Source organism: Terrapene carolina, unplaced genomic scaffold (assembly GCF_002925995.2).
Source record: "Terrapene carolina triunguis isolate 2854851 unplaced genomic scaffold, T_m_triunguis-2.0 Scaffold511, whole genome shotgun sequence".
NCBI classification, from domain to species: domain Eukaryota; kingdom Metazoa; phylum Chordata; order Testudines; family Emydidae; genus Terrapene; species Terrapene triunguis.
Genome location: NW_020664862.1, coordinates 1,022,743 through 1,086,601, shown reverse-complemented (window position 1 = coordinate 1,086,601; position 63,859 = coordinate 1,022,743). Strand labels below are relative to the sequence as shown.

At 45.4% G+C, this 63,859-nt stretch overlaps 4 protein-coding genes and 1 pseudogene across 4 annotated transcripts; all 5 read left to right on the top strand.

The window, feature by feature from the left end:
• Window positions 1–1,191: 1,191 nt before the first annotated feature.
• On the top strand, window positions 1,192–2,127 carry LOC112115635 (olfactory receptor 51G2-like). Its single transcript, XM_024212766.1, has one exon. The coding sequence runs from the start codon at window positions 1,192–1,194 to the stop codon at window positions 2,125–2,127; it is 936 nt and encodes a 311-aa protein (XP_024068534.1).
• Window positions 2,128–12,865: 10,738 nt separating this feature from the next.
• On the top strand, window positions 12,866–13,801 carry LOC112115632 (olfactory receptor 51G2-like). The gene has a single exon (XM_024212763.1). It carries the CDS (start codon window positions 12,866–12,868, stop codon window positions 13,799–13,801), a length of 936 nt encoding a protein of 311 aa, XP_024068531.1.
• Window positions 13,802–23,967: 10,166 nt separating this feature from the next.
• Window positions 23,968–24,903, top strand: LOC112115628 (olfactory receptor 51G2-like). The gene has a single exon (XM_024212760.1). It carries the CDS (start codon window positions 23,968–23,970, stop codon window positions 24,901–24,903), a length of 936 nt encoding a protein of 311 aa, XP_024068528.1.
• Window positions 24,904–32,547: 7,644 nt separating this feature from the next.
• On the top strand, window positions 32,548–33,483 carry LOC112122584 (olfactory receptor 51G2-like). Its single transcript, XM_024221349.1, has one exon. It carries the CDS (start codon window positions 32,548–32,550, stop codon window positions 33,481–33,483), a length of 936 nt encoding a protein of 311 aa, XP_024077117.1.
• A 28,557-nt stretch (window positions 33,484–62,040) lies between these two features.
• LOC112115634 overlaps window positions 62,041–63,859 on the top strand; it is a 1,934-nt pseudogene continuing 115 nt past the window's right edge.

Below are 63,859 nucleotides of genomic sequence, written 5' to 3'. Positions count from 1 at the left end.
CTCTTGGAGGGATTCTTGGGGGTCAGAGTGTATCACCGGGAGCATTTTATAAGGGAAAGTTAATAGAGCCTGGTTCTGATCGAATTTACACATGGAAGTCTGGAATGACGCCATTGAATTCAATGTCTTTGAATTAAGAAGCTGTCCCTAAGAATTTATCGCATGAACTGCAAAGAGGCAGTGGCAAAATTTGAACTCGGAGGAGTGATGAAAATAAAAAAAAAAATACAACAATGAGGCAATGAAACATGTTTATAAATAGCTTCAATGCAGGACAGATAAATTCAATGACCGTTTTCACCATGCAATTTCCATGTGTTTATACAGGTCATGATACAATGGGCCACAATCAGAAGTAGAGGGCCAGAAAGTGTGTCGGTGGGAATGTCACAATTGTAAAATCACACAGCGCTCAAATAGATTGTGGAACTCCCAGTCAGAAGAGATCAATGGGGCCAAGAGATTAGCAGGATTCAAAGAGGGACGGGATGTTTATAAAGGTTACCAGAAAATCCAATTACAGTAGTTGTTGTTTTTAAAGTATTCAAAGGGCTCTAAACCCTCCTGATTTACACCAGAAAATATGTCTAACTAGTGCAGTGGTTGTCAAACTGTTGTATTGGTGTCCCCTTTCACGTACCAAGCCTCTGAGTGCAACCCTCCTTATAAATTAAAAACTTTTTTATATATTTAACACCATTATAAAAGCTGGAGGCAAAGCAAGGTTTGGGGTAGAAGTTAACAGCTCATGATGCCCCATGCAGTAACCTCTGGACTGCCTGAGGGGTCCCGACCCCCACTATGAGAACCCCTGAACTAGTGTATGTTGGGGGAAACTTTTCCTAGGAGCTGGTTATATCATATCTGCCTATTGCAGGGCTTCTTCCACCTTCCTCTGCAGCATCTGGAACTGGCCACTGGATACTGGGCTAGATGGACTGCAGGTCAGATCCATTCTGGCAGTGATACTGGGCTAGATGGACTGCAGGTCAGATCCATTCTGGCAGTGCTTGTCTTCCTATCAGTGGTATAAATCTAAGACTATGTTTTTGCTGATCTTCCTTGAGCTCCTGGGGGACACTAGACTTTCACTGAGGGGAGAATGATGTCTAGTTAAATATCATCTAGTCTCCTGTTGTTTTTCCTTTCAGGAAAGAAAGCTCAAAACTCCTCGGACCTGCCCGGTACATTATGTCAGGTGTCAATGACACCAAATTCAACTCTGCAGTGTTCCTTCTCACCGGGATACCTGGTCAGGAAGACGTCCATCTCTGGATCTCTATCCCCTTCTGCCTAATGTATGTCATTTCGATAGTAGGCAATTCAGTCATTCTGTTCATTATAAAAACAGATCCAAGCCTCCATGAGCCTATGTATATTCTCCTTTTCATGTTGGCCGTCACAGATCTTTGCTTATCGATATCCACCATACCAACAATGCTGGGCATATTCTTGTTTAACTCTAGGGAGATCAGCCTCAATGCCTGTTTTGCCCAGCTGTTCTTCATCCACTGGCTTCAATGCATTGAATCCTCTGTGCTCTTGTTGATGGCCTTTGACTGCTTCATCGAGATCTGTAACCCACTGAGATATGCTGCCATCTTAACCCTGCCAAGAATAGCCAAGATGGAACTGGTGTTTGTGCTAAGAGCGGTGGCCGTAACATTTCCCCTCCCTTTTCTCCTGAAACGGTTCCAATACTGTAAAGCCAATGTCCTCTCCCATTCCTACTGCCTGCACCAGGAGGTCATGAAGATGGCTTGTGCGGACATCAAAGTGAACGACATCTATGGCTTATCTGTTACACTCATAACTATGGGGTTGGACTCGCTGCTCATCTTCCTCTCTTATGTGATGATCTTCAAAACGGTGCTGAGTGTCACGTCCCACACAGAGTCCCTCAGGGCCCTAAACACCTGCGTCTCCCACCTCTGCGCCATCTTGCTGTTCTATATACCAGTGATTGGTCTGGCTGTGATACACAGATTCGGAAATAGCTCTTCTCACTTGCTTCAGGTTGTCCTGGGCTATATCTACCAGCTGGTTCCGCCCCTGATAAATCCAATTGTGTACAGTGTGAAAAGTAAACACTTTCGTGCGAGGATAATCAGAGCATTCATCAAGTGAAGGGTCAGTTAATCATCCGGTTCCAGTGCTGGTGACACAGGAGATGAAAAAAATGGTCTATGGCCACCTAGTCCACTCTGGATCCTCTTCTCCCGACACCCCTCCCTCTGCCCCATCTCTTCCCCCAAAGCCAACCCCCCTGCTCCTCCTCTTTATTTGAGGCTCTGTCTCCTCTCCAGGCTGGAAGCCATAACCAGGCCTTGGTAATAGCTGCCCAGAGTACCAGAGCAACTGAGAGGAGTCACATACCCTCCCACTGCTCTGGACAGGAGGCTTGCGGGCCTGAGATAAGCCTATGTCATTGCCCCAAGGATGTACTACCCAGGGAAGGTGGAGAATCCTGGGCTACCCACAGCGACCTGGGCTCCATGGGTAGCTCTTACCACAGTCCAGCTCTGGCCTATCCAGGGAGCAGAGCCTTGGAGAAATGGAGGAGAATGGGGCAGGGCCTACTGGGAAGTAATGGGGTAAGGGGACCTTCGGGGAAAAGGGTGTGTGGCAAGCCTGAAGCAAGGCTGATGGCACCAAGCAGGGAGGTGGCGGGCTACTGGGTAAAGGAGGAGGATGGGGCTGTAGGGTAGGAGAGTTTGTGTTTTGCAGAAAACTAAATAAATGTGACCCCCCCAAAGGGGCCTCTTGTTTTAAGTATTTCAGGCTGAGAGTAAGTCATTGCAAGGACCTTAGAGGGAAGGGCAAGGTATCTGCAGGGCTACCTCAGGCCACAAGGGGGCACTCTGGGGTGTCACCCATCCACAGGGACTTGGCCAGAGTGGGCTGTGCTCCTGGAAGCCGTTACCACCAGACGGAGGTTAGCCCAGCCCCCAGGCTGCTCTAAACTCTGCTGAGGCAGGAGTAGAACAGGCCAGCGAATCAAACCCCTGGAACTGGTTCCTTGCCATACCTGCTCTCTGCAGCATGGGGGGGGGGGGGAGGGAAGCTCTGCTGGCACAGCAGGGACTCCAGCCGGGCCTGTCTTCACTCAGATGGCTAGAAGGCTGGTCCTGTGGTTTGGGCAGTGCTCTGCAACTCAGGGAAGCTGGGTTTGATTCCCTTTCCATGTGTGACCATGGGCAAGCCATTGGGTGTCTCTGAGTCTTTGCACAGGTGGATAATAGCCCTGCCCTGCCTCACAGAGGTGGGGGGAGTATAAATACATTTGAGATGCTCTGAGACCTGATCCTGACCGTCACCCACTCCATGATCAATGAGAGTCGCTCTAGCACTGGATATATACCTCACATGCTGCATCCAAATATCCATCATCACCAAGTTTAGGGGTAGCTGGATCTGGGGGAGGAGGGGTATTTTGGGTCCAATACAGAACTAGCAGCAGGCACTTGGAGCTGGGTTTGGATCATGTTCCTTTCTATTAAGGATGTTGATGGCCTTTCTTACATGGCTCGTGCATGTCTCATGCCTGAACATGAGAAGGAGACACTCTGAGCTGTGCCTCAGGAACCAGTGACTGTGCGAGTCCGTCACTGTTATGTCCGGCTGTCTGTGGTGTAATCCTGTTCCTTACAACCAGGGGCTCTGTAGCCTAGTACAGAGGGAAACAGTGTCTCTACCACCGATGGATTGTGTGACCAGAAATGTCCACTTACCAACCCTCAGTGCCGTCATTTGTGGGTGCCCCGCTTGAGATATGGCCATCAGTTCCAACTCCTGGGATTTTACTGGGAGTCACACACCTTTTCCTGTCTTTCTTAAAGACCCAACTTCTGGGATCAAGACACTGTACGTGAACTGGAGTTTTCACTTTTCTTAAAAATGTTTATTTCAAAAAGTAGGTTACAAAAAAGTCGAAAACCTGAAGTAGGTACATCCCAAAGACTCATTAATGAAAGGCAAATGAAAATGAAACCCACATTAGAATATTTTTAAATCTCATTATTTTAAACCAATCTCATGATTTTTGGGGGTGTTAGTGATAATTTTTGAATGGGGTTTGGCGGTACTGCATACCTAGTTTAAAAGATCTGAAGGGCAACTAGCAAAAGTCAGAAAAATTAATAGCTCCCTTTTTTCAAAGTATATCAGAAGCAGTAAGCCTGTGAATCAATGAGTGGGGCAACTGGACGATCCAGGTGCTAAAGCAGCACTCAAGGAAGATGAGGCTGTTGCAGAAAGGCTAAATGAATTCTTTGCATTGGTCTTCACTCCGGAGGATGTGAGGGAGATTCCCACACCTGAGCCATTCTTTTTAGGAGACAAATCTGAGGAACTCCCCAGATTGAGGTGTCAGTAGAGGAGATTGTGATGCTGCACCCCATATTCGTCATTGTGGTATGATTATGAAATGATTATGACGCAACTAGGACAAGATATGTCTTGCGAAGCGTCATTGGAAAAATTATGATTTGCTGAATATGTTTTTTCCTATTTGTGTGCATGTTTCATTTTTCTACCTGACGTTACGAATATTGACTATGTATCTGTAATTCAAATGTGCATATTCTGGGTAACACCCACAACTAGCCTTTCAGGTACAAAAACGAAGAAACAGTGGTCATGGCTCATCAACAAAGATAATTGACCATGGAAGAGCTTAGCTGTCCTGTGAACATTTCATCTGGCCTATGAGTAATGGTTGCTATGACTCAGCAGGATGCAAGGGCATTAGTCCACCAAGTGGAATGTAACCTAGCACTTAAATCAGCCTCCATAGCAGATGACTAGCAAATAACTAATGTGATGCTGATTTTTAAAAAAGGTTCCAGAGGTGAACCCGGCAATTACAGGCCAATAATCCTAACTTCAGTACCAGGCAAATTCATTGAAACTATAGTAAAGAACAGAATTATCAGACACACAGATGAACACATTTCATTGGGGAAGAATGAACACAGCTTTTGAAAGGGAAATCAGAGAATCATAGAACTGGAAGGGACCTTGAGAGGTCGTCTAGTCCAGTCCCCTGCACTCAAGGCAGGACTAAGTATTATCTAGACCATCCCTGACAGGTGTTTGTCCAACCGGCTCTTAAAAATCCCCAAGGATGGAGATTCCACAACCTCCCTAGGCAATTTATTCCAGTGCTTAACCACTCTGACAGTTAGAATGTCCAATCTAAACTGCCTTTGCTGCAATTTAAGCCCATTGCTTCTTGTCCTATTCTCAGAGGTTAAGAAGAACAATTTTTCTCCCTCCTCCTTGTAACAACCTTTTATATACTTGAAAACTGTTATCATGTCCCCTCTCAGTCTTCTATTCTCCAGACTAAACAAACCCAATTTTTTCAATCTTCCCTCATAGGTAATGTATTCTAGACCTTTAATCATTTTTGTTGCTCTTCTTTGGACTTCTTTGGACTTTCTCCAATTTGTCCACATCTTTCCTGAAATGTGGCACCCAGAACTGGACACAATACTCCAGGTGAGGCCTAATCAGCATGGAGTAGAATGGAAAAATTACTTCTTGTGTGTTGCTTACAACACTCCTGCTAATACATCCCAGAATGATGTTTGATTTTGCAACAGCGTTACACTGTTGACTCATATTTAGCTTGTGATCCACTATGACCCCCAGATCCCTTTCTGCAGTACTCCTTCCTAGGCAGTCGTTTCCCATTTTGTTTGTGTGCAACTGATTGTTCCTTCCTAAGTGGAGTACTTTGCATTTGTCCTTATTCAATTTCATCCTATTTACTTCAGACCATTTCTCCAGTTTGTCCAGATCATTTTGAATTTTAATTCTAAACTCCAAAGCACTTACAACCCCTCCAAGCTTGATATCACTACAATGAATATGATGTGTAGTGTCACAACCGCCTGCTCAGCTGTCCTGGAACCTGCATGACACATATAAAAAGCTCAGGTTCTTCTGGAAGAGAGAAGCTTTTCCCACGGGACATCTTGGAGTCCCAGGAGAGGAGGCGCAGCATGGCTGGGGGGGGTCCGGCTGGCCCGGCGCTCCTCCAAACATGGGGAGATAGGTGGGACTCAGGGCTCCAGTGAAGGGGGAAGGGGAGGTTCTGAGCTTCTACGGGAGGGGGGCTTAATGCTCCGGATGTGGAGTGTGTGCGTGTGCCTTGGGCAGAAGCCGTAGGGCTGGTGGGGCAAGCCTCACTGAATGGAGGATCCACCCACCGCCCATGTTGCAAACCATTATAAAAGTGATACGTAATAAGAAAGAAAATATCATAATGCCTCTATATAAATCCATGGTACTCCCATACCTTGATAATGTTGTGGAGTTCTGGTCACCCCATCTCAAATAAGATATATTAGAATTGTGAAAAGAACAAAGAAGGGGAACAAAAATGATTAGGAGTATGGAACTGTTTTCATAAGAGGAGAGATTAAAGAGATGGCGTGGATATGATAGAGATCTATAAAATCATGTGTGGTGTGGAGAAAGTGAATCAGGAAGTGTTATTACCCGTTCACATAACACAACAAACAGGGATCACCCAGGAAGTTAATGAGCAGCAGGTTTAAATCAAACAAAAGGAAGTATTTCCTCACACAACGCACAGTCAGTCAGTGGACCTCATTGCCAGGGGATGTTGTGAAGGCCGAAATTATAACTGGGTCTAAAAAAGACTTAGGTAAGTTCATGGAGGAGAGGTCCAGCAGTGGCTATTAGCCAAGATGGTCAGGGACACTACCCCATGTTCTGCGTGTCTCTAAACCTCTGACTGCCAGAAGCTGGGAGCAGGCGACACCGGATGGATCAATCGATCATTGCCCTTTTTTTTTTATTTCCTCAGAAGTATCTGCACAGGCCACGGTCAGAAGACAAGACACTGAGCTAGATGGACCATTGGTCTGACTGAATATGCCCGTTCTTGTGTTCTTAAATTGTTCCACTGCACTATGGGCTATTGCAGACTGGCCTTTTCCAGGGGCTCCCTCTGCTATAGAGCTGCCATAGCCACCTTGGCAGACGTCCAGGGCCTGCTCAGTGTGGGAGGTTGATGTGGGGGCTAGTCCTGCCACCTAGTGGTGTGGTCCTGTAGCACGAGGGAGGGACAGAGGCTCATGGTTTGAGTTAGAGATGGGTTGGAAGACAGACAGATTCTTCCCAAATGAAAAATTTTGTCCCAAACTAAAATGTTTCCTTTTCACCCGTTCCTGGAGGTGAATTTTCATACAAAATGGATCATTTTTCTCTGAAAGTTCAGCTGCCATGATGCTGCCCAGCTGCAGCTCCCTGAAGCCCCAAAAGAAATTGGAGGCTTTCCACCTGCATCTTCCTCATAACGTAATAAAAGGTTGCACAGACGGAGTCTATGACTGTACTCAGGGTGTGAAAAGGTTGAAACCTCGTGACCAGTCTATGGCTGAGGTTGTGTGCCCATCAGCTACTCTAACCAGCCCTCCCATCTCTGTGGGCTATTGTGACAGGTCCTGGGAGCTAGCAGGGAGCTGGAGAGGGTCCTAGAGCAGTTATGGAGGCCCAAACATTGTGGGTGGGAGGGCCTAGCTCCCAGTGGATCATTGACATCTGTGCATAACTTTGGAGATCCTGGGTCCCCCTTTCCATTCCTCAGGGAGAAGGGAAGGGACCTCCCCTCCTGGAACAATCTGAAGGAAATGTCCATGTAGGGAGCTTTGTGGACTCTCCCTTCCCTGGCCGGCCCCCTGGGTTTGTAATGCAGGAATGGGGGTTGCCAGGGTGAAATCTATTCTTAAATTATTATTAGGATTCTATTTTATTTTATTTCAGCAAGATCAAAGTGTGACAGCATCATCATTACCATTTGGTCCTCCCCGAGGTAGCTAATCAGAACCATACGGACAGTGATGACAAGTCCAGATTCCAGGAATAGAGCCTGCAGCAAGGCTGGTGCTGCAGTCCAGGTGGGTTGGATCACCACCCATCCCCTGTGATTTGGCCTCCTGCTATTTGCCATTGGTTGTGATGGTGGTTAAAGTTGGTGCACATGAAACCAATCAGCTGAGGTTCCCTGATGGCCAAGTGGCTCCCAAGGGAATGTGCAAACATACTTCATAAAGACAGTTGCCTCCCTATCTGAACAGATTCTGCCTGCTGCCTGTGCAACATCTCTGATGACTCCTTGTCCTTTAGCGTGAAGATCTCTAGTGTCAGCATCTCCCCTTGTAGCAGGAATTAGGTATGTTGGCAGGTTTCACTATCTTCAAAATGCAAAGTGAAGGTAAAGGCTGCGAGCTGTTTCCATTTGCAGATGTTCTGTGCTGTGGCAGAGGACTCAGTTGGGCTGTCGAAGTGATTCAGTGACAGGGGTTGGAGGGCAGGCAGCACTAGGTAGCTTGTAAATCCCTCCCTGACATCTGCCCATGCTCCACGGTGGGCTACTCAATCTACACAGAAATCTGACATTCAAAGCGAGCTCGGAGTGTTAAAACCCCGAAGCCCCGTGTCAGGATTTCTCAAGGGGTCCCATTTCTAGAGGTGCCGTGTGCTCTGGTCCCGATCCTGCCAGGGGCTGAGCTACTGGAAAACCCCACACATTATCAGTGACTCGTTCCCAAATTGCCTCAGGTTTATTTCTTCCTAGAAATTTAATCAGCACATTTATTTTCATTTGAAAAGGTTTCATTCTCTGGCTCGATTGTGAAGGCAGGAATTCAGAGCTGTGTTGCTCTGTGGTATCAGGTCCAATAAGACATATTTCTGTTTCCTGACTGGCTGAGGGCTCTAGAATCTCTGCCCTGTAGTGACCCCTCAGAGTAACAGGGCAACCAGCATCCCTGCCCCCTCTCTGGTCGCTGAGTGCCAGATGACCACCTTGTAGCCTTCCCTGTCATGGGGTGCAATCCCGTGATGTTCCCACACTCACACGGGGCCCTGGGCTACTGCACACTGCTTGACGACTGTGCTTGCTGAGCAAGTCTGAGTGGGTTCGGCTCCTGTGGTTCTTCCCTTTGGGAGCCTGTGAGTAGTTGTGAGACGAGTGACCAGCCAGCCTTCTTGAACCAAAATATTGTTTAATCTGAAGAATAGGAACAAAGTGTAACATAGGAGAATAAGCAGGGTTTAAATAGGGCTATCAAGCATTAAAACATTATCCTGATTAATTGCATGATTAAAAACATTAATTGCAATTAATTACACTGCTAAACAATTATATAATACCATTCCTTTAAATATATTTGGATATTTTCTACTATTTCAAATATAGTGATTTCAATAACAACACAGAATACAAAGTTTACAATGCTCACTTTATATTTATTTATTTTTGCTTGTGGATATGTTCAGTGTAAAAAAGAAACAAAAGAAAGAGTAGTTACAATTCACCTAATATAGAATTAAGTAGAAAAAAGAACTGCACTCAAAAATAAAACAGTGTAAAACTTTAGAGTTTTACAAGTCCACTCAGCCCTACTTGTTGTTCAGCCAATAGCTCAAACAAGTTTGTTTAGTTTTGCAGGAGATAATGCTGCCTGCTTCGTGTTTACAGTGTCTCCTGAAAGTGAGATCAGGTGTTCACATGGCACTTTTGTAGCCGGCATCGCAAGATATTTTCGTGCCATATGCGCTAAAGATTCTTATGTCCCTTGATGCTTCGACCACCATTTCAGGGGACATGTATCCATGTTGATGACGGGTTCTGCTTAATAACGATCCAGAGCAGCGTGGACTGATGCACGTTCATTTTCATCATCTGAGTCAGACGCCACCAGCAGAAAGTTGATTTTCTTTTTTGGTGGTTTTTGGTTCTGTAGTTTCTGCAGTGGAGTGTTGCTCTTTTAAGATTTCTGAAAGCATGCTCCACACCTCATCTCTCTCACAGTTTGGAAGGCACTTCAGATTCTTAAACCTGGGGTCGAGTGCTGTAGCTATCTTTAGAAATCTCACATTGGTACTGTCACGGCTGCTTCCCCACTCTGAACTTTAGGGTACAAATGTGGGGGCCTGCATCAAACTTCTAAACTTAACTACCAGCTTAGATATGGTCCGCTGCCACCACTCCCAAAGTGCTAATTCCCTTCCCTGGGTAGCCTTGGGAGACTCTTCACCAATTCCCTGGTGAATACAGATCCAAACCCCTTGGATCTTAGAACAAGGAGAAATTAACCATCCCCCCTCCTTTCTCCCACCAACTCCTGGTGAATCCAGAAACAACCTCAAGATAGGAACGCAACTGTCTATATGAAGCATGCCTGCACATACAAGAATGTGAGTAAAACTGTGATTATCACGATTAATTCTTATGAGTTAACTGCGATGAATCAACAGCCCTAGTATTAAAGCAACAGTCTGTGCACATCTTTGACCCCAAGCCCTCGCACTCTGATGGGGACCCAAGCAGGCCAAAGGCCTTGAGACTTCCCCAGCGATGTCTGAAGAGCTTCTTAGCAACAGCTGCCCCACCTCTGCACAGACTCCCAGTGCTGGCAAAACAAGCTGTGTAACGGGGCCCGAGCCTGGAAATAGGCTCTTCCCAGCTTGTAGCTCCAGTGTTGTCTCTCAACCTCCCTGAAATACTTACTGAGAGATGGCTTTTCTTGAGTTGTTCCTTCTCTTCCTGCTTCCTTCTCTACCAGCAGCCTGCTATTAAACTAAGATGAGCCGTACTGTTTTAACCCAATATAGCCAGCAAATAAACATTCCAGTAGTTAACCCAATGTAGCTATCCAGCAAACATTCCAAGAACTGGGTTTCACATGCACATTCGTTATGGCAGCTCAGCTCCAAGTCTGTCCCAATGCCGTTCCTGGGTTGTACGGATTTTATGAATACAGGACAGAGACAGTCAGAGAGCAATAGACTATTTTCATGTGACAGGTTTCGGAGTGGTAGCCGTGTTAGTCTGTATTAGCAAAGACAACTAGGAGTCATTAGTTAAATAAATGTGTTAGTCTCTAAAGTGCCACAAGGACTCCTTGTTATTTTCATGTGGGTAATGAAGTTCCACATGCGCCTGACTTTGAAATGTACTTCCTGCAATCCCTATTTGCGACTGAATAACAGGTGTTGTGGTTACTATGTACTAGTGTACTATGTACTACTACTACTAGTAGTGGTTTTCAACCTGTGGTCTGTGGGCCAACGGGGATCTTCAGACTATGTCTACCTCCATTCAAAATTCATTAGGGCCCTCCAAATGAAAAGAGGTTCAAAACCACTGTATTAGAGAGTGAGAGCCCATGGAAAGAATATTTCATATCCTGATCCCAATGCCTGTTAACACTCCGGATACAGGCTACAGACTGACAGAACAGAACCTGAGGAGAACCAGTCAGTTATTAACCCAGTGACAGAGGAGCTACTAGACTTTTGTTTTCTGACAAGTCATTGATTGAGGGCTGAGATGCTGGGATCTTTTCAGATTCTAAAGAAATCCAGATGACAGATGCTGCATTTTAAGTCCCACCCTAACCTGAAAAATCATCTCTGAAAGAAGATCAGAGGGGAAAGAATGGGTTGACATGTGTGTGCTAAAGTACAGATGTGTAAATGTTATGACTTTTGCTTTAGAAAATATTTGAGAAGTATTACACATACTCAAACGAGGATGCATCTGAAGAAGTCATTTTTTTACCCACGAAAGCTTCTGCCCAAATAAATCTCTTAGTCTTTAAGGTGCCACCGGACTCCTCACTGTTTTTTTGGATACAGACTAACACGGCTACCCCCTGATACTATTCCACATACTCTCTGCAATGGGTTTGGGCAATTAATTCTTTGTTTAGTGAACAGTAATATAATACTGTCTCCGAGAAACTGACCAGAAGCTCTTTCTAACACTTACATTTAGAACATAAGAACATAAGATCGGCCATACTGGGTCAGGCCAAAAGTCCATCTAGCCTAGTATCCTGTCTTCCAATGATCTAGCCCCGTATCCTGTCTTTAATGATTGAACTCTCTGTATTCAGTCAACACTGGCCAAGCAAAGCACTTCAGCTTCTTTTGGAGGGATTCTTGGGGGTCAGAGTGTATCACCAGGAGCATTTGGTAAGGGAAAGTTAATAGAGCCTGGTTCTGATTGAATTTACACATGTAAATCTGGAGTGACACAGTTGAACTCATTGTTATTAAAAGCAGAACTTGGCCCTGAGAATTTATCCCATGTGCTGTAAAGAGGCAGAGACATAATTTGGACTCTCAGGAGTGGAGAAAATAAAGAATTAACCATTTTTATAAATAGCTTCAATGAAGGGCAGATAAGTACAATGACAGATTTCACCCTGCTCTTCTCATTGCATGATAGAATGGGCTACACTCAGAAGTGGAGGGCCAGAAAAGGTGTCTGCAGGAAGATCACAATTATAAAATCACACAGGGCTAAAGGAGACTGTGGAACTCCCAGCCACAAGTTATCAACGGAGCCAAGAGTTTAGTAGGATTCAAAGAGGAACCGTATGTTTATGTGGGTAACCGGAAAATCCAATTACATTAGTGATGATTGTTTTTAAAAGTTTTGGAAAGACTATAAACCTTCCTTATTAACAGAACAAAATATGTGTAAATAGTGGGTGTCAGGGGAAAACATTCCCTGGGAGCAGGTTATCTCATAGCTTTCTATTGCAGGGCTTCATCTAGCTTCCTCTGAAGCATCTGGAACTGGACAGTGGATACTGGGCTAGATGGACTGCAGGTCTGATCCACTCTGGGAATGCCTATCTTCTTATATGCAGTGTAAATCCAAGATTAAGTTTTTGCTCATCTTCCTTGAGCTCCTGGGACTCTCTCTCGAGTTGCACTGAGAGCAGAAACATGTCTTGTTAAATATCATCAGGTCTCCTGTTCTTTTTCCTTTCAGGAGGAAAGGTTCAAAACTACTTGGACCTCCCAGTAGATTATGTCAGATGTCAATGACACCAAATTCAGCTTTGCAGTATTCCTCCTCACCGGGATACCTGGGCAGGAAGACGTCCATCTCTGGATCTCAATCCCATTCTTTTTAATGTATGTTATTTCTGTATTGGGAAATTCAGTCATTCTGTTCATTATAAAAACAGATCCGAGTCTCCATGAGCCCATGTACATTTTCCTTTCCATGTTGGCCGTCACAGATCTTGGCTTATCTATATCCACCATGCCAACAACACTGGGCATATTCTTGTTTAACGCTAGGGAGATCAGCCTCGATGCCTGTTTTGCCCAGTTGTTCTTTATCCACTCGCTTTCATACATTGAATCCTCCGTGCTCTTGTTGATGGCCTTAGACCGCTTCATCGCGATCTCTAACCCACTGAGATATACTTCCATCTTAACCCTGCTGAGAATAGCCAAGATGGGACTGGCATGTGTGCTAAGAGGGGTTGCCGTAGTGTTCCCATTGCCCTTTCTCCTGAAACGTTCCCAATATTGTCAAGCCAATGTCCTCTCCCGTTCCTACTGCTTGAACCAAGAGGTCATGAAAATGGCTTGTTCGGATATCAGAGTCAGCAGCATCTATGGCTTTTTTGTCACAGTCTCCACAGCGATGTTGGACTCTCTGCTCATCCTCCTATCTTATATTATGATTCTCAAAACAGTGCTGAGAATTGCTTCCCATGCGGAGTGCGTCAGGGCACTGAGCACCTGCGTCTCCCACCTCTGTGCTGTCCTCCTCTTCTACACACCAGGGATTGGCTTGTCTATAGTACAGAGATTCGGGAATAGCTCTTCTCCCTTGCTTCAGAGTCTCATGGGCTACGTCTACCTGCTGGTCCCGCCCATGATGAACCCAATTGTATACAGCTTGAAAAGCAAACACCTTCGTGCAAGGATAATCAGGGCATTCAAAAAGTGAAAGGTCAGTTCATCAGCTGGCTCCAGCCCTGGTCACATGAGAGATGAAAAACATGGGCCATGGTGAGGGCCACCTATTCCATCCTTACATCCAGGAAGACATGAACTACTACTCTGAACTCTGTAGAGAGAAGTTCAGACAGGGTCTAAGGCCTGGAGCAACGGGACAGGGCCTGGTGAGGGAGGACAGTGCACTGGGAGAAAGAGGCCAAAGCAGCAGCAGAATTTACAAAGTGACTGTGTTCGTGGAGAGCCAGGGGGCTGGTTGCATGTTGGCCCATAAGCATCCGAATCGGTGGCTGCTCCCACCTCAGATTCCTGCCGATACATTCAATAAAGCGAAGGGATGTGGGTGTTGTTTCCCATTACACCTGGCCTGTCAATGTCCCGTGTCTTTGGTTAAATATCCAGGGGCCATGAAAAAAGCTACAGAGCTATTCTGTAGTCACAGTCCTGGCGCTTCACGAGCCCTTTCGGTGCGGCGTGATCCATGAGCACTGCAGCAGCTGTGGACAGGGGCTATTGAAAGGGAATGGTCACCCATCTTTCCCCTACCTCCTCACCCAGGTGCTTGTGATTGAGTCGTGTCAGATACATGATTAATGGAAGCGACCCAGGAGAAGCTATTCAGGCGCCTTGCACCCCCTCCCCCGGCCCCATTGATGGCTCTGCACACCACACACGTGCTGAGTCCCCTCCTCACTGAGGCAGAGCAGAGCTGTGTGTGTGAGTGAGGGTCTGACACACAGGAGTCCTGGAAAGAGACTCAGGCCCACATTCCCTTTTCCCGCCATCCATTTGTGCTGCAATGAAAATGATTAGAAACGGTCCTCAACTCCCCCACAGAGGCACCTCTAGCTCCAATCCCAGCCCAGCCCATTCTGCGTAGAGTGACCATCTTTTCAAAAGGCAAAAGCAGGACACATGCAGGAGCTCCATCCCCACTGTCTCTCTACTTCCCCCTTAAGGCTCCACCCCCTGTTCTTCCTCTTCCCACAAGGACCCCTCCCCCTGCCCCATCTCTTCCCGCAAGACCCCACCCCCTGGTCCTCCTCACTGGTGAAGGCTTCGCACCCTATCCAGACCAGAAGCCAGAGCTGGGCCATGGTGAGAGTTGCCCAGGGATCCAGAGCCACTCTGAGGAGCTCCAAACCCTCCACCTGTCCTGGGCAGTTCACGAGGGGACCAAAGGGAATGCCTCAGCTTGTGTTCCTGCCCCTCAGAACTTAAAATCCAGGAAAAGTGGAGTGTCTGGAGCTCCCCACAGTGTCCTGGGCTCCCTGAGCAGCTCTTACCACAATCTAGCTCTGATGTGGCTTGGGGCTGGAGCCTCAGGGAAAGGGGAGGAAAAAGGGGCAGAGCCTTCTGGCAAGAGATGGGGTAGGGGGTGGGGCCTCAGGGGAAGGGATGGGGTAGTGGGTGTGGCAAGCCTGAACCAATGCTGACCCCAGAAAGCAGGGTGTGTGTGTGTTTGGGGGGGGGGGGGGGCTCCTGAGTAAAGGAGGAGGATGGGGCTCTAGGGTAGGAGAGCCTGTGTTTTGGAGGAGACCGAATTAATGTGACCCCACAAAGGGGACTCTTAAATATCCCAGGCTGAGAGTAAGTCATTGCAAGGACCTCCTCCCCCCCCGCCGCCCCCGGAGTGATCCGAGGAAAATTTCCTTATATGAAGCCTTGTGGACTCTCCCTTCTCTGGCTGTACCCTGGGTTTGTAATGTAGGAAAGGGGGCTGCCGGGGAGAAATCTGGTCCTATATTATTATTAAATATTATTATTATTATTTCAGCAAGATCAGAGCTCTGAAAGCATCATCACTACCATACAGCCACCCCCGAGGTAGCCATGTGATTAATCAGAACCATACAGACAGCGATGACAAGCCCAGATTCCAGGAATAGAGACTGATGCAGGGCTGGCACTGCCGTCCAGCTGAGGAGCATCACCACACATCCCTTGTGATTCGGCCTCCTGCAATTTGCCTTTGGCTCTGATGGGGGTTAAAGCTGGAACACAGAAAGCAAATCTGCAGAGGTTCCCTGATGGCCAAGTGGCCCCCACGGAAATGTGCAGGCATGCTTCATATAGACAGTTGCGTTCCTATCTTAGCAGATACTGCCTGCTGCCCATGTAACCTCTTGGATGACTCCTTGTCCTTCAGTGTGAAGGCCTCTGGTGTCAGCGGTTCCTCTTCTAGCAGGAATTGGGTATGTTGGCAGGTTTCACTATCTTTAAAATGTGAAGTGAAGGGTAAAGACTGCGAGCTATTTCCATTTGCAGATGTTCTGTAGTGCAAGAGGGGACTGAGGTGGGCTGTCGGGGTGACTCAGTGATGGTGCTGTAGGGCAGGGAGCACTGGGTGGCTTGGGAACCCCTCCCCTACATCTACCTGTGCTCCACATTGGGATATTCAAGCTACACAGAAAGCTGACATTCAAAGCGAGCTCGGAGTGTTAAAACCCCTATTAACTGAGTCAGGATTTCTCAAGGGGTCCCATTTCTAGAGCTGCCGTGTGCTCTGGGCTGATCTTGCCAGGGGCTGAGCGAGAGGAGACCCCACGGAATATCAGAGACTCGTTCCCAAATCCCCTCATGTTTATTTGCTCCTGGAAATTTAATCAGCAAATGCATTTTCAAAGGTTTGGTTCTCTGTCTTGATTGTTAACTCAGGAATTCAGAGCTGAGTTGCTCTGTGGTAACAGGTCCGATAAGGCATATTTCTGTTTCCTAACTGGCTGCTGGCTCCAACGTTTCTGCCCTGTAGATACCCCTGAGAGTTCCAGGGCTACTGGCATCTCTGCCCCCTCTCTGCTTTCTGAGTGCCACATGCCAGGCTTCGTACCCTTCCCTCTTATGGGATGGAATCCTGTGATGCTCCCACCCTCAGACTGAGCCCTGGGCTACAGCACATTGTGAGTCAACTGTTATTGCCCTGCAGGTGCCAGTGGGTTCGGCAGCTGTGGTTCTTCCCTTTGGGAGCATGTGACTAGTTGGGAGACGAGTGATCAGCCTTCTTGAACCAAAAGAATGTTTAATCAAACAGCAGGAAAAAGCATAACATGGGAGAATAAGAGGGTTTTCAAACAACAATCTGTACACATATATGATCCCAAGCCCTCCCACTCTGACAGGGACCCAGACAGGCCGAGATCCTTGAGACTTCCCCAGCGGTGTCTGTGCATGTCAGATTGAAGTGCGCCTCAGCAACAGCTGCCCCACCTCTGGATAGACTCCCAGTGCTGGCAAAACAAGCTGTATAACGTGTCTGGAGCCCGGAAATAGGCTCTTCCCAGCTCGTAGCTCTGGTGTGGTCCCTCAACCTCCCTTAAGTGCATACTGAGCGATGGCTTTTCTTGAGCCGTTGCTTCCCTTCCTGCTTGTTTTCCAGCAGCCTGCTGTTAAAATAGGAAGAGCCAAACTGGTTTCACCTAATGTAGCCAAAACATAAACATCCCAATAGTTAACCCAGTATAACTATAAAGCAAACATCCCAGGAACTGGGGTTAACACACACATTCATTATGGCAGCTCAGCTCCATGTCAGTCACAATGCCACTCCTGGGTGCTACGTATTTTATTAATACAGGGAAGAGGGGGAGGGGGAGAGAGACTGACTGACTGACTTTCATGTGGGAAATGAAGTTCCATTTCCATGAATACTCATGCATTTGACTTTGAAATCCACTTCCTGCAAACCCTCCTCGTGCCTGAATAACAGGTGCTGGGGTTACTATGTACTAGAGCAGGGGTCGGCAACCTTTCAGAAGTAGTGTGCCGAGTCTTCATTTATTCACTCTAATTTAAGGTTTCACATGCCAGTAATACATTTTAACATTTTTAGACGGTCTCTTTCTATAAGTCTATAATATATAACTAAACTATTGTTGTGTGTAAAGTAAATAAGGTTTTTAAAATGGTTAAGAAGTTTCACTTAAAATTAAATTAAAATTCAGAGCCCCGAGACTGGTGGCCAGGACCTGGGTAGTGTGAGTGCCACTGAAAATCAGCTCGCGTGCCGTCTTTGGCACATGTGCCATAGGTTGCCTACCCCTGTATGACAGAGTGAGAGCTCAAGGAATGTATAGTTTATATACTGATCCTAATGCCCATTACCACTCCAAATAAAAGTTCAGACTGACAGAACAGAACCTGAGGAGAACCAGTCAGCTATTAACCCAGGGACAGGGGAGTTACTAGACTTTTATTTGCTGACAAGCGACTGAATCAGGGCTGAGACGCTGGAATGTTTTTAGGTTCTGAAGAAATATAGATGACAGATGCTATATTTTATGCCCCACTTTAACCTGAGAAATCATCTCTGAAAGACGATCAGAGGGGAATGAGTGCGTTTATATGTGTGTGTCAAAATACAAACGTGTAAATGTTATGCCAAAACTTTTCATTGTAATATAAATATTAAAAAAACAAAGTTTCATGACATGCCTGTATATCAAAAACCAGTAGCTGAGTTGTTGGAATCTCTACAGGAAGGAGCAGTTGTAACTTTACTGCTTCATGGCTTTTGCTTTAGAACGTTTTTTCAGAAATACTCCACATACTGTCTGCAGTGGTTTTATGCTATTAATTCTTTGTTCAGTGAACAGTTGTATGATACTGTCATTTGGTAACTGAGGAGAAGCTGTTTCTAACACTTACATTCCAGGTCATGAACAAGTAAGACAACACCTGTGCAAGACAAGTCAAGCGAGAATACTGGTCTGTGTTTTAGCACAGAGCTGAGGTGCAGAGGCAGAACAACACCGTCAGCTACCTGGTATTGTGAGCCAGTTTCCCTCTGAGGATTTTTTTGATTGTTGCTGAGTACCTGTAAAGACATTTCCCTTTCCTGGTACAACATTATGGGACTTTGTGTTATGGGCAATGGGCATTTACTAGCTTTGAATTGGTAACTTAATTCCTTTAACTCTTCCTGAAAAAACCTTGGAATGGCACAAGACTTTATACCAGTGTAGACATATACACCCCCACTTTGTTATGGGGATAATCTTGATGATTATCCCAACACCATGTTACTTTAGCAAAAACTGGATTTTGTGTTTTCACAGTTTGATTATAAGAACCAAACAAAATTATTATTTTATATTTATCATACTATAAAACATTCTAGCTGTAATATAGCTATTAAAGGTAGAATTCCGCATTAATATTATGGAGTTTGCTCAATGAACTTCTGAATATTTAACTTGGGTTCTGCCAAACAAGTGGCTATATTGCCTGACAAATTCGAAATTAAAATTATACATATACATATATGTGTGTATATATATGTGGGTATATATATATAATTTTGAATTTGTCAGGATATATATATATATATGTTAGCTACAATTAAATATTTCATTAACAAACACAGCTATATTTATAACCAACTTTTTCAAAGATTTAACCTCCACTGCCGTTTTATGGGGGTTAAACCCTAATTCTAATTATAGTGTGGTACCACCAAGAAAAATGTTTTACTATTAATATTTTTGTTTTTATTACGCACATTCTTGTGCGCAAAAATATTGTTGCAACAAAACCTCCCCCAAACCATAATTTCGTCATGTAACACAAAACACAGAACTCTCAGACAAGCAATTTCAACATACCAACAAACCATACCACCAATGGATTAAACAGTGTTCAGAGCCGGTCCAGGAAACCTAAGGGTTGAAATAATTAATCGTTCCAGATTTACACCTTGGTTTGCCTATAAAAGAGGTCTAATGATTTAGTTAGAGGCCAAATATGTTTTCTTGCATCTTTACACCCTAGATCAGTGGTTCTCAACCTTTTTTTTTTTCGTGGACCACTTGAAAATTGCTGAGGGTCTCGTCAGACCACTTAATGATCTTTCCAAATGTTGTTTGTACCATTAGCTAACTATTGTAAGGCGGGTTGTGTAGACGTACCCTAACAGAGTACAAGATATGGGTTACAGTCTCCACAACTGGGGGGAGAAAGACTGAGCTTTTGGTACTTTCTGGTAAGTAAAGGGTTTTATATTTCTTTGGAAATGTTTTATTTAGCCATTTCTATGCAATTTAATGTCCTGGATTGTTAACATGCTGCTTTGGTGGAAGTGTGGCTCATACTTACAGAAGCACTTAGTTTCCATTTCTTCTCATTACCCCTAAGAAGCCTTAGCTTTTGTGATACTTGTAAGTACAGTTTTCTGTACTGCCCCTGACTATATCATACCACATATTAAACATTACATTAAACATATGATCAACCGCACCGACTAGGCTGATTATAATAACCTTGCTATGTTGCATTTGTACAAAACCTACTTCATGAATTTTAATGTATTTTCATGCTGCATTTTGGCCAACCACAACTGGTTGCCAGAAATCTCGGGTAACTACTCCATTCTCCTTCAACTCCTACTCCTAATGAGCTGATATAAATTCTACTAACTAGCCTAATTAGCACTTCACACTATACATATGTGTATAGAGATACATACATAGAGGCTTCCCTCCTTAAATAATTTATCCCTTAACCAGTTTCAACAATTACTTAAACAAGCTCTGAGAAACAGTGGAGGGGAAGGTGGGTTCTGCTCTCTCTCTCTCTTCCCTAGATGGCTAATGTGCTCTTAGCTGATCTAGAGGTTATTACTCAGTTGGGACCTACCGAGCAGCAAGGTAGTAGACGGATTTGGGTGCAGCCCAAGAGAACTGAGGAGACTGAAGTAAGGTAGCTCAAACTGTACAAATTCTGAGTTACTGTGGCCTCTTAGCGACAATTAAAACATACTTTAATCAACTACCCGGCCACGATGGAATGTGGGTCACCGAACACTCTGCAACTGCCATTTTAAGTTCTTCTGGTACCATAATATTATCACAATTCAACTCACAAAGCCTCCTTAACATGTGTATAAAGGAATCTCCTTCTTCCAAGATTCTAACCCCAGTGACTAGTCAATAATACCCAATGAGTATGCCTTTGGAATGCAATGAGGGGTCCTTACACAATTACAATAGCCAAAGAGACCTAACGGGGGGAGACAGGTGGTCACCCACAAGGTATGCCAAGTTAGTCTGATGGTCAAAACCTTGTGCGCTCCTTTGTGTCTATGTCTACTATTTCCCCTGGAGGACATATTCCTCCCTCTATTGCAGAATTCATCAGTTAAGAAAAGTACAAGTAGCGTACTATAGGCAAAGAAACAGAAAGGAAACAGCTAAGGAAACAGAGGAAGACTTGGGGGAATTGTGCAGTGTTTCTGACCGGCATCAAATTCTGGCTGAGAGATCAGTTGGATTTCAACTTCAACTTTAGAGTTTCCTTTCCCAGCAGGGAGGTTGTTCCTGTGTGCTTCTCAGGGTCCCATCTGGGGTGCCAATCTGTTCCCCGATCTTTAGATTGTTTATTAATTATATTGATTACTTAAGAATCCCCAGTATTTAATTTGAGGGTTGATGGGTTCTTGTCCCAAGATCAGGCCCAGTATTATTTAAATTGTTATATAGTTGGGAACTGCGATGTCCACAGTTGCAACACACACACTATAGGAACTCCTTTATATTTTCAAATATTGTTTATTAATACACTTAGCACAACCATGAACACCCCAACTCAGTAAGGTAGATAGAGATACTAAAGAACATACATCTGCACATCCATATACTCACACAATCTCTTGTAGGACAACCTGAAGTGTTAGCCATTAACTTCTTTATCACGATCACCTTCCCCATCATCACAAGTGGCCAGGGCCAGCTTTAGGGCGATTCACCCGATTCCCCCGAATCAGGCCCCACGCCCCTAAGAAGGCCCCGCAATGTCCCTAAGGACCCTCTGCCGATGTGCCGCTGAAGGCACCAGCAGCCAATCGAGTTGCCGCCGAAGTCCCGCCGCTGTCTTAGGCGGCAGCTCTTTCGAATCGGGACCCGCAGTGCCTAAAGTCGGCCCTGCCAGTGGCCATCATTCTGGCACCTCCCAAAGACTGAGATTCTGTGGCCTGCATTGTGCAGGAGGTCAGACTAGATGATCATAATGGTCCCTTCTGACCTTAAAGTCTATGAGTCTATGAGACTACATCTCTCTCTCATACTGCCCCTAGCCTGCGATGCCACTTTTATAATATGTTACGCTCATGCTGTTATGTTTGATACATATTCAGTGGGAGATTTCCCCCCTTTGCCTTATTTGTATTTCCTCACCTTATTAACGTTGGAGTGTCTTCTTCCTATAGGTTAGTATATCAATGATCTCAACTTGCTATCATATATGTCTATTCGTTACCATGGCCCTTTTGTAGTTGGGGATCACATTTGTTATTTCTGTCCTAACTGGTTATTTCAGTTCTTTCCAAGTTGTGGTGTACCTGTTACGTTTAAAAGGGTATGAACTTAGGAAAGCCCCTATGCCAACCGACTTCAATGCATCCTCTGTGTTAAAGGTCGCAGCCATATATGGGTCTTATGCTTTAGCTCATTACCATCTATCTAAGTGAAAGGTCCAAAATATATGTATGCTCACCTGGAGTTAGAACAACACAGAGGATGTGGCCTGAGGTCACTTGTGTTACAGCCAAAATATACTCTAATATAAACTTATTATAATAACACAAATAATTAAACCCATAAGAAAATAAGAAACTTGTGAGACAAGCAAGGAGGACAGTCTTAGATGTATCTCACGTATCTGTTACGTATGTCAGTTTCTTTTCAGGACACTTTTGTGGTTGAAATCATGTACATATGTACCTGTGGCCAGACCTTCCCCTTCAACTCTATCTTCAGCTCCCAAAATACTTGGGGTTTTCCAAATAGTTGGGCTGTTTATCTGTGCAAAGATTATCTGCTCAAATTTCATAGGCCTTAACCCTTCTGATAACATGCTGAGGCTAATGACTGACAGGATACAGGTCTGTAGGTTTCTTGCATCACTGCTGAATGTAATACAAATTGGCATCTCATGCAAAGCAGTGAATATGAAAATGTTAAGCTGGCCCACGGGGCTACAAAGAAAGGGGAGTTTAATAGCGTTATATGAAATTCATGCACATCACCTGTTACATGAGCATGGTTAAAATAAGTTGCACGCTCAACTGGATATTAGTGCAAACCTAGTGTTTTCACTATTCAGCCGTCTGAAGTAATTGTCAGTGTTAGCTGGTAACTCGCCAAATATCCACTGAACCTTGATAGGGAGAGGATGCAGGTCCTGTGGGGATAAAGAGAAGCCTGTAGGATGACCGAATTCTGTGGATTCAGTCAAATTTGGCCAGGCAAAGCACTTCAGCTTCTCTTGGAGGGATTCTTGGGGGTCAGAGTGTATCATTGGAAGCATTTGGTAACGGAAAGTGAATAGAACTCGGGTCTGATCTAATTTACACCTGTAAATCTGGAGTGACGCAGTTGAAGTCAATGTTAGTGAATTCAGAACTTGGTCCTAAGAAATTTCCCCATTTGTTGGAAAGAGACAGTGACATAATTTGGATTCTCAAGAGTGGAGAAAATAAATAAATAAATACAATGAGGCAATGGAACATGTTTATAAATAGCTTAAAAGCAGCACAGATAAATACAGTGGCCGTTTTCAGTGTTCTTGCCATGTGTTTGTACAGATGTCATGATGCAACGGGCCACACTCAGAAGTGCAGAGCACAAAGGGTGTCTATGTAAAAGTAACAATTGTAAAATCACACAGTGCTCAAGCAGGCTGCGAGACTCCCAGCAACAAGGTATCAATGGGGCCAAGAGCTTAGCAGGATTCAAAGAGGGACTGGGTGTTTATATGGGTAACCAGAAAATCCAATTACAGTAGTGAGGATTGTTTTTAAAAAAGTCTTGGAAGGGCTCTAAACCTTCCTGATTTACACCACAAAATATGTGTAACTAGTGGGTGTCAGGAGGAAACTTTCCCTGGAAGCAGGTTATCTCATAGCTTCCTATTGAAGGGCTTCTTCCACCTTCCTCTGCAGCATCTGAAACTGGCTACTGGGCTAGATGGACTACAGGCTGCAATGCCTATCTTCCTACCAGTGGTGTACATCCAAGACTATGTTTTTGATGATCTTCCTTGAGCTCCTGGGAGTCTCTAGACTTGCACTCAGAGCAGAAAGATGTCTCGTTAAACATCATCTAGTCTCCTGTTCTTTTTCCTTTCAGGAAGGAAAGTTGAAAACTCCTCGGACCTGCCCAGGACATTATGTCAGCTGTCAATGACACCAAATCCAACTCTGCAGTGTTCCTTCTCACCGGGATACCTGGGCAGGAAGACGTCCACCTCTGGATCTCTATTCCCTTCTTCTTAATGTATGTTATTTCGATAGTAGGAAATTTAGCCATTCTGTTCATTATAAAAACAGATCCAAGGCTCCATGAACCCATGTACATTTTTCTTTCCATGTTGGCCATCACAGACCTTGGCTTATCGATAGTCACAATACCAACGATACTTGGAATATTCTTGTTTAACTCTAGGGAGATCAGCCTTGATGCCTGTTTTGCTCAGCTGTTTTTCATCCACTCGCTTTCATACATTGAATCCTCCGTGCTCTTGTTGATGGCCTTTGACCGCTTTGTCGCGATCTGCAACCCCCTAAGATATGCTGCCATCTTAACCCTCCCAAGAATAGCCAAGATGGGACTGGTGTGTGTTCTAAGGGCAGTGACCCTAATATTCCCACTGCCCTTTCTCCTGAAACGGTTCCGATACTGTCAAGCTAATATCCTCTCCCATTCCTTCTGTGTGCACCAAGAGGTCATGAAGTTAGCTTGTTCAGATATCACAGTCAACAGCATCTATGGCTTGTCTATTGCACTCTTAACAGTGGGGTTGGACTCGCTGCTCATCTGCCTCTCTTATGTGATGATCCTCAGAACAGTGTTGAGCATCACATCACACATGGAGTCCCTCAGGGCCCTGAACACCTGTGTCGCCCACCTCTGTGCTGTCCTGCTCTTCTACACACCAATGCTCGGCTTGCCTGTGATACATAGATTCGGGAATAGCTCTTCTCACTCGCTTCAGATTGTCCTGGGATATATATACCTGCTGGTCCCGCCCCTGATGAATCCAATCGTGTATAGCGTGAAAAGCAAACACCTTCGTGCAAGGATAATCAGGGCGCTCTTCGAGTGACAGAGCAGTTCATCACCTGGCTACGGCACTGGTGACTTAGGAGACAAAAAACACGCACCGCAGCCACCTATTCCATCCAGAATCGTTACATCTGAGATGATATGAGCTACTTATCTCCACTTTGTAGAGAGGTGCAGATGAGGTCTTAGCCCTGGCACAATGGGAGATGGATGTCCCCACCCACTGGTGAGGGAGGACAGTGCAATGGGGGAAGGAGAACAAGGGAGGCAGTGACATGCACAAAGTTATTGTGTTTCTGGAGAGACAGGGGACTGGTGGGATTTTGGCCCATAAACAGCTGTATCTTTGGCTGCTCTGACTTCAGAATTCCTGTTGATAAAGTTAATAAAGAGAAGGGATGAGGATATTGTTTCCCATTAGACCTGGCCTGTCACTTTCCTGGCTCTGGTTAAAAATCTACATGCCATGAAAAAAGCTGTTCTGCAGTCGCAGTCCTGGCCCTTCCTGAGCGCTCTGGGCACTGCATGATCCATGAGCGATGCACCATCTGTGGACAGAGGCTATTCAAGGAGCACAGACACCCACCCTTCTCCTACGCCCTCAGAAAGGTACTTGTGACTGAGTCATGTCAGAAACATGATTAATGCAGGAGCCCTGGGATAGGCCATTCAGGCCATTCTTCCCCCTGAGGCACCTCCCCCCCCATAGCCCCAACCCTGCCCAGACTGGAAGCTGGAGCCTTGCCGCGGTAAGTGCTGGCCAGAGAGTCCTGATGTTCCACCTTCCCTGGGCAGGAGGGCGAGGGGACCCGAGAACAGCCCCCAGCCCATGTTCCCACCCACCAGAAGACGCCACAAATTACAGGTGGAGAGTCTGGGGCTCCCAACAGTGGCCTGGGCTCCCTGACCAGTTCTTACCACAACCAGCTCCGGCCAGGCTGGGGGCAGCGCTTGAGGTGAAGAGGAGGAGCAGGGGGAAGGGCCCCAGGAGAAGGGGAGGAACAGGAGGTGGGGGTCTAAGGGGAAAATGAGGAGCAGGGGATGCAGCATCCCTGAACCGATGCAGACCCCTGCAAGGAGGTCATTGGGGGAGGATGGGGTTGGGGGGTAGGAGAGGCACTTAGCTGTGGCCGAAATTCTTGTAGCGTCTGAGTACTTCTCGATCTGTAACATATTTATCAGTACAACACCCCGTGCTGTAAGGCAATGTTTTTAACACCACTAGGCAGATTCCAAGACCAGAAGGCACCATTGTGATCACCTAGTCTGACTGCCTGTATAGCACGGGCCAGAGACCTCCCCTGAAATAACTCCTAGAGGAGAGCTATTGGAACAACATACTGCCTTGATTTAACAATTGTCAGTGATGGAGAATCAACCACAGCCCGTGATAAATTGTTTCCATGGTTAATTACCCTCATTCTTAAAAAAAATACACCTTAGTTCCTTTCTGAATGTGTCTAGATTCATCTTCCAGCCATTGGATCACATTATAAATTTCTTTGCTAGACTAAAGAGCCCATTGTTAAATGTTTGTTCCTCATGCAGCTACTTGCAGACTTTGGTCAAGTCACCCCTTAACAATAACACCCCTTTCTGTTCAACTGTATAGATTGAGCTGCTTCAGTCTATCACTCTAAAGCAAGTTTCCTAATCCTGTCATCATTCTCTTGGTTGTTCTCTGACCCCCCTCCAATTTATTGACGTCTTCCTCCAACTGTAGGCAATAGAACAGGACACAATATTCCAGCAGTGCTCCCCCCGTGCCAAATACCCATGTAAAATATCCTCTCTGCTCCTACTCGAGATTCCCCTGGTTATACATCCTGGATTACACTGGGTTTTTCAGCCATAGCACACCACTGACCTGCAAGGCTTTTTCAGAGTCACTGCTTCCCAGGATTGGGTCCCCCATCCGGCAAGGATGGCCTGCGTCCCTTGTTCCCAGATGTAACCTTTACATTGAGCCCTATTAAAATATATATTGTTGAGGCACAGAGGGATTTAGTGAGTTGCCCAAGGTCACAGATGAAGTCTGAGGAAGAGCCTGGAACTGAAGCCAGTTCTTTTGAATCCCAGGCCAGCACTTTAAGCCTTGAACCATCCTTCCTCTCTGGGGCTAGTGGCTGGAGAGGGGGCAGCTGGCATTTCAGCATGCTGAGATTACCAGGAACCCAGGGAATTAAACTCCTGTGAGATCACTAAACAGGAGCCCAAGAACAATTCCTTTTCCAGATGATAATGCTGTGCCATTCTTTTTCCCGAATCTATGGAGGGGCAAATCCATCATCCAGGACGCAGAGCAGGGTCAGAGTTGGCAAGCAACTCCATATGAGCTCCCGGTGTGATACAAAATGGGCAAATGTGACCCATATGGACATAGGCCTGGAAGCGACCACCTGGGTCAATGAGCCCAGTCCTCTTCCATGGCATGCGACCCTGGCATATTATTCGGTGCATAAGCCTTTGTAAGCAGGGTCTGAATGCGTCCCCCCTGATGGCTAGCTGGGAGTGGAAGAGACTTCAGAAGCAAACGGTATTTACATGAACACACCTAGTCTGCCTAGATATCCAGCAGATAGTGGTGTTGCTCAAAGTGATCTATTTTGGCTGGTGCTGGGTTACAAATCATTGTCGTACTGAATGCAGGGGTAGTGAAATGTTGTTATCAATGTTATTTTCTTTATTGTATGAACAAAGGTGAGGAGAACTGTGCTTAACCTGTCCCAAATGAGGGGGTCACACTCAGCTGAAAGGACCTTGAGCTGGGGAAACATTCCCCTTTAACAGGCAAACAACTTGGGATATCCTTTCCCTTCTCCCAGCACACATGGCTGTTCAAGGACAACTGCATGGAGATTGGGATAGCTCCCTTCATGGGCCAGTCATTACCCCTAACAGACACAGGCACATTTCCTTCACTGTGACAATTCTCCACACTGGCAGCAGGTAAGATATAGGGATACTCATGTTCCACTAACCTTCCCTTCCCAAACTGCTGATTAGACAAAGCCATCAGCTCTGAAGGCTGCCTAGGCTCAGCTAAACTCTCTTTGCCTTTTTGGTAGCAATTCCCAAGGGGTTTCTGTGATCCAACCCATCACAATGATATAGAACCACTATTACACTCCGCTTTCCTGCACCTTAGCTCTACTCTTTGCTGAATCACTCACCAGCGGTTCTGTTCTGTCAGGACTTTTTGGAAAGTCTTGCACAGGCACTGCAGAGGGATTTTGTTCATAACCCTGAATGTAAGTGTTAGAAACAGCTTCTGGTCAATTACCAGGAGACAGTATCATACACCTGTTCACTGAACAAAGACTTAATAGTACAAACCCATTGCAAACACTATTTGGAGTACTATTGAAATACTTTCTAAAGCAAAAGCCATTAAGCAGTAAAGTTACCACTGCTCCTTCCTGTAGAGATTCCAACAACTCTACTGCTGGCTTTCGATATACATGAATGTCATGAATGTTTGGTTTGTAATATTTGTATTATAATGAAAAGTTTTGGCATTATATTTACACATTTGTTCTTTAGTACACACATGTCAACCCAGTCTTTCCCCTCTCCTCTTCTTTCAGAGATGATTTCTCAGGTTACAGTGGGACTTAAAATGCAGCGTCTGTCATCTGGATTTCTTCAGTACCTGAAAAGATCGCAGCATCTCACCCCTCATTCAGACACTTGTCAGCAAACAAAAGTCTAGTAGCTCCTCTGTCCCGGGGTTAATAGCTGACTGGTTCTCCTCAGGTTCTGTTCTGTCAGTCTGTGGCCTGTATCCGGAGTGGTAACAACCACTGGGGTCAGTATAGAAAATATTCATTCCCTGAGCTCTCACTCTCTTGTACAGAGTAACCTCAGCACTTGTTATTCAGGCACGATGAGGGTTTGCAGGAAGTGGATTTCAAAGTCAAATGCATGAGTATTCATGGAAATAGAACATAATTTCACACATGAAAGTCGTATTGCTCTATCGCACTCTCTCTGAGTATCTAGGTCCTGTATTCATGAAACCCATACTACCTGAGAATAGCATTGTGACAGACAAATGGGGGCTAGTGCTGCCACCTAGGGGTGTGATCCTGTAGCAGGAGGGACAGAGGCTCATGGTTCAACCTAGAGCTGGGCTGGAAAACCGAGAGGTCCCCCCCTTACCCTCCCCCCCCATAAAACAATATGACCCAAACTAAAATGTTTCCTTTTTATCCATTCTCTGGGGTGTGTTTTCATAGAAAATGGATCATTTTTCTCTAAAATTTTAACTGCCACGATACTGGCCAGCTGCAGCTTCCTGGATCCCCAAGAGAAATTGGGACTTTTCATCTGAGTCTCCCTCATAACATAAATGAAGGCTGCCCTGGTGGAGTCTATGGCTGCACTCTGGGTATGGAAAGGTCAAAACCTCCCAACCAGTCTATGGCTGAGGATTTGTGCCCTTCAGCTACACCAACCGCTCTACCGATCTCTGTGGGCTATTGTGACTGGCCCTGGGAGCACATCTCTGGTGAGCTACAAGGGAGCTGGTGAGGGTCCTAGAGCAGTTGGGGAGGCCCAGAGATTTTGGGGGGGGGCCTAGCTCCCAATGGATCACTGAGATCGGGGCATAACTTTGGGGATTCCTGAGTCCCCCCTTTTCATTCTTCAGGGAGAAGGGAAGGGACCTCCCCTCCTGAAATGATCTGATGGAAATTTCCATGTATAGAGCCTTGTGGATTCTCTCTTCTCTGGTCAGAACCTTGGGTTTGTAATGCAGGAAAGGGGGCTGCTGGGGAGAAATCTGCTCCTATATTAATATTATTATTCTATTTTATTTTATTTCAGCAAGATCACAGCTGTGACGGCATCATCATTACCACTCGGCCGCCCTCGAGGTAACCATGTGACTAACAGTGATGATAAGCCCCAATACCAGCAAGAGAGCCTGCAGCAGGGCTGGTTCTGCAGTCCAGTCGGGTAGCATCAGCACACATCCCCTATGATTTCACCTCCTGCACTTTGCCGTTGGTTCTCACGGGGGTTTAAAGCTGGTGCACATGAAGACAAGCAGCTGAGTTTCCCAGATGGTCAAGTGAACCCTAAGGGACATTGCGAACATGCTTCATAAAGACAGTTGCCTCCCTATCTGAACAGATACTGCCTACTGCCTGTGCATCCTCTCCGATGACTCCTTGTCCTTTAAGGTGAAGATCTCTGGTGTCAGCGGCTCCCCTTCTAGCAGGAATTGGGTACGTTGGCAGGTTTCACTATCTTTAAAATGCGAAGTGAAGGGTAAAGCTGAAAGCTGTTTCCATTTGCAGATGTTCTGTGCAGCGGCAGAGGACTCAGCTGGGCTGTCGGGGTGACTCAGTGACGGGGCTGGAGGGCAGGCAGCGCTAGGTAGCTTAGGAACCCCTCCCTTACATCTGTCCATGCTCCATGGTGAGTAATTTAAGCTACACAGAAATCTGACATTCAAAGCGAGCTTGGAGTGTTAAAACCCCGATGCCCCGAGTAACGATTTCTCAAGGAGTCCCATTTTTAGAGGTTCCGTGTGCTCTGGGCCTAATCCTAACAGGGGCTGAGCAAGAGGAGACCCCACGGAATATCAGTGATTAGTTGCCAAATTGCATCACATGTATTTGCTGCTGGAAATTTAATCAGCAAATGCATTTTCAACAATTTTATTCTTTCACTTGATTGTGGATGCAGGAATTCAGAGCTGCGTTGCTCTGTGGGCATATTTCTGTTTCCTGACTGGCTGAAGGCTCCAGCACTTCTGCCCTATAGATACCCCTCAGAGCTACAGGACTACCTGCATGTCTGCCCCATCTCTGGTCTCCAAATGCCAGATGTCAGGCCTTGTAGCCTTCCCGCTCATGGGATGGATCCCTCCATTCTCCCACCCTCAGACTGGGCCCTGGGCTATATCACACTGTGGCTGTAGCACTGAGCACTGTGGCTGCTCAATAGGTCCGTCTGGGTTTGGTTGACATGTGTGTGCCAAAGTATGGCTGTGTAATTGTTATGCCAAAACTTTTCATTGTAATACAAATATTACAAACAAAAATTTCATGACATGTATGCATATTGACAGCCAGCAGCAGAGTTGTTGGAATTGCTACAGGAAGGAGCAGTGCTAACTTTACTACTTAATGGCTTTTGCTTCAGAAATCAGAGGGGTAGCCGTGTTAGTCTGGATCTGTAAAAAGCAACAGAGAGTCCTGTGGCACCTTTAAGACTAACAGATAGTCTGTTTGTCTAGATCTGTTAGTCTTAAAGGTGCCACAGGACTCTCTGTTGCTTTTTGTTTCAGAAAGTATTTCAGAAGTACTCCACATACTGTTTGCAATGGGTTTGTTCTATTAACTCTCTGTTCAGTGAACAGCTGTATGATACTCTCCCCTGCTAACAGAGCAGAAGCCATCTGTAATACTTACATTCAGGGTCATGCACACAATAACTCTACAATATCTGCGCAAGACTTTCCAAAAAGTCCCGAGAGAACAGAACCGCTGGTATGTGTTTCAGCAAAGAGGAGAGCTGAGGTGCAGGAAAGAGCAGTGTAATAGTGGTTTTTATATAATTTACCTCCATCACCTGTTACACACTCATGGCTGAAGTAACTTGCACACTCAACTGGATATTAGTGCAAACCTAGTGTTTGCACTATTCACCCATTTGTGATGCCAACCCCTCCCCTATCCAGTTGAAGTAACTGTCCATCTTAGCTTGTAACTTACCAGATAACTACAATCCCTTGCATAGGGAGAGGATGCGGGTCCTGTGAGGATGAAGGGGAGCCTGTAGGATGATCGAACTCTCTGGATTCAGTCAACGCTGGCCAGGCAAAGCACTTCAGCTGCTCTTGGAGGGATTCTTGAGGGTCAGAGTGTATCACCGGGAGCATTTGGTAAGGGAAAGTTAATAGAGCCCAGTTCTGATCGAATTTAAACATGTAAATCTGGAGTGATGCCGTTATTGAATTCAGAACCAGACCCTGAAAATTTATCCCATGTGCTGCAAAGAGGCAGTGGCATAATTTGAACTCGCAGGAGCAGAGAAAATAAAAAAAAATGTATATAATGAGACAATGAAACACGTTTATGAATGCAGGACAGATAAACACAATGACCATTTTCACCATGCACTTGCCATATGTGTACACACATGTCATGATACACTGGGCCACACTTGGAAGTTGAGGGCCAGAAAGGGTGTCTGTGTGAATGTCATGATTGTAAAATTACACAGTGCTCAAATAGGCTGTGGAACTCTGAGCCACAAGATATCAATGGGGCCAAGGGATAAGCAGGATTCAAAGAGGGACTGGATTTACACCACAACATAGGTCTAACTAGTGGGTGTCAGGGGGAAACTTTCCCTTGGAGCAGTTTATCTTGTAGCTCCCTATTGCAGGGATTCTTCCACCTTCCCCTGAAGCATATGTAACTGGCCACTGGATACTGGGCTAGAAGGACTACAGGTCTGATCCAGTCTGGCAATGCCTATCTTCCTATTGGTATATCCTATTGGGGGTGTAAATCCAAGTCTATGTTTTTTCTGATCTTCCTTGAGCTCTTGGGAGACTCTAGTATTCCACTGAGAGCATAATGATGTCTCGTTAAATATCATCTAGTCTCCTGTTCTTTTTCCTTTCAGGAAGGAAAGTTCAAAACTTCTCAGACCTGCCCAGTACGGTATGTCAGATGTCAATGACACCAAATTCACACCTGCTGTGTTCCTTCTAACCGGGATACCTGGGCAGGAAGACGTCCATCTCTGGATCTCTGTCCTCTTCTGCTTCATGTATGCTATTTCGATAATAGGAAATTCAGTCATTCTGTTCATTATAAAAACAGATTCAACCCTCCATGAGCCCATGTACATTTTCCTTTCCATGTTGGCCCTCACAGACCTTGGCTTATTGATAGCCACCATGCCGACCATAATGGGTTTATTCTTGTTTAACTCTATAGAGATCAGCCTCGATGCTTGTTTTGCCCAGATGTTCTTCATCCACTCTCTGCAATTCATTGAATCCTCTGTGCTCTTGTTGATGGCATTTGACCGCTTCATCGCAATCTGTAACCCACTGAGATATGCCTCCATCTTAACCCTGCCGAGAGTAGCCAAGATGGGACTGGTGTTTGTGCTAAGAGCGGTGGCAGTAATATTTCCACTCCCCTTTCTCCTGAAACGGTTCCGATTCTTTCGAGCCAATATCCTCTCCCATTCCTACTGCCTTCACCAGGACATCATGAAGCTGGTTTGTTCGGACATCACAGTCAACAACATCTATGGCTTTTTTATTACAGTCATAACGGTGGGGTTGGACTCGCTGCTCATCTTCCTCTCTTATGTGATGATCCTCAAAGCAGTGCTGAGAATCACATCCCCCACAAAGTGCCTTAGGGCCCTGAACACCTGCGTCTCCCACCTCTGCGCCGTCCTGCTCTTCTACATGCCAGAGTTCAGCCTGACTTTGATACACAGATTCTGGAAGAGCTCTTCTCCCTTGCTTCAGATTGTCCTGGGCTATGTCTACCTGCTGGTTCCTCCTCTGATGAACCCAATCGTATACAGTGTGAAATGCAAACACCTTCGTTCGAAGATAATCAGGGTGTTCGTGAAGTGAAGGGTCAGTTTAGCACCCGGCCCCAGTGCTGGTGGCATAGGAATCAAGAAACTCCGGACACGACGACTTATTCCATCCTGGACCCTTATATCTGTGATGACATGAGCTACTGATCTCCACTCTGTAGAGAGAGGCTCATACAGGGTCTAAGACCTGAAGCTATGGTAAAGGGGGCCATCCCCACCTGCTGTTGAGGGAGGACAGTGCACTGGGGGAAGGAGACCAAGCCAGGCAGCAGCATTTACAAAGTGACTGTGTTCGTGGAAAGCCAGGGGTTCGGTGGGATGTTGGCCCCTAAAGAGCCATATTGGTGGCTGCTCCAGCCTCAGAATTCCTGTGAATAAAGCCACTATGAGAAGGGATGTGGGTGTTGTTTCCCATTACACCTGGCCTGTCACTGTCCCGTCCCTGGTTAAGCATCCACGGGCCATGAAATCATCTGCAGAGCTGTTCTGCAGTCACAGTCCTGGCCCCTCCTGAGTTTTCTTGATTGCTGCGTGGTCCATGGGGGCTGCACCAGCTGTGGTCAGGGGCTATTCAAGGGCCATGGACACCCACCCTTCCCCTACACCCCCAGCCAGGTGCTTGTGACTGAGTCGTGTCAGAGACATGATTAACACTGGAGCCCCAGGAGAAGCCATTCAGGTAACACCCCCTGCACCCCGTTGATGGCTCTGCACACCACACACCTGCTGAGCCCATTTCACACCTGTGTGAGTGAGGGTCTGACACACAGGAGCCCTGGCAAGAGACTCAGGCCCATGTTCCACTCCTCTCCATCTGTGCTGCCCCAGCAATGCAAAGGGGTAGAAAAGGGCCTCAGCTCCCCAACAGAGTCACAGCTAGCTCCAGTCCGAGCACAATCCTCTCAGTGTAGGGTGACCACCTTCTCCAAAGGAAAAAGCAGGACATAAGCAGGAGCCCTGCCTGCTCCATTGCCTCACCCATGGCCCGCTTCTTCCCCCCTAACTCCCACCTCCTGCTCCTTCTCTTCCCTGAAGCCCTGCCCAGGCTGGATGTCAGAGCCAGGCTGCGGTAAGAGGAGCCCAGGGACTACGTGCTGCTCTGGGGAACCCCAGAGCCTCCACCTGCCCCAGTCAGGGGGCGCAGCCTCGTAGCGAGGGGGGGCTAAGGACCTCCTCAGTCCCCCAACAGTGAAAAGTGGGCTCTGCCCATGAGCAGGTGTGGATCGGCACTACAGGGAATTTGGGACAAATGCTGTTCCGGAGTCATTCAGCCCACGCTAGGACTTGAACTCTGCATTTTGGGACTCTCCTGCCCAATTTGGGATTGGTGGTCCACCCTAATTCAGTGGCCATTAGAGGTGGTGTGTTGAGGCCTGTTCCCTTTAGGGGTAGGAGATATTAGGGGGGTCAGTCAACCTGTGATCCATGGTGTGTCCCTTTAAGGTTCCTGTGACTTTTGAAACTGGCAGAATCCTCGTAGAGGCAGCTAGTGGGAGAGACAAAGATGGTCACTGGGAATAGTTAATGCTTTGGGAAATCCCAGACTACTGTTTATTTAAGGGCCTTGGACCTTTTAGTGCAGGGCAGGGCATGGTTCCCATCATTGCCTGCCAACCAGGAGGAGGCTTAGGAGGGAGGGCAGGCTGCATCCTCTCTCGCAACATGGGCGACACCAGCAAGGGAAGGACAGTTGCCCTCCCTCAGCCCAGTTGGGAAGGGATTGAGTTATCATGGGGGCCAGCTGGGGAGAAGCCAGTAAGGCTGCAGGGTAGGAGAGTTTGTGTTTTGGAGAAGACTGAATTAATGAGACCCCCCAAAGGGGGCTCTTGTTTTAAGTATCCCTGGCTGAGATGAAGCCATTGCAAGTATTTCATCATTTCTACTAAAAGCAGCAAAGAGTCCTGTGGCACCTTATAGACTAACAGACGTATTGGAGCATGAGCTTTCGTGGGTGAATACCCACTTCGTCGGATGCATGCAGTGGAAATTTCCAGAGGCAGGTATAAATATGCAAGCAAGAGTGAGTCAGGCTAGAGATAAGGAGGTTAGTTCAATCAGGGAGGATGAGGCCCTCTTCTAGCAGTTGAGGTGTGAACACCAAGGGAGGAGAAACTGCTTCTGTAGTTGGCTAGCCATTCACAGGCGAGCTGATGGTGTCAAATTTGCAGATGAACTGAAGCTCTGCAGTTTCTCTTTGAAGTCTGGTCCTGAAGGTTTTTAGTTGCAGGATAGCTACCTTTAAATCTGCTATTGTGTGTCCAGGGAGGTTGAAGTGTTTCCACCCCACCATCAACCTCAGCCTGGACCAATCTACACGGGAGGTCCACTTCCTAGACACCACGATGCAAATAAGCGACGGTCACGTTAACACCACCCTATACCGAAAACCCACTGACCGCTATGCCTACCTTCATGCCTCCAGCTTCCATCCCGGAGAGAAACCTCCCTTGGTGTTCACACCTCAACTGCTAGAAGAGGGCCTCATCCTCCCTGATTGAACTAATCTCGTTATCTCTAGCCTGACTCACTCTTGCTTGGATATTTATACCTGCCTCTGGAAATTTCCACTACATGCATCTGAAGAAGTGGGTATTCTCCCACGAAAGCTCATGCTCCAATACATCTGTTAGTCTATAAGGTGCCACAGGACTCTTCGCTGCTTTTACAGATCCAGACTAACAAGGCTACCCCTTTGATACTTGACATCCTTTCTACTGTCCCTGACGATTGAGGATGATACGGGATATGTAGTTGTTGCTTTATTCCCAAAGCTTTTCATAAACTTTTAATTACTTCTCCTACAAAATGTGTCCCATTATCTATATCAATTACTTCTGGAGTTCCATATCTGCTAAACACTACTTCCCACAACTATTTGGCAGTGGTCTCTACAGTATGAATTCTGGTGGGAATCGCCTCCACCCATCCAGAAAAGGAATCTACTATCACTAATAAATACTATTCCCCCTTTGGGTCTTAGGCAATTTATCAATATAATCAACCTCTATTCTAATCCATGGCCCCACAATTCTTTGCTGCAACAAGGGTCCCAAATTCAGTGGTCTATTTCTATCTTCTGCACACCTTGTGCCGTTTTTAACAAAGTGTTCTATGTCCTTTCACACCTTAGGCCATATTCCAATTTGTTTTACTTTAAAGAGAGTATTCTCTATTCCCTGGTGGAACATAGAGTGACACAGGTTAATAATCTCCTCTCTTTGATGTTTGTCAGGTACCCACTTTACCTCTCCTGTTTTCTTATTCACCGCATAGCCACCTTGTATATTCCAGTTTCTCCATCTTTCCTCAGGTTTATCCTCTTGTTTTATGGTTTGAGCTCTAGTAACTACCATAACTCCCAAAGGTTCCTTTGCTGCTAATTTAGCTAAAGCGTCAGCTTTATCATTCCAATATTTTTCATGCCTTTCTTGCTTTTGATGACCTTTAATATGTCTTATTCTTAATTTTCCTGGGTGTTTTTTTTTTAACCAATCATAGATAGATTTCCAATGCTCCCTTTGGACCATTTCCCCCCCCTCAACTGTTTCCCAATTATTCTTTTTCCAAATCCCAATCCAGTATTACAGTCCATATACCACAAAGTCTCAATTCATATAGACATAAAGACAGCCTGCAACATTATTTTGCCTGGTAAAGCTGATCACTAAAAGCTCTGACCTCTGCTCCCTGAGCTGAAGTCATACTCATAGAACCAGAAATAGTTTCCCCATCAATTTTTACAGCAGCATATCCCGTATTTGGCTTAGAGTTCTCATGGTATGAACGACCATCTGTAAGCCAAACCTCTTTTTCTCTGTGGTTTAACACTTCATCTACTGGGGGGTGCTTCTTCAACTAACTTCAGTTCAGTTCCTGGAAGTGGGCATTCATTCTCCTCTCCTTCCGTCAAGAGGGCATATGGTAACATCATTGCTTGTTTGTTATTCTCCTAAGTAACATCTCTGCTAGTTAACATCAAGATCCATTGGGCCATCCTGGTATTTGATACTCCTTTCCCTGCAGTTTCCCTGATAAAATATACTTCAGGGGAGAGTGAGGTGTTTGTAGTATAATAGGGGCTGTGCCAGTAGTCAAAGCAAAAGCTGCAATGCCCCACACAACAGCTAAACATTCTCTTTCACAGATCCCAAACTGCTGGTCCTAAGGGATTAATCTTCTAGACTTTTATGCTCCCGGGATTAACTTCCTGTCAATTTCCTGCATTAATGCTGCCGCTAGACTCTGTTGGGTTGCTGCCAACTTAACCACAAACGGTTTGTTTATCTCTGGGAATTTCAATGCTGGAACTTGCCTCAAGGCTTGTTTTAAATGACAGAAAGTTTTTTCTTGTTCAGGCCCCCACTCCCATTCTCCTTTCTTTTTTAGTAAACACCACAAGAGTACAGTTATAGCGGCAACATTCCAGATGTGTTTCCTTAAATAGTTAAACCCTCCTAACATCACCCTCAAAGCATGAGAATCCTCTGGCCTTGGTAAATTCATTCATGATTTCACCTTTTGTTGCTCTACCTGAATTCCTTGTTCCCCTAGGATCACCCCCAAATAATTCACTCTCCTCTGCACTAGTTGGGCTTTCTCTTTATCAGCCTTGAAACCCGTTTCCTGGATGAGTCTCAACACTTTTTTAGTCCGCTCAGTCACCTCCTCTTCAGTGTCCCCCCCACACTAATATATCATGTACATATGAGGTGAAATTCTCCCAAACCTCTTTGGACAATTGATCCAGCATTCACACCACATGTTGGTGCACAATAGCCGGGCCCAAGAATTGGGATGCAATGGGATGGCAAAAAATAATTTACCCAATCTATGACAGAGAACCATTTGGAAGCCCCCTGTATTTTTACCATTACTTGAGGTAGATCTGCTGCTATTGGTGCCATCGGGTGTGCGGGGTGCTTTATTAAGTTGTCTAAAATCCACTGTCAATCTCCACTCTCCTGAGGCTTCAAATTGGGCGATTGTATGCGGAATTCCCCTTTTCAGTCATTCCCTGTTGTTCTAATGATTCAATTATTTTCTCAATTCCTGCCTCTGCTTGCACAGGATATTTATATTGTCTCTGTGGTGGCACTTTGTCCCCCGCGATTTTAACACATGCTTCGATTTTACCACATTCTGCTTTATTTTTAATCCATACATCGGGAAACTCCTTTGCCCACACGTCCTGTTGATCCAGTATAATCTCCTCCACTGCTTCTGCAGCACATGTTCTTGGAATGTACCTGCTGTCAGGACACTTTCCGTCCCGCTGGGCACACGCCACAGAACTCCAGTAATAAAATCCCAAACTAACCGATTCCTATTCAAAAAAGGAGTTCCCAATATTACTGGCTCAGCCGCCTGATCTATCTGAAGCATTTGTTCTTTACAACAAAAATCCCCCACTCTCTCTCTCTCTCTGGGTGTAGCTATTTCTACTGAAAGATACATTTTTCCTGTCACTCCTTCCCCAATAAAGAAGGCTGCTGTAAGAATCTCTGACACATATCAAGTCAAATCGCAACTTCTATTTACAATATTTACACCTGCCCCACTATCCAATAGGGCATCTTTGGGTCCATTATCTCACACCATGACAGTTGTCCTAGACCTCCCATTGGAATCCCATCTTAATCTAGTTACCATCTCCCACTCCTGAGGACCCACATCCAGTGGGAGCAACTTGTCATCAGGGCTTCCCTATAGAGCAGATTTCTCTGAACCCTCAGCTTGCACAGCTCCAACCTTTTTCTGCTCCTTAAACATTTCTTCTTCCATCCTTTGCATTCCTTTGATCAATTCATCAGTACGTCTCCCATTCCACGTATCCATATCTACTCCCCTCAATTTCAAATATCTCCAAGCGATATTCTGAATCACAGCTACCCCTTTCTGGGGCTCATTTTGATTATTTCGCCTTCTACCTCCTTGGGGTGGGGTGTTTGGTCATTCATACCAGGCCTCAATGACCTATAACATATTACATGGATATATAAATCATAATCTATCTATCTATCTATCTATCTATCTATCTATCCCCATCCGCCCCATCTATCTATCTATCCATCTATCTATCCCCATCCGCCCCATCTATCTATCTATCTATCTATCTATCTATCTATCTATCTATCTATCTATCTATCCCCATCCGCCCCATCTATCTATCTATCTATCTATCTATCTATCTATCTATCGCCATCCACCCCATCTATCTATCTATCTATCTATCTATCTATCTATCTATCTATCTATCCCCATACACCCATCTATCTATCTAGCTAGCTAGCTATCCCCATCCACCCCCCCTCTCTATCTATCTATCCCCATACACCCATCTATCTATCTATCTATCTATCTATCTATCTATCTATCTAATCTCCCAACATGACCTCCTCCAGAACTTCACCCAGTTATCCACGTATTGAGCCCAGCGCCTTGTGTTTGGCTAACACAATACTTGTTTTCCTCTAATGCATATCTTCCACCACCTCCCTTGGGAGTTTGTTGCACTGGGGAAGACTCCTCGCTGTTAAAAATGTGTGCCTCATTTCCAAATGTAATTGCTCTGGTTTCCGTTTCCAGCCATTGGTTCTCGTTATAACTTTCCCTGTCAGATTAAAGAGCCCGTTAGTGCTCGGTATTTCGTCTCTGTGAAAGTGCTTGTGCACTGTTGTCAAGTCAGCTCTCAATCTTCCCTACATCTACTCATTACGTCCCTGTTTATACTGCCAAGGGTAAGTTGGAAAAGACAGAAGAGGCGAAAGACCTGGGTGTATTAGTCAGTCCCAGGATGACTGTGAGCCACTGATGGGATGTGGCTGTGAACAAGGCAAATCATAGAATCATAGAATCTCAGGGTTGGAAGGGACCTCAGGAGGTCATCTAGTCCAATCCCCTGCTCAAAGCAGGACCAACCCCCACTAAATCATCCCAGCCAGGGCTTTGTCAAGCCTGACCTTAAAAACCTCTAAGGAAGGAGATTCCACCACCTCCCTAGATAACCCATTCCAGTGCTTCACCACCCTCGTGAATGAGATCCTAGAATGTGTCAGGCAAGATTGGGAAGGATTAATATCCTTATACCAGGCACTGGTGAGACCTTCTCTGGCAAACTGTGTAAAATTCTGGTCATTCGTATTCTAGAAAGAAGAATTCGGGCTGAACAGGTGCAGAAAAGGGCTCCTAAGATGGTCAGGGCAAAGGACGGCCTGGCTTACAAGGAGACTGGAAGAACTTGTCTGCTTTAGTCTAACACAAGGCAGGGTGAGCAGGAATCAGATGGCTCTATAAATACATTGGAGGAGTAAACACCATGATGGGATACAAGCTCCTGAAGCTGAGGGACAGTGTTGGCACAAGAACAAACAGGAAGAAACTGGCCAGGAGTAAACTGAGGCTGGAAAGGAGAAGGAGGTTTCTGACCGTCCGAAGAGGGAGGTTCTGGATCAGCCACCCAATGGGAGCAGCGGGGGGCAAACAATCCAGGTGGCTTTTAGATGGACCCTTCTACCTGGTCGAGCTGGCAGCAACCAGGGCCGGGTTTAATACCTAGGGCAGGGGTGGCCAATCTGAGCCTGAGAAGGAGCCAGAATTTACCAATGTACATTGCTAAAGAGCCACAGTAATACGTCAGCAGCTCCCCCCATCAGCTCACCCTCCCCACTCCCAGCACCTTCTGCCCACTGGCAGCCCCACTGATCAGCACCTCGTCCTCCCTCCCCACACTTCCCGACCAGCTGTTTTGTTGCGTGCAGGAGGCTCTGGGGGTAGGGGAAGGAGTGAGGGCACGGCAGGCTCAACGGAGGGGGCAGGAAGGGGTGGAGTGGGGGCAGAGCCTGTACCCCTCTCTGCTCCCTCACCCCACCACACTCACTGGGATTGTCCTTGGTCAGTGAGGACCCAGGGTTCAGAGGCGCATCTGTTTGAGTTCACCTCCCACCCAGGGAAGAAGGTTTGAGTTCACCTCCCACCTTTCTTGCTTTGCCATCTGAGCACTTGTTCTGGCTGGCCACCCTGCCGGCTGCTTGTTTCGCTCCCGCTGGCCAATGGTCAGTTTCCTTCTGCTGCCACCTGCTTCTTGGCTGTGACATCAGCAGGTTAGTCTCTTGGTGATTGTTTCCTCTTGGTGAATGTCAGCTTTAAGCGGGCTGGGGAGGAGCACCGTCCCACCACACGTGATTTCAGCTTGTATATGAGCACTTAAAATAACCAAAAGCTCCTTCTGGAGCTTGTTTAGCCTGGTCTTTGAACAGTCAGGAGGAACTTAAACCAGATTGGGAACCCTTCAGGAACATCCACGCTTCCTTGCTGGGATACCTATCCCCACCCTCTTGCTCTCCCAGGGGTCTCACATTTGAGCCAGGAGTTCCTTTCCGCTGAGGGGGACCCCCCTCATTCAGGGCAGGTTAAGCAAAGATCTGCTCCCCTTTAGTCATATAATAAAGACAATAACACTGATAACGACATTTTGCTACCCCTGCATTCAGCACTGCAGTGATTTGTATCCCAACACCAGTCAAACTTGATCACTTTGAGTGACACCCCTCTATTTCCTGGATATCTAGGCAGACTAGGTGTGTTCATGTAAATACAGTTTGTTCCTGAAGTCTCTCCCACTCCCAGCCTGCTGTCAGGAGAGAAATCATCCAGACCCTTCTTACACAGGCTTATGCACCGGGTAATATGCTGGGGTCACCTGCCATAGCAGGGAACTGGGCTCATTGACCCAGGAGGTCCCTTCTAGGCCTATGTCCCTATGGGTCACAATAGCCCATTTTGTGTCACACTGGGAGCTCATTTGGAGTTGCTTGTACACTATGACTCTGCTCTGTGCCCTGGACAATGGATTTGTCCTTCAATAGATTCAAGAGAAAGCTTAGAGTTATTGTCTGGGAAAGTAAGTGAAATTGCAGAACTTCTAACCATGGTTTGTAACATTTAAATCAGCTTCTGTACCAAATGATCGGAGGATAGCTAATGTGATGCCAATTTTTAAAAAGGGCTCCAGAAGTGATCCAGGTAATTACAGGCTGGTACGCCTAACTTCAGTCCTGGGCAAATTGGTTGAAACTATAGTAAAGAACAAAATTCTCAGGCATGTAGATGAACATAATTTGTTGGAGAAGAGTCAACCTGATTTTTGTACGGGGAAAACTTGCATCACCAATCTGCTAAAATTCTTTGAGGGGATCAATAAGCATGTGGACAAGGGTGATCCAGTGGATATAGTATACTTAGATTTCCAGAAAGCCTTTGACAAGGTCCCTCACCAAAGGCTCTTAAGCAAAGTAAGCTGTCATGGGATAAGAGGGAAGGTCCTATCATGGATTGGTAATTGGTTAAAAGTTAGGAAACAAAGGGTAGGAATAAATGGTCAGTTTGCAGAATGCAGAGAGGTAAATAGCAGTGTTCCCCAGGGGTCTGTACTGGAACTAGTCCTATTCAACATATTCATAAATGCTCTGGAGAAAGGGTTAAACAGTGAGGTGGTAAAATCTGCAGATGATACAAAACTGCTGAAGATGGTTAAGTCCTGAACAGACTGCTAACAACTTCCAAGGGATCTCACAAAACTGGGTGACTTCACAACAAAGGGGCAGATGAAATTAAATGTTGATAAATGCGAAGTAATGCACACTGGAAAACCTAATCCCAACTATACATATAAAATGATGGGGTCTAAATTAGCTGTTACCACTCAAGAAAGAGATCTTGGAGTCATTGTGGATAGTTCTCTGAAAACATCCACTCACTGTGCAGTGGCAGTCAAAAACGCTAACAGAAAGTTGGGAATCATTAAGAAAGCGATAGATCATCAGACAGAAATTATCATATTGCCTCTATATAAGTCCTTGGTATGCCCAAATGTTGAATACTGTGTGCAGATGTGCTTACCTCATCTAAAAAAAAAAAAGATATATTGGAATTGGAAAAGATTCAGAAAAGAGAAAGAAAAATGATTAGGGGCATGAAACGGCTGTCAAATGGGCAGAGATTAATAAGACTGGGACTTTTCAGGTTGGAAAAGAGACGAATAAAGAGCAATATGATGGAGCTCTTTTAAATCATGACTGGTGTGGAGAAAGTAAATCAGGAAGTGTTATTTACTCCTTCCCATAACACAAGAACTAGGAGTCACCAAATAAAATGAATAGGCAGCAGGTTTAAAAGAAACAAAATGAAGTATTTCTTCACACAATGCATAGTCAACCTGTGGAACTCCTTGCCAGAGGATGTTGTGAAGGCTAAGACCATAACAGGGTTCAAAAAAGAACTAGATAAATGGATGGACAGGGAGGGTGTCTCTAGCCTCTGCTTGCCAGAAGCTCAGAATTGGGCTACAGGGGATGGATCACTTGATTATTACCTGTTCTAGTCATTCCCTCTGGGGCACCTGGCATTGGCCACTGTCGCAAGACAGGATACTGGGCTACATGGACCTTTGTTCTGACTCAGTATGACCGTTCTTATGTTCACCTAATGGCCCATTACCCAGAATAGGCCCTTCCCAACCAGCTGTCTAGACTGAAAGCATTTTGCCTCATGGGTATCACCCAGGTGTAACTACATTTGAAATACAGATATTTAGTCATAACTTCAGATACAAAAGTAATACATTCAGATAGGATTATAATATTTTACAAATCATAACTTTTCCAAAGACACTTCACAAGACATGTCTTTTCAAGATGCATTATAACTATGTCATAATCACATCACAATGGTATCACTACAATGAATATCGGGGCACTGTCACAAATGCCTCCGCAGCTGCCCAGAAACGTGAATGGTGCATATAAAAAGCTCAGGTTCCTCGGGAAGAGACAAGCTTTTCCCGAGGGGCGGCTTTGAGGTCTCAGGAGATGAGGTGTGGCGCAGCTGGGGGTCTTCGGCCAGCCCGGGGTTCTTCCAGCCATAGGGGACGGGGAGAGCTCGGGACTCCAGCCGCAGGGACTGGGGTGGGAATGAGCTTCTCCAGGATGGGGGCTCTCGGTGCCATGACAGTTGTTCAGGAAGTTCCATGGGCAGACATCCAGGGGCTGATCAATGTGGGAGGCTGATGGGGGGCTAGCGCTGCCACCTAGTGTTGTAATCCTGTAGCATGAGGGACAGAGGCTCATGGTTTGAGCTAGAGCTGGGCTGCAAAACAGAGAGGATTTTTCCCCCATGAAAAAAATTGACCTAAAACTAAAATTTTTCCTTTTCATTAACTTTTTTGGGGTGAATTTTTATAGAAAATGGATCATTTTTTTCACTGAAAGCTCAGCTGCCATGATGCTGCCCAGCTGCAGCTGCCTGGATCCCCAAGAGAAATTGGAGGCTTTTCATCTGCCTCTCCTTGGTCATGGAGATGAAGGTGGCACTGACGGAGTCTATGGCTGCAGGAAAGGTCAAAACCTCCCAACCAGTCTATGGCTGGGGTATTGCACCCATCAGCTACTCTAACCAGCCTTCCTATCTCTGTGCAGCCCCCTCCACGCTGTACAACACACCTTCAGCGGGCAGTGGCTACTGTGACATAAGAACATAAGAACGGCCGTACTGGGTCAGACCAAAGGTCCATCAAGCCCAGTATCCTGTCTACCGACAATGACCAATGGCAGGTGTCCCAAAGGGAATGAACAGAACAGGTAATCATCAAGTGATCCACCCCTGTCACCCAATCCCAGCTTCTGGCAAAGAGAGGCTAGGGACACCATTCCTGCCCATCCTGGCTAATAGCCATTGATGGACCTATCTTCCATGAATCTATCTAGGTTCCTTTTGGTCTTGGCCTTCACAACACCCTCTGGCAAGGAGTTCCAGGGGTTGACAGTGCATTGCGTGAAAAAATACTTTCTTGTGTTTGTTTTAAATCTGCTACCTATTAATTTCATTTGGTGGCCCCTTCTTCTTGTATTATGAGAAGGAGTAAATAACACTTCCTTATTTACTTTCTCTATGCCACTCATGATTTTATAGACCTCTATCATATTCCCCCTTAGTCGCCTCTTTTCCAAGCTGAAAAGTCCCAGTCATATTAATCTCTCCTCATACAGAAGCTGTTCGATACCCCTAATCATTTCTGTTGCCCTTTTCTGAACCTTTTCCAATTCCAATATATCTTTTTTGAGGTGGGGCGACCACATCTGCACGCAGTATTCAAGGACAGGTCCTGGTAGCACATCTCTGATGAACCTGTGGTAGCAGGGAGCTGGAGAGGGTCCTAGAGCAGTAGTGGATGGCACAGGGATTGTGGGTGGGTGGCCCTAGCTACCAGTGGATCACTGAGATCTGTGCATAACTTTGGAGATCCCTGGGTCCTTGGTCCCCCTTTACATTCAGGGAAAAGGGAAGGGACCTGCCCTCCTGGAAAAATCAGAGGGAAATTTCCATGTACGGAGCCTTGTGGAATCTCCCTGGCCTGCCCTGCACCCTGGGTTTCTAATGCAGGAAAGGGGGCTGCCGGGAAGAAATCTGGTCCTATATTATAATTATTATTATTTATTATTTTTTATTTTATTTCAGCGAGATCACAGCTGTGACAACATCATCGTTACCACTCGGCCGCCCCCAAAGTTTCCTTGTGACTAATTGGAACCACAGGGAACAGAGTCTGCGGCAGGGCTGCCACTGCAGTCCAGCTGGGTAGCATCACCCCACATCCCCTGTGATTTGGCCTCCTGCCGTTTGCTCTTGGCTGTCACGGGGTTACAGCTGGTGCACACGAAGCCAAGCAGCCGAGGTTCCCTGATGGCCCAGTGGCCCCCAAGGAAATGTGCAAACATGCTTCATAAAGACAGTTGCCTCCGTATCTGAAGAGATACTGCCTGCTGCCCATGCAGCCTCTCCGATGACTCCTTGTCCTTTAAGGTGAAGGTCTCTGGTGTCAGCGGCTCCGCTTCTAGCAGGAATTGGGTACGTTGGCAGGTTTCACTATCTTTAAAATACAAAGTGAAGGGGAAAGGCTGCAAACTGTTTCCATTTGCAGATGTTCTGTGCAGCGGCCAAGGACTCAGCTGGGCTGTTGGGGTGACTCAGTAATGGGGCTGGAGGGCACGCAGTGCTAGGTAGCTTGGGAACCCCACCCGTACATCTGCCCAAGCTCCACATTGGGCTGTTCAAGATACACAGAAATCTGACATTCAAAGCGAGCTCGGAGTGTTAAAACCCCAGTGCCCCACGTCAGGATTTCTGAATGGGTCCAATTTCTAGAGGTGCTGTTTGCTCTGGGTCCGATCTTGCCAGCAGCTGAGCCAGAGGAGACCCCACGGAATATCAGTGACTAGTTCCCAAATCACCTCAGGTTTCGTTGCTGCAGGAAATTTAATCAGCAAATACATTTTCAACAGTTTTATTCTCCGGCTCGATTTTTAAGGCAGGAGAATTCAGAGCTGCGTTGCTCTGTGGTAACAGGTCCTATAGGGCATATTTCTGTTTCCTGATGGTCTGAAGGCTCCATCATTTCTCCCCTGTAGATACCCCTCAGAATTACAGGGCTACCGGCATCTCTGCCCCCCTCTGGTCTCCGAGTGCTAGATGTCAGACCTCATAACCTGCCCTCTCATGGGGTGGAATCCCGTGATCCTCCCATCCTCAGCCTGGGCCCTGGGCTACCACGTACTGTGGATCATCTGTGCTTACCCTCCCTGCTCACCCCCTTCCAGCCACATCCCTAAACCCCAATGAAGCAAATGACATTAGAAAGAAATTGCAGAAGAGTGTTGGGTTTTTTTTTTTTTTAAAGAAAATGGATATGTTTTCCACTGCATGCCAGAAGGTGAAGACTGGCCATGCAGAAGGTATCTAATTAAAAGCACTAAATTTAGGCATAAAAAATGTCAGTCACAGGTATTTTGATATACCCTGAAGTTTGTCAGAGATTTATTTGCAAAAACTTTGTAGTAAGGGTGAGTCAGCTCTCCTGCTGAATACAACATTAAATATTATGGAATACATGATGCAGCTCTTCTCCGTTTTACATTTTCTTAATCAGTATTTCTGAGCTGATTTTCTTTTTAAATTAAAACAACAAGGAGTCCGGTGGCACCTTAAAGACTAACAGATTTATTTGGGCATAAGCTTTTGTGGGTAAAACACCTCACTTCTTCAGAACTCATGTACTCTTAAGCCTTCATAAAGTAATCATTACAGATTACTATATATTTAACTCACTGAGACAAAGACATTATTTTAAATTAATCAGTCACAGAGGTTTAGTGTGTTCATAATAATGTTCATTGCTTTTGGAAAAAGGGAACACTTCGTGTGATGTCCCTAACAACAGACGTGTTTATGAAATTTCACCTACTTTAAAAAAATATGTTTCCAAAGATTTTAGGCATAACAAAGGATTTTATGTCTTACTAAGGCACTGATTTTGCTGGAAGGTTGTTTAAAAACTAGCTCATCAAATAGTCAGAGTGGACACTAAGACCCAGGGGTGCCCCAAATTTTTGGGTGCCCTACACAGCCCCATATGCTGCATGTGCCTAAGGACGGCCCTGGTAACAGGCTCCTGGCCATCCCCACTCGCTGCAGCTCAGCGGGGAGCTCTGCTGGTGCAGCAGAGCATTGAGCCAGGCCTGTCACCGCTCAGATGGCTGGAATCCTAGCCCTGTGGTCTGGCACTGCTCTGTGACTCAGGACAACTGGGTTTGATTGCCTTGCCGTGTGCGACTGTGGGCAAGACATTGCCTGTCTCTGAGCCTCTGCACAGGTGGATAATAGCCCTGCCCTGCCTCACAGTGGTGGTGGGAGGATAAAGATAGTCAAGGTGCTCAGATACTCTGAGACCCTAAGATCAGGACTATGTCAGGGTTCACCAGAGCAACACCTCTGACATTGGTCTGGCTTTTTTTTAAAAAAGTTCATAGCTGTTCATGTGTTCTTTAGGCATTTCAGCTGCCACCTCTGCTAAGGATCCACTGAGCTGCGGCCTCAGCTCTACCATGTACTGGTCTGTAGAGATGCTGTACCCAAGGCAGGCCCTTTGGACATTTTCTAAGAAGGCCTCTGTATCATCGCCTACCTTGTAGGTGGGGAATTTTTTGGAATGGGGAGCAGTACCTGGAGAAGGACTGTTAGGGTTATCTGGTAAACCCAGCTTAGCCCTTTCCATATCAAACCCCTTCAGCTCTAACTCCGTATCCAAGCATTTTGCCTCCATTTCCATCTCCAAGTGTCTCGCCTCTTTCCTCTCCTCTGCTTCCATCTCCAAGCACTTTAAGGCCATTTGTCTTTCACGTTCTTTCAGTCTCTCTTCAGCTTTCAATCTGGCTAATTCTAGTTTCTTTTGGACCTCACTTTCCATCATCCTAGTCTTCCTGTGCTTAGCCTAGCCTAACCCAAGAGCTAGAAAGAAAAAAAAAACCCAGCTTGTGAATTCCCTTGCAGGAACTTAACTACTCTGCCCTCAGGCAAAGAAAAAAAAAAAAAAAAAACCCCCCCCGTCCCTAAAAAAAAAAAAAAAAAAGGGGGGGGTCGTTAAAAATAAAAATAAAAAAAACACCTCCCTGGTTTTCAATCAGCCAAAAGAAAAATAATGTGTCCTTTTAAAATCCTGAGGTCTGTGTTTCTGGTTCAAAATCATCCCACCCTGCTGCCACCATGTCAGGGTTCCCTCCCCACTCTGAACTCTGGGGTACAGATGTGGGGACCCACATGAAAGACCCCCTAAGCTTATATTCCACCAGCTTAGGTTAAAACTTCCCCAAGGCACAAATTCCTTTCCTTGTCCTTGGATGGTATTGCTGCCACCACCAAATGATTTAGACAAAAATCCAGGAAAAAGGGCCACTTGGCCTCCCTGTTTCCCCAAAATATCCCCCCAAGCCCTTTCAGCCCCTTTCCTGGGGAGGCTTGAGAATAATATACTAACCAATTGGTTACAAAGTGAGCACAGACCAAACCCCTGGGTTTTTAGGACACTGAAAATCAATCAGGTTCTTAAAAGAAGAATTTTATTTTTTTAAAAAGGAAAAGAATCACACCTGCAAAATCAGGATGGAAGGTAACTTTACAGGATAAATAAAAAGATTTAAAACACAGAGGATTCCCCTCTAGGCTCAGCTTCAAAGTTACAAAAAACAGTAATAAAACTCCCTCTTAGCATAGAGAAAATTCACAAGCTAAAACAAAAGATAATTTAACACATTTCCATGCCTTTACTTACAATTTCTGTAATTTTAGATGTATCATTTCAGGTATCTTGTCAGGAGATGATTTACCTGCTTGGTGTCTCTCTGTCCAGAGAGGGAACAAACAAACCCCCCCCCCTCCGCCCCAGATTTGAAAGTATCTTCTTTCCTTATTGGTCCTTTTGGTCAGGTGCCAAACAGGTTATTTGAGCTTCTTAACCTCTTACAGGTAAAGTGATTCTGTACCTCTGGACAGGAGGGATTTGATGTTACTGCATACATAAAGGTTGTTACCTTTCCCTTTATATTTATGACAGGATCAATGACCACAGGGGCCTCATCTTAGACATCTGGTTGGGAGAAAGAAGTCTGAGGCCAAAGTCTATCCAGTCTATCTAGTATTTTAGGCTTAGTTTGCATTTTTGTTTATTTGCTACATGATCTGCTTGGATCTGCTTGCTATCACGTATAATCACTTAAAATCTATCTTTCCCTAGTTAATAAACTTGTTTATGTTTTATCATAACCAGTGTGTTTTGAGTGAAGTGTCTTGGAAAATCTCAGCTCTCTAAACAAAGTTTTTTGCATATCTTTACCACATCAGGGGAAAGTGACATATATTAATGAGTATGCATTGTGCAGATCCCTGTGCAGTACAAGATGGAATAATTGTGGATTTATACTTCAGCAAGGGTGCAAGGCTGGGGAGATGGGAAATTGTCTGTTGTCTCCTGTTTGTCCTTGAGTGGCTTAGGTAAGGCACTCAGGTAGTTCAGTTGGTTGTGCGACACCAACTGCTGTCATGTTGGATGATAACAGGCCCTGGAGAAGATGGTTGTGTCAACAGAAGAGCATTGTGAAGAGGCCAGCCGAGCTGAATGGATAGGGGTTTCAGTGATTCCACCAACATCCAAACCGGGGGGACAACCCATCACAGAGGTTTTAGAACAAACTGATAAACTAAGCAGCGTCTGACGAAGTGGGAATTCACCCACGAAAGCTTATGCTCCAATACATCTGTTAGTCTTTAAGGTGCCACAAGACTCTTTGTTGCTTTTTACAGGACCAGATTACATTCACCCAATAGTTCTGAAGAAACTCAAATATCAAATTTCAGAACAACAAACTGTGGTATGTAACCTATCACTTATATCAGGCTTTGTACCAGGTGACTGGCAAATAGCTCATATCGTGCTGTTTTTTAAAAAAGGCTCCAGAGGTGATCCCAGCAATTATAGGCCAGTAATCCTAACTTTAGTACCAGGCAAATTATTTGGAACTAAGGTAAAGAACAGAATTATCAGATACCCACAGGAACATCATTTGCTGTGGAACACTCAACATGTTTTTTTCAAAGGGAAATCATGCCTCACCAATCTATTAGAATTTTTTGATCGGACTAACAAATATGTTTGCAAGGGTGATCTAGAAGATATAGTGTACTGGGACTTTTAGAAAAACTTTGACAAGGTCCCTCACCAAAGGCTCTTAAGAAGACCGTTAGAGACCATGTACAGACTTTGAAGACCAGGGTGGCTGAGCTGGAGGAGCTGAGGGAGACAGAGAGGTACATAGATGAGACTTTCCGGGACACAGTAGAATGGTCCAACCCCCGGTCTGACAGCCTTTGTGCTGTTGAGGAGAATGAAAGCCTCAGGGAAGGAGAACATCCAACTGGAGCATAGAGAAACAATCCCATAGTTGGGACCCTCCTCCCAGATGATGTTGTGATATCCTCTCACACTGAAGATACTTTTCCAGGGGAGGGAACTCCAGTTATTAGAAAGATCCAGGTATTAGTAATGGGTGATTCGATCATTAGAAACATAGATAGCTGGGTTTGCGATAATCGTGAGAACCGCATGGTGACTTGCTTGCCTGGTGCAAAGGTTGCAGATCTCTCGAGACATCTAGATAGGCTTATGTGTAGTGCTTGGGAGGAGCTGGTAGTTGTGGTACATGTAGGTACCAATGACATGGAGAAGGATAGGAGAGAAGTCCTGGAGGCTACTAGGCTACTAGGTAAGAGATTGAAGTCCGGGACCTCCATGGTAGCATTATCTGAAATGCTTCCAGTTCCACACACAGGCCCAGTTAGACAGGCAGAACTGCAGGGTCTCAATGTGTGGATGAGACGATGGTGTAGGGAGGAGGGGTTTAGATTTATTAGGAACTGGGGAAGCTTTTGGGAGAGGGGGGAGCCTATACAGGAAGGATGGGTTCCACCTAAACCAAAATGGAACCAGATTGCTGGCACTTAAAATTAAAAAGGTCATAGAACAGTTTTTAAACTAAGGGCTGGGGGAAAGCCGACAGGTGTGGAGGAACATGTGGTTCGGACATCCCTTAGGGGAGGATCTATAAACGGAGATTCCCTATGTCCCAATAAGGAGGAGAGGATGGAAAATGATAAAATACAGGGTCTGATGAGAAACACTCAAATTTTAAAAAAGGCCCATTCAATTACATCATGCAATAGGGGACAGCCAAAAAATGACAAGTTTTTAAAATGCTTATATACCAATGCTAGAAGTCTCAATAATAAGATGGATGAACTAGAGTGCTTAGTATTAAATGAGGATATTGATATAACAGGCATCACAGAAACCTGGTGGAATGAGGATAATCAATGGGACACAGTAATACCAGGGTACAAAATATATCGGAAGGACAGAACAGGTTGTGCTGGTGAACAGAGCCTGGTTCTTATCAAATTTACACATGTAAATCTGGAGTGACGCAGTTGAAGTCAACGTTAGTGAATTCAGAATGTGGACTTGGGGATTTTTCCCATGTGCTGAAAAGAGGCAGTGGCATAATTTGGACTCTCAGGAATGCACAAGGGGAGGTTTAGCCTTCCTAGGCCTATTATATTCACCACCTATGGTTGTTGGGATTACGTTTTTCCAATGTGCATTACTTTGCATTTATCAACATTGAATTTCATCTGCCATTCTGTTGCCTAATGTCCAAGGTTTGTGATTTCCCTTTGTAACTCTTCACAGTCTGTTTGCACTTAAATATATTGAATAATTTTATCTCATCTGCAAATTTTGCCACCTCATTGCTTATCCCTTTTTCCAGTTCATTTATGAATATATGGAACGGCACTAGCACCGCTCCAGACCCTACTCCAGACCCCAGGACGACCCCACGATTTCCCTCTCTCCATTCTGAAAACTGACCATTTATCCTACCCTTTGTTTCCGATCTTTTAACCGGTTACTTATCCAGCAGAGACCCTTCCTTCTTTTCCCATGACTGCTTTCTTTCCTTAACATAGGAACATAAGAACGGCCATACTGGGTCAGAGCAAAGGTCCATCAAGCCCAGTATCCTGTCCTCTGACAGTGGCCAATGGCAGGTGCCCCAAAGGGAATAAACAGACAGGTTATCATCAAGTGATCCATGCCCTGTCACCCAATCCCAGCTTCTGGCAAACAGAGGTTAGGGACACCATCCCTGCCCATCCTGGCTAATAGACATTGATGGACCTATCTTCCATGAATCTGTCTAGCTCCCTTTTGAACCCTGTTATAGCATTGGCCTTCACAACACCCTCTGGCAAGGAGTTCCAGGGGTTGACAGTGGGTTGTGTGAAAAAATGCTTTCTTGTGTTTGTTTCAAACCTGCTACCTATTAATTTCATGTGGTGGCCCCTTGTTCTTGTATTATGAGAAGGAGTAAACACTTCATTATTTACTTTATCTATACCACTCATGATTTTATAGACCTCTATCATATCCCCCCTTAGTTGCCTCTTTTCCAAGCTGAAAATTCCCAGTCTTATTAATCTCTCCTCATACAGAAGCTATTCCATATCCCTAATAATTTTTGTTTCCCTTTTCTGAACCTTTTCCAATTCCAATATATTTTTTGAGGTGGGGCGACCACATCTGCATGAAGTATTCAAGGTGTGGGTGTACCATGGATTTATATAGAGGCAATATGATATTTTCTGTCTTATTATCTGTCCCTTTCTTGATGATTCCCAACATTTTGTTCGCTTTTTGTTGACTGCTGCTGCACATTGAGTGGATGATTTCAGAGAACAATCCAAAATGACTCCAAGATCTCTTTCTTGAGTGGTAGTAGCTAATTTAGACCCCATTATTGTATATATATAGTTAGGATTGTGTTTTCCAATGTGCATTACTTTGCATTTATCAACATTAAATTTCATCTGTCATTTTGTTGCCCAGTCACCCAGTTTTGTGAGATCCTTTTGTAGCTCTTCCAGTCAGCCTGGGACTTAACTATCTTTAGTAGTTTTGTATCATCTGCAAATTTTGCCACCTCACTGTTTACCCCTTTTTTCAGATCGTTTATGAATATGTTAAATAGGACTGGGCCCAGTACAGATCCCTGGGGGACACTACTATTTCCCTCTCTCCATTCTGAAAACTGAGCATTTATTCCTACCCTTTGTTTCCTAACTTTTAACCAGTTACCAATCCATGATAGGACCTTCCCTCTTATCCCATGACTGCTTACTTTGCTTAAGAGCCTTTGGTGAGGGACCTTGTCAAAGGCTTTCTGAAAATCTAAATACACTATATCCACTGGATCTCCTTTGTCCGCATGTTTGTTGGCCCCCTCAAAGAATTCTAGTAGATTGGTGATGCATGATTTCCCTTTACAAAAACCATGTTGACTATTTCCCAACAAATTATGTTCATCTATGTGTCTGACAATTTTGTTCTTTACGATAGTTTCAACCAATTTGCCCGGTACTGAAGTGAGACTTACTGGCCTGTAGTTGCCAGGGTCAGCGCTGGAGCCCTTTTTAAAAATTGGCGGCACAGTAGCTGTCCTCCAGTCATTTGATACAGAAGCTGATTTAAATGATAGGTTACAGATGACAGTTAGTAGTTCTGCAATTTCACATTTGGCTTCCTTCAGATCTCTTCGGTGAATACCATCAGGTCCTGGAGACTTATTACTGTTTAGTTTATCAATTTGTTCCAAAACCTCCTCTAATGACACCTCAATTTGGGACAGTTTCTCAGATCTGTCACACAAAAAGAGTGGCTCAGGTTTGGGAATCTCCCTCACATCCTCAACAGTGAAGACAGATGCAAAGAATTCATTTAGTTTCTCTCACAATGGCCTTATCGTCTTTGAGTGCTCCTTTAGCATCTTGATCATCCCGTGGCCTCACTGGGTTGTTTAGCAGGCTTTCTGCTTCTGATGTATTTAAAAAAAAATTGCTATTACTTTTGGAGTCTTTGACTAGCTGTTCTTCAAATTCTTTTTTGGTCTGTCTAATTATATTTTTACACTTTATTTGTCAGAGTTTATGCTCTTTTCTATTTTCCTCATTAGGAATTATCTTCCACTTTTTAAAGGATGCCTTTTTGCCTCTCACTGCTTCTTTTACTTTGTTGTTTAACCACAAAGTTCTCTTACTGTGTTTTTTTTTAAATTGGGGTACACATTTAAGTTGAGCCTCTATTATGGTGTCTTTAAAAAGTTTCCACGCAGCTTGCAGGGATTTTACTTTTGGTACTGTACCTTTTAATTTCTGTTTCACTAACCTCCTCTTGTTTGTGTAGTTCCCCACAGTGTTGGGCTGCTGTGAAGTTTTCCCTGCCACGGGGATGTTAATTTAATTATATTATGGTCACTATTACCAAGCAGTCCAGCTATATTCACCTCTTGGACCTGATCCTGTGCTCCACTTAGGACTAAATTAAGAATTGCCTCTCATCCTGTGGGTTCCAGGACTAGCTGCTCCAAGAAGCAGGAGTCAAGAAACTTTATCTCTGCATCCGTTCCTGAGGTGATATGTACCTAGTCAATATGGGGATAGTTGAAATCCCTCATTATTATTATTGAGTTTTTTATTGTAATAGCCTCTCTAATCTCCCTGACCATTTCAGAGTCACTAACACCATCCCGGTCAGGTGGTCTGTAATATGCTACTGCTATATTCTTATTTTTCAAACATGGAATTACTATCCATAGAGATTCTATGGCACAGTTTGGTTCATTTAAGATTTTTACTTCATTTGATTCTATGCTTTCTTTCACATATAGTGCCACTCCCCCACCAGCACAACAAATGCTCCCGGTGATACACTCTGGCCCCCAAGAATCCCTCCAGGAGAAGCTGAAGTACGTTGCCTGGCCAACATTGACTGAATCCAGAAAGTCTGATCATCCTAATCGTTTCTCTTCATCCTTACAGGAACTGCTCCCTCTCCCCATCCAAGGGTCTGTAGCTATCTGCAAAGATACAATCTAACGTGGACAGTTACTTCATCTGGGTGGGGAAGGGGTTGGCATCACAACTGTATGAATAGTGCAGACAGTAGGTTTGCACTAATATCCTCTTCGGTGTGCAAGTGACTTCAGCCATGCTCGTGTAAGGTGATAATTACATACAACCACTATTACACTCCCCTTTCCTGCACCTCTGCCCTACTCTTTGCTGAAACACAGACCAGTGGTCTTTTTCTCAGGTCTTTTTGGAAAGTCTTGCACAGGTATTGCAGAGGTATTGTGTTCATGACCATGATTAGAAACAGCTTCTTGTTAGTTACCAGGAGACAGTATCATACAACTATTCAAAATCTTTACTAATGATCTGGATGGTGGGATGGATTGCACCTTCAGCAAGCTCACAGATGACACTAAGCTTCGCAGGAGAGTTTGATACACTGGAGGGTAGAGATAGACAAATTGGAGGATTGGGGCAAAAGAAATCTGATGAGGTTCAACAAGGACAAGTGCAGTGGCTTGTGATTTTCTCTGTGCTGAGAGGTAGGTGTATTCCTGGTTTTCTTTTTGTAACTTTAAAGTTTTGCCCAGAGGGAAATCCTCTGTGTTTTGAATCTGATTGTCCTGTGAGATTATCTTCCATTATAATTTTACAGAGGGGCTTCTTTTACCTTTTTTCTTATTGATTTTTTTAGTGTCCAACCAAGGTTGGTCTGTGCTCATCTTGTTTATTCTCAAGCCTCCCCAGGAAAGGGGGTGTAGGGCTTGCGGGGATATTAGGGGGAAGTAGGAATTCCAAGTGGTCCTTTCCCTGAGTTTTCTCTAATCACCTGGTGGCAGCGTTACCTAATCCAAGGTAAAAGGGAGAATTTATGCCTTGGGGAGTTTTTAACCTAAACTGGTAGAAGTAAGCTTACAGGGTCTTTCATGAGGGTCCCCATGGCTGTACCCCAGAGTTCAGAGTGGGGAGGGAACCCTGATAGGAGATATAATAGAGGTCTATAAAATCATGAGTGCTGTGGAGAAAGTGAACCAGGAAGTGTTATTTACCCCTTCATAAGAACCAGTGGTCATCCAAGGAAGTTAGTCGGCAGCAGGTTTCAAACAAACAAAAGAAAGTAATTTTTACACGAAGTACAGTCAGCTGTGGAACTCAATGCCAGGGGATGTTCTGAAAGCCAAAAGAATAACTGGTCCAATACAGGACTAGATAAGTTATTGGAGGATATGTCCATCAATAGCTATTAGCCAAGATGATCAGGGATGAAGCTCCATGCTCTGGGTGTCTCTAAACCTATGACAGAAGCTGGGAGCAGACGCAGGGGATAGATCACTCAATAATTGCACTCAACTTGTTAGTTCCCTCTGAACTATCGGCACTAATCACTGTCAGAAGACAAACCTCACTTCTTCAGATGCAGGTTTTTACCCACGAAAGCTTGAGCCCAAATGAATCTGTTAGTCTTTAAGGTGCCACAAGACTCCTTGTTGTTTTTGTAGATACAGACTAACATGGCTACCCCCTGATACTTGTCAGAAGACAGGACACTGGGCTAAATGGGCCATTGATATGACCCAATAAGTCCGTTCTTATGTTCTTATCTTGTTCCACTGATCGATGGGCTGCTACAGACCAGCCTGTGTTACAGAGCTGGCATAGCCACCCTAGCCGACGTCCAGGGGCTGTTCAGTGTTCGATGCTGATGGGGACTAGTGCTGACAGGGGCTAGAGCTGGGCTAGATAACAGATATTGCCCACATTTAAATTTTGACCCCAACTTAAATGTTTCCTTTTCATCCATATTTTAGGTAGTGTGTTCATACAAAATAGATCATTTTACTCTGAAAGCTCAGCTGCCATGATATTGCCCAGCTGCAGCTTCTTAGCTCCACAACAGAAATTTGAGGCTTTTCATTTGCTGCTTCCTTGCAACAAAAATGAATTTTGCACTGAATGAGTCTGTGGCTGGACTCTGGGAATGGAAAGGTCAAAACCTCCTGCCCAGTCTATGGCTGAGGAATTGTGCCCATCAGCTACTCTAAGCAGCCTTCCCATCTCTGTACAGCCTCCTCCACCCTGTACAATGCCCCTTCAGCTGATCCTGCGGGCAGTGGCCGCTGTGACAGGCCCTGGTAGCACTTCTCTGATGAACCTGTGCTAGCAGGGAGCTGGAGAGGGTCCTAAAGCAGTTGTGAAGGCACAGAGATTGTGGGTGAGTGGGCCTAACTACCAGTGGATCACAGAGATCTGTGCATAATTTTGGGGATCCCTAGATCCTGGGTCTTGCCTTTCATTTCTCAGGGAGAATGGAAGGGACCTCGACTCCTTGAACGATCTGATGGAAATTTCCATAGGGAGCCTTGTGGAATCTCCCTTGACTTCCCTGGCCTGCACTCTGGGTCTGTAATGTAGGAAAGGGTGCAGCCGCTGAGAATTCTGGTCATTTATTATTATTATTATTATTATTTCATCAAGATCACAGCTGTGACAGCATCATCTTTACCCCTCACCACCCCCGAAGTAGCCATGAGGTTAATTGGAAGCATATGAACAGTGATGACAAGCTCGGATTCTAAGGAATAGAGCCTTCAGCAGGGCTGGTGCCGCACTTCAGTTGTGTAGCATCCCCAGGCATCCCCTGTGATTTGGCTTCCTGCAGTTTGCATTTGTCTGTGATGGGGTTAAAGCTGGTACACATGAAGCCAAGCATCTCAAGTTCCCTGATGGCCAAGTGGCCCCCAAGGGAATGTGCAGGCATGCTTCATAAATACAGCTGCCTCCCTATCTGAACAGATACTGCCTGCTGCCTGTGCAACCTCTCCGATGACTCCTTGTCCTTTAAGGTGAAGACGTCTGCTGTCAGCGGCTCCCCTTCTAGCAGGAATTGGGTACGTTGGCAGGTTTCACTATCTTTAAAATGCGAAGTGATGTGTAAAGGCTGCAAGCTGTTTCCATTTGCAGATGTTCCTTGCAGCAGCAGAGGACTCAGCTGGGCTGTCGGGGTGACTCAGTTGTGGGCCTGGAGGGCAGGCAGCGCTAGGTAGCTTGGGAACCCCTCCCCTACGTAGGCCCATAATCCACGGTGGGTTGTTCAAGCTACACAGAAATCTGACATTCAAAGAGAGTTTGGAGTGTAAAAACCCCGATGCCCCAAGTCAGGATTTCTCCAGGATTCCCATTGCCGCGTGCTCTGGGCCTGATCGTACCAAGGGCTGAGTGAGAGGAGACCCCACGGAATATCCGTGACTAGTTCCCAACTCGCCTCACGTTTATTTGCTCCTGGAAATTGAACCAGCAAATCAGTTTCAAAGGTTTTATTCTCTGGCTCAATTGTGAAGGCAGGAATTCAGAGCTGCGTTGCTCTGTGGTAAAAGGTCCTATAGGGCATATTTCTGTTTCCTGACTGGCTAAGGGCTCCAGCACTTCTGCCCTGTAGATACCCCTCAGAGTTACAGGACTACCTGCATCTCTGCCGCCTCTCTGGTCTCCAAGTGCCAGATGTCAGACCTCATAACCTGCCCTCTCATGGGGTGGAATCCCGTGATCCTCCCATCCTCAGACTGGGCTCTGGGCTACAGCACACTCTGGGGGGACTGTGCTTGCCCAGCAGGTCCCAGTGGGTTCGGCACCTGTGGTTCTTCCCTTTGTGACCATGTGACTAATGCTGAGACGAGTGACCAGCCAGCCTTCTTGAACCAAAATACTGTTTGATCTGAACAGACAGAATAAAGCGTAACATGGGAGAATAAGATGGTTTTCCAAGAACAGTCTGTACACGTCTCTGACTCCAAGTCCTCCCCCTCTGATGCAGACACAGGCAGGCCAGGGGCCTTCAGATTTCCCCAGTGCTGTCTGTCCTTGCAGTCTGAAGAGCTTCTCAGCAAAAGCTGCCCCATCTCTGCCCAGACTCCCAGCGCTGGCAAAACAAGCTGTGTAACATGGCTGGAGCCCGGAAATAGGATCTTCCCAACTTGTAGCTCCAGTGTTGTCTCTCAACCTCCCTGAAGTGCTGACTGAGCGATGGCTTTTTCTTGATCTGTGCCTTCCCATCCTGTTTGTTTTCCAGAAGCCTGCTATTGAACTAAGAAGAGCCGTACTGGTTACACCTAATAAAGCCTTAACATAAACATCCCCAAAGTTAACCCAATATAGCTCTACAGCAAACATCCCAACAACTGGGCTTAACATACACATTCACTTTGGCAGCTCAGCTCCATGTCTGTCCCAATGCCATTCCCGGGTGCTACAGATTTTATTAATACAGGACAGAGACAGTCAGAGAGAGCAATAAACTACTTTCCTGTGGGAAATGAAGTTCCATTTCCATGAATACTCATGCATTTGACTTTCAAATCCACTTTCTGCAAACCATCATTCTGGCAGAATAACAGGTGCTGGGGTTACTATGTACTAGAGAGTGAGAGCTCAGGGAATGAATATTTTCTATACTGATCCAATGCCTGTTACCACTCCAGATACAGGCTACAGACTGACAGAACAGAACCTGAGGAGAACCAGTCAGCTATTAACCCAGGGACAGGGGAACCACTAGACTTTTGTTTTCTGACAAGTGACAGAATGAGGGCTGAGACGCTGCGATCTTTTCAGCTTCTGAAGAAATCCAGATGACAGACGCTACATTTTATGTCCCACTCTAACCTGAGAAATCACCTCTGAAAGAAGATCGGAGTGGAAGGACTGGGCTGGGCTGACATGTGTGTACTAAAATACAGATATGTAAATGTTATGTCAACATTTTTAATTGTAATACAAATTTTACATATCAAACTTTCATGACATGCAGGTATATCGAAAGCCAGCAGCCCAGTTGTTAGAATCTCTACAGGAAGGAGCAGTGGTAACTTTACTGCTTAATGGATTTTGCTTTAGAAAGTACTCCATATAGTATTTGGAAAGGTTTTATGCTATGAACTCCTTTTTCTGTGAATCATAGAAGAATAGGGTTGGGAGATCTCAGGAGGTCATCTAGTCCAACCCCCTGCTCAAAGCAGGACCAACCCCAATTAAATCATCTCAGCCACAACTTTGTGGAGAGGGGTCTTAAAAACCTGTATGGATGGAGATTCCACCACCTCCCTAGGTAACCCATTGCAGTGCTTCACCAGCCTCCTAGTGAAGTAGGGTTTCCTAATAGCCAACCTAGACCTCCCCCACTGCAACTTGAGACATTTGCTCCTTGTTCTGTCATCTGCCAACACTGAGAACAGCCAAACTCCATTCTCTTTGGAAACCCCTTCAGGTAGTTGTTGAAGGATGCTATCAAATCCCCCATCATTCTTCAATTCTGCAGACTAAATAACCACAGTTCCCTCATCCTCTCCTAATAAGTCATGTGCCCCAGCCCCCTGATCGTTTTCATTGCCCTACCCTGGACTCTCTCCAATTTGTTCACATCCTTTCTATAGTGGGGGGGATGACCAAAACTGGACCCAATGCTCCAGATGTAGCCTCACCAGTGATGAATAGAGGGACATAATCACTTCCCTCGATCTGCTGGCAATGCTCCTACTAATGCAGCCCAATATGTTGTTGGGCTTCTTGGCAACAAGGGCACACACTGCTGACTCATATCCAGCTTCTCGCCAATGTAATCCCCATGTCCTTTTCTGCAGAACTACTGCTTAGCCGGTCGGACCCAAGCCTGAAGCGGTGCATGGGATTCTTCCATCCTAAGTGCAGGACTCTGCACTTGTCTTTGTTGAACCTCATCAGATTTGGTCCAATCCTCCAATTTTTCTAGGTCACTCTGGACTCTATCCCTACCCTCCAGTGCATCTACCTCTCCAGCGAAGCTTAGTGTCATCTGTGACCTTGCTGAAGGTGCAATTCATCCCATCATCCAGATCATTAATAAAGATTTTGAATAGTTGTATGATACTGTCTCCTGGTAAGTAACAAGAAGTTGTCTGTAATCATGGTCATGAGCAAGACTTTCCAAAAAGACCTGAGAAAAAGACCGTTGGTCTGTGTTTCAGCAAAGAATAGGGCAGAGGTGCAGGATAGGGGACTGTAATAGTGGTTGTATTTAATTATCACCTTACACGAGCATGGCTGAAGTAACTTGCACACTGAAGAGGATATTAGTGCAAACCTACTGTTTGCACTATTCATACATTTGTGATGCCAACCCTTTCTCTGCCCAAATGAAGTAACTGTCCACGTTAGCTTGTATCTTTGCGGATAGCTACAGACCCTTGGACGGGGAGAGGGAGCAGTTCCTCTAAGGATGAAGAGAAACCTGTAGGATGATCAGACTTTCTGGATTCAGTCAACGTTGGCCAGGCAACATACTTCAGCTTCTCCTGGAGGGATTCTTGGGGGTCAGAGTGTATCACCAGGAGCATTTGTTGAGGGAAAATGAATAGAGCCTGGTTCTTATCGAATTTACACATGTCAATCTGGAGTGACGCAGTTGAAGTCAATGTTAGTGAATTCAGAACATGGACTTGGTAATTTTTCCCATGTGCTGAAAAGAGGCAGTGGCATAATTTGGATTCTCAGGAATGGAGAAAATAATTATATATATATAAAATGAGGAAATGAAACACATTGACAAATATCTTCAATGCCGCACAGATAAATATAATGAACATTTTCACCAGGCACTTGCCATGTGTTTGTACACGTCATTTTACAGTGGGCCACACTCAGAAGTGGAGAGCCAGAAAGGGTGTCTGTGGGAAGGTCACAATTGTAAAATCACACAGTGTTCAAGTAGGCTGCAGAACTCACACCCACAGGATATGAATGGAGCAAAGAGCTTAGCAGGATTCATAGAGGGACTGGGTGTTTATATGGGTAACCAGAAAATCCAAATACACTAATAAGGACTGATTTTAAAACCCTTGGAATGGCTCTAAGCCTTCCTGATTTACACCACAAAATATCTCTAACTAGTGGGTGTCATTGGGAATCTATGAGAGCAGGTTATCTCAGAACTGCCTATTGCAGGTCTCCTTCCACCTTCCTCTGAAGAATGTGGAACTGGCCAGTGGTTACTGGGGTAGATGGGCTACGGATCTGATTCAGTCTGGGAATGTCTATCTTGCTATCGGTGGTGTAAATCCAAGACTTTGTTTTTGCTAATTTTTCTTTAACTCCTGGGAGTCTCTAGACTTGTACTAAGAGCAGAAAGATGTCTCATTAAATAACATCTAGTTTCCTGTTCTTTTTTCTTTCAGGAAGGAAAGTTCAAAGCTTCTTGGATCTCCCCAGTACATAATGTCAGCCATCAATGACACCAAATTCAAATTCAAAGTGTTCCTTCTCACCGGGATACCTGGGCAGGAACACATCCACAATCTCTGGATCTCTCTTCCCTTCTGCTTAATGTATGTTATTTCAATATTAGGAAATTCAGTCATTCTGTTCATTATAAAAACAGATCCAAGCCTTCATGAGCCCATGTACATTTTCCTTTCCATGTTGGGCTTCACAGACCTTGGATTATTGATAGCCACCATGCCAACGATATTGGGCATATTCTTGTTTAACTCTAGGGAGATCAGTTTGGATGCCTGTTTTGGCCAGTTATTTTTTATCCAGTCACTTCATTGCATTGAATCTTCCGTGCTCTTGTTGATGGCCTTTGACCGCTTCATCGCAATCCGTGATCCGCTGAGATATGCCTCCATCTTAACCCTGCCGAGAATAGCCAAGATGGGAGTGGTGTGTGTTCTAAGAGGGGTGGCCGTAATGCTCCCACTCCCCCTTCTCCTGAAACGGTTCCAATACTGTCGAGTGAATGTTCTCTCCCATTCTTACTGCATGCACCAGGAGGTCATGAAAATGGCTTGTTCGAATATCAGAGTCAACAACATCTATGGCTTGTTTATTACAGTCGTAACGGTGGGGTTGGACTCACTGCTCATCTTCCTCTCTTACGTGATGATCCTCAAAACTGTGCTGAGCATCGCATCCCACAAGGAGTTCCTCAGGGCCCTAAACACCTGCGTCTCCCATCTCTGCGCCGTCCTGCTCTTCTACACGCCAGAGTTCAGCCTGACTTTGATACACAGATTCGGGAATGGCTCTTCTCCCTTGCT

Excerpts from the sequence above, each read along its gene's own strand:
- LOC112122584 (XM_024221349.1), top strand. The coding sequence starts at position 32,548 with ATGTCAGATGTCAATGACACCAAATTCACACCTGCTGTGTTCCTTCTA.
- LOC112115632 (XM_024212763.1), top strand. The coding sequence starts at position 12,866 with ATGTCAGATGTCAATGACACCAAATTCAGCTTTGCAGTATTCCTCCTC.
- LOC112115628 (XM_024212760.1), top strand. The coding sequence starts at position 23,968 with ATGTCAGCTGTCAATGACACCAAATCCAACTCTGCAGTGTTCCTTCTC.
- LOC112115635 (XM_024212766.1), top strand. The coding sequence starts at position 1,192 with ATGTCAGGTGTCAATGACACCAAATTCAACTCTGCAGTGTTCCTTCTC.